We start from the raw sequence: 72089 nt of genomic DNA on the forward strand, positions 1-72089 counted from the left end.
GCCTGAAAATCTTCTTATTGAGCATTTCAATTCCCAGATCCATTTATAGAGACCATAGTAATGACACCAAAGTATAAAATATATAGAAGTACACTAAAGAAGTACATTAATTCATACTCAATGCCACCAATGGCAACAAAATAGAAAATGGTAAATATACTTGGTATAAAATCAAAATTCATTTAGGGAAAATGAGGAAGTGGTAAATGAACTAGGTAAACCAAGGAGTCAGAGAACCAAAAAAGAAATCAAGATTAAGTAAAGGAAGAAAAGCAGAAGATTGGGGGAAAATGAAGCTTTCACTTCTCTTTCTTCCACAGGAGAAACATATGCTGGGGTCCTGTCTGACTTGGTTTATTATTTTACAGTTCCCCACCTTCACTTCTCTACTTTTATCAGCTATTTTACATTTTTGAATTTCCAAGCCTTTTCTCACTTGAAAATAATATTTTGCTGTCCCTTATCCTGACTCACTGAGTCACCATAAGGCAGCTTCTAGTCCATCTTACCTGGAATTTTTCTTAACTCTTAGCTTTGTTTGTTTGTTTATATCAATAAACCTCATTCTCTAAAATTTTTATACATCGATTTAGTTCTTTCTGGTTAATCTTCCATGACTCTTTTTTATCTCCCTTGTACCCCTCTCTTTTTCCTTAAAACTTCATTTTTTTTATAGTCAAGTCTTTGTTTTGTTCCACAGAGTAGAAATATATTAATTTCCCCTTCCTGTGTTTCCTCCAGACTCTCCTATGTCCCTCTGCGTTTCAAGTTGATAGCCTCTTTTTCTTTATTGCCATAGCATGTATGTCCTTTCAGTGTACTGAATGCAGTGCTGACTATTCACTGTTGATAGCATATTTAGGTATGCATGTTTGTGTTTAATAGACTATATTGATCTTCTTTTCTTAGTCTTTTTATCTTTCAATGTAGGCATTCTTTGTGATTGTGTTCTATTTTCATTTCTGTTACTGTGATAAAATATCCTGACAAAGTGCAACGTAAGAGATAAAGAAATTTTCCTTTGAAATTTTAGTTATAATTAATTTTTACATATGTCCTATACTGCTGTGAATACACCTTCACAAGTTGATATCTTCTTGTACTTCCTAAAAAACATTAAAATAAGTTATTTATAACCATGTTTCTGTGGTAAAGTCTAGGGAAACACAAGAACTTTATAGCCTGAGAACAAAGAGAGTCTACAGATGACAGCCCTAGACAGAACCTAGTACCATGAAAAAGCACAGTGTGCTCTCTCCTTCCCCCTCTCAGGAAGTGATTTACATTAGATCAAAAGTCAGGTCCTTAGTAAACAAAGAAAATTCCCTGGCAAGGATGACCACAGATACATATTTAGCTATACAGGCTACAATGTGCTCATGATGGATCCCTGGAAGTCAGCCAGATCTCTGACAATCTCCAGTGGGCCCATTGGAGGGATGGGAACACCAAACAAACTTCAAATTTTTGACCCAAAATTGTTCCTGTCTAAAAGAAATGCAGGGGCAAAAATGGAGCAGAGATGGAACAAATGGATGACCAAACAAATGATGAGCCCAACTTGGGATCCATCCCATGGGTGGGCACCAAACATTGACACTATTACTGATGTTATGTTGTGCTTGCAGATAGGAGCCTAGAATGAATGTCCTCTGAATGATTCTATCACCAGCTGATTGAGACATGCAGATGCTCACACCCAAGCATTAAACTGAAACTGTAGACCCCTGTAGAAGAGTTTGGGGAAGGATTGAAAGAAATGAAGATAATAGCAACAGTGCCAACTAACCTGGACCCCTAGGAACTCACAGATACTGAGTCATGAACCAAAGAGCATACATAGGCGGGTCTGAGACCCCTGGTACATATATAGGAGAGGTCTGCCTTATCTGTCCTCAAGGACAGAGAATGCACATAATCCTGAAGAGACTTGATGCCTCAGGGAGGGGAAATACCAGGTCAACCTCTCAGAGGTGAAGGGGAAGAGAATGTGTGGAAGAACTCTGTGAGGGAGGATAGGGGACAATATTTGAAATGTAAATCAAAAATAATTAATAATAAATTAAAATGAAAAGATTTCTAATCAGTGGTTATAAAACTCTAGCAGGTAAAATCCACACTATCTAGATAAGGGTAAGATAATACCATGCAAAGAACAGCAGGCCCAATCAACAAACTACGGGCTTTAGATTTTCTGCAACCACACTGAATAAAATAGCATTAGTTGTCAAGCCTTGTTCTGCCCCAATGAGCACACACACAAAAAGCCACATTTGCTTATATGGTTGCAAAACAAACCAAAAATAAATGTTAATGTATAGAATATATTTCACATATGAATAAATTATTTTCATATGTTGCTGGCCCATACACATTCAGTTCTGTGTTTGGAATAACTTTGGGAAACCAGGAGTACTATAGAGAAAAAAATTGTTGCATAATAGAGAGAAAAATATCTTAGTAATGTGGCTTCCTTACATCATGTAAACAGCAGGAATGAGAGTAATGGAAACACCAAGGAATACGTTTTTATATTTATAAGATCTATTTTATTTTTATTTATGTGCAAGTGTGAGGGGGCATTGTGCCTGACAGTTTAGGTATTTAGAAAGGTGAGAAAGGGTGTTATGTTCCTCGAAACTGGATTAACAGGAAGTTATGATCTGCCTAAATGGGTCTTGAGAACTAAATTTTGTTCTGGAGAGCACCATGAATTCTTCCACCTTTGAACAATCTCTCCAGACTCTCCACAAAGTGTTGAGATGTATCTATCCCTGTATGATCTGAAGATAAAGACCAAATTTCTAGCTCTGTAGCTTCACCATCTGTAATCATGGGAACTTCATCGAATCCAATGATATATGCTACAGTTTTCCTTCTAAGAGTCTTTCCAGAGCTCTCTTCACATCTTTATTTCTTAGACTATAAATGAAGGGGTTCAACATGGGGGTGACCACAGTATACATGACCAAAGCACTTGCAGAGGAGTGTGAGCTTCGGGTCACAGCAGAACTGACGTACACCCCGAGGCCTGTACTATAAAATAAGGAGACAATGGAAAGGTGAGAGGCACATGTAGAAAATGCCTTGTACTTCCCTTGAACTGAGGACATAGAACGTATGGAAGACACTATCTTGAAATAAGAGTAAAGGATACCACTGAGGGAAATAGCTGCTAATATAACAGGTACAAGATGCATTGTGAGGTGACTTGGAAAGTTGTCTGAACATGTGAGTTGGGACAGCTGATTGAGCTCACAGAAGAAGTGAGGGATTTTCACATCTCCACAGAAGGTCAACTGTAGTACAATTAAGCTCTGTAAGAAGGCATGTAAGATGCTGACAACCCAGGACAGCAGAAGCAGCAGGATACAGAGTCGGTGGTTCACAATGACTGTGTAATACAGTGGGTGACAGATAGCCACATATCGATCATAGGCCATCACAGCCAGGAGAAAGTTGTCCAGTTCTCCAAAAACCAAGAGTACAAACATCTGGGAAATACAGTCTTCATAGGTGATAGTATTGCTCTGGGTGTGTATATTTACCAGCATCTTTGGGATGGTGGTGGAGGTGAAACAGATGTCTGCAAAGGATAGGTTAGCAAGGAAGAAGTACATGGGTGTATGCAAATGAGACTGTGTGATGATGGCCATGATGATGAGCAGGTTCCCAAGCACTGTTACCAGGTACATGGACAGGAACAGTGCAAAAATGAGGAATTGAAGGTGTGGGTTTTCTGAAAATCCAAGAAGAAAAAAACTTGAAAATCTTCTTGTGCTGTTCCCTGATTCCATCAGTCACATGTGAATCTGAGACAATATAAAAACAAGCTAATGTGACTCTTCTTCTCACAGTGGTATAGATGATATACATTTTATATTTTCAATACATCAACTTCTGAATTGTTTGCATGGAATTGTTTCTCTTAAGGAGTCCCTGATGCTAATCTTGATAGATATTCCTTTTACTCTCTGAACCTTTCCTTTAAAAGTCATGTATTCTACAATTTGAATGATAAATTATTATGAATACATAATATTAGTTTTGAATATGATTCAGGCACTGCTTAGAGACTTTCTAGAGGTTGATAACAAACAAAAAGTACTTCATGTATATGAATGAAAAGAATATTGGAAAGCAAAGGAATCATGTTTAGTGCCTTTTAGGGTGATGGTATGACATTTATTTGCCTATGTAGAGATTCAACAGAGTTCACCCTTTTAATAAATATGAACACACACACCGTGCATGTGTGTGTGTGTGTGTGTGTGTGTGTAAGAGAGAGAAAGAGAGAGAGAGAGAGAGAGAGAGAGAGAGAGAGAGAGAGAGAGGAGATAGAGAAATATAATAATGGCTAAAAATTTTAGAGCAACTATTTTAGGACAAGGAGTGCTAATGGGGTGAAGAATATTACAGTGGGTATAACTGAAAGGGAAGCTAGAAGCTATCTTTAGTGTCTGTTATGCATGTGTATGCATATATCTGTGATTTATGTATTTTGGAGAAATCATTCCCAGGACTTTCTACATAGTGACCAGGTAACATTCTGACCAGATCATTCTGTGTAGTAGGATATTCTATGTGTCGTAGGATGTGTACCTCTAATGAAATCTTCCTATATGGAAGACACGCAGTTCTAGACATGAAAGAGTGAAATTGCTTCACATTGGGAATTATGGTTTTACCTAAAAGCAAGATTATTACTTCAGCATGGGTACAATTATAAATCCATGAAAAAGAACACAAATTAACCTCACAATGGATCAACATGCTCGATTATAACGTCATCTACATGGTGTGACATAGCTAAACTGTACTATCAACATTCATTTTCTGATGTCTGTGACTCTTATTTAGTCTTAATCAGAAGATAGGCAGAGAAGTAGAAAAGCAAATTGGAGGAGATATATAAAGCATAATGACAGGCCTAGAATCCTACTGGAGCATTTCATAAACAATGTTTGAGCAAGGATGTACGCAGAATATGTAGAGAGATACTTTAAGAAATACTAAGAACCCCTGACACAGAAAAGGGACACATTACTTAATCGTTTTTCCTTGGTACATTGAGATTATAGAGTTTTTTTTTGTTTTATCTAGTATCATCACTTTTTATTTATTCAAAGTACTGTGGCTCATTGTGACATATCTGCACTTTTATATAGAGGATCTCAATCACATTTCCCTTCTCTACTACATTTTCTCATGTGTCCTCTCTCTCTTTCTTATTACCATGTCCACAATCCTACAAAGTTTTAGTGTGACATGTTTTCTTTAGTGTGGCTAAAGGTAGGGAAGCACAAAGGAGTGAAAGGAAGGGTAATCATAATACCATAAATTGAAACTATTATGTTGTCATCGAATTTGGTTCTTAATTTATCTAATTTATACCTAGTAACTTCTAATATGCATAGGATTCAAAGGGATAATTCCACATAAGTACACAGCATGCGATGGTCACATCAAAGGACTTAGTGCTGCCATTTCCTTCAACATTTATTACCTATGTATGTTGTAAGGATTCTCATTTGTCTCTTCTAAATTTCTGTTTAAACACATGTAATAAATCACAAGTGTACAGTTTTTGAAGTAAATCTTTAATTATGTCTATGAAATAATTATTAGATGTGGAAGTATATGTAATAAGTTTCAAACTGAGATCCCCTTGGCATACTGCAGATCATGAGGTCTTCAGCACTCATGAAGTATTACTTGGTATCAGTTTGAACCTCCTTTTCTCCTATCATCTTTTGTTTCCTAGACTTCGGTAACACCCTCTACTTTAACATTCACTTTTTATTTAGTGTGTTTCAATATGAACCAAATAGCTAAAAGAACTATTTTAAATGATATTACAAGGGGTAACTTAAAGGCAAACTCTTGAAGACCTGAAAGCAAACGAATATGATTTTTACAAACATCTCTAAATGCATGGAGGCAGCTTTATCAAAACTTATGTGTCTCCTAGAAATACATGTTCAAATATGCTCAACTCAATGGGTGTTCCTTAAATGATGAAAAGAATGAGTACCATGTAACTAATGAATAAAAGTGTTGATACCTTCCTCCTTTGGAGTTGTATCTCATTACAGGCATGCAAATAAAAATAAAGAATAATAAAAGTGAAGAAACACACTGGAAACGTGTAAAAACTGGCCTGATAGAAACACATACAAAATTAAAAGACACATTGATGAATTCTTTCTGAAGAGCAAGAAGCCAGTTAAACACTAGTATGGCTGATTATAATAGATTTGTGCACACAAAATAAACTTTTAAATATTACTATAAATATACATCTAGGAATAATAAAGGAATAGGTGGAAGGTAGGCCATTTGTGAAAAAGAAAGTAAAAGGACTCTAATACATACAGGGAAAGAGTACATTTGACACCAGGAATACATATATGTTCCCACAAGAGAATACAAGAAAGGACGTTCTAGGCATTTTCAGTAGAGAAAGAAAATGAACAATAACTCATAGAAACATTGAGTCTCTCAGAGATTGGAGCAGTCACCCCCCCCTCTCTCTCTCTGTGTGTGTTTAATAGTCATTTCTCATCGATGTATAAGAATGCTTTCTACTGATGTTTTTCATCCTCCTAAAAACAATAAATCTTGTTTAATACAAAAATGCCTTTATTTCTCTGCACCACAGTCATTCTTCCACTACTTTTAACTGTAAAGATTATTGGATAGTTCTTACAATGTATTGAAATTGAATGCCAAGGTAAGCTCAGAGGCATCCCACTACACGAACAGGGACTGGCTCTCCAGTGACCTCAGAAGGATGAACCCGAGACCACCTTTCTTTGACAATTTCTTGTGGTGTCTTTAGAGTTCTGAGACTCACCTGAGCACTCTCTTTGAAGTTCCCAGAATGTCAGCTCAAGCTTCTCAGTGAACAGACTGAAGGTCTGAGCCAGTCCACATAGCACAAAGAACTGGAAAGACTTAAGACTTAAAATGCAATGAGTTCTCCCTCTCCAGCTTCTGTCCAAGGCTGCATACTCTGAAGGTCATCAGATGACAAGCTTGAAGTGTCCTATATTTGCTCGTTGGCACATTTCCCTATTTTTACATCATTATCCTTTAAGCAGCTGATTACCCTCTGGGACACAGGTCTGGAAAGCCAAGAATTTAATTTTGCTATTTCCAGGGACCAATGACTTTTGGCTGTTTCTTTTCCATGAACTTAACTAGTCTCTAGAGGTCTTGTCTCCTAGCACCATTATTCCATTGACATTTTCCTAAAGCCCAAGACAAATGGATTTTCTTAAGTCAATTTTATGAATCTTTAAAATATTAGTGGCTCGTACAAAAATCCCTGAAACTTCAGAAAACTGTCACCACATCTGCTCTCAAAACTTTTATTGTTGTTGTTTTGTCTGCGCGCGTGCACGCGCGCGCACACACACACACACACACACACACACACACACACCATATGGGTGCCTGTGCCTTGAGGGACCAAAAATAGATCTTGAAGAAGTGGAGTTAGGGATGGTTGTGGACTCTGATGTGCATTTCAAGAACAAAATGTGAATTGTCTGCATAGTAGCAAATCCGCTAACTACTGCTCCATCTTGCCATCCTCACCTTTAACGTTTTTATTTAATTTAAATTTTTTTACTTATTCAATTAACATCATGTACACTATCCCCCTCAAGGTCACCCCCTTCCATAATCTTTCACTAATACTCCATCCCATTCTCCTCTGAGTATGTGGGGACTCCCTGGGTTTCTCTCCCCTTCTTGGCATTTCAAGTCTTTGGGAGACAGGACACTTACACGTGGAGGTTTCAGGAAACAGCCCAGCTAGTAGAACACATCCCAGGTACAGGCTTTGATGATAATCCCCAATGCAGTTGTTCAGAACCCACATGAAGGGCAAACTGCACATCTGCTATATTCGATTGTGGAGGCCTAGATCCAGCCTGTGTATGTTCTTTGTTGGTGGTTCAGACTCTGACAGCCCCCAAGTGTCCAGGTTAGTTGACTCTGTTGTTCTTTTGTTGAAGTTCCACTCCTTCGGGGCCACAATCCTCCCTCATATTTTCCATATCAGTAACCAAGCTCCATCCACTGTTTGGCTATGGACATCTTTATCTGTCTCAATCAGCTGCTGAGTGGACCCTCTCAGATGACAACATGGCAATGATGGCAAGCATAACACAGAATCATTAATAGTGTTAGTGATTCCCATTTGTCCATGGATGGGTCTCAATTTGGGCCAGTTATTGGTTGGCTATATCCTCCCTCTGCTTCAATCCCCACACTTATTTTTTGATAAAGAACCAGAAACCATACAATGGAAAAAGGAAGGCATCTTCAAAAAATGTAGATGGACTAACTGGATGTCTACATGTAGAAGAACAAAAATAGATCCTTCCTTAAATCTCTGCAAATAAATAAATTCAAGTGGATCAAGGACCTCAGCATAAAACCTGATACAATAAATCCCATAGAAAAGAAACTGGGGGCATTCAAACAGCAGATCCCCTGCGGTCCAGACACCAGCCTGGACCTGAAGGGACCCGGTCAACAGCTCCCTGCACCCAAATCCGGGGAGAGGGAGAGCTAAACCTTCAGAGGGGAAGACATACATGGGAAGCCAGAAGAGAGTACACTCTACCCACATTTCTGACTCCAAAGGAAAACACATAACACCATCTGGGACTCCGGTGCACAGGAGCCCTGGGAAAAGGCAGCTCAGGCCTTCCTGATTGCTACTCTCACAGAGAGCTCAAAAGCAGTCCCCCATGAGCAACTTCAGCCATGGGACGACAGGTAAAACCAACTTTTCTGCTCTAAGAGACCTCCTTGTGGATTCAGGACACATGCCCACAGGAAGAGCTGAAGACCAGTAGATAGGAAAGACTACACGCCTGAAAGCAGAACACTCTGTTCCCACAACTGGCTGAAAGAAAATGAGAAAACAGGTCCACAGCACTCCTGACACACAGTCCTATATGATGGTCTAGCCAGTGTCAGAAATAGCAGAACAAAGTAACACTAGAGACAACCTGATGGTGAGAGGCAAGCACAGCAACCCAAGCAACAGGAACCAAGACTACATGGCATCATTGGAGCCCAATTCTCCCACCAAAGCAAACACTGAATATCCAAACACACCAGAAAAGCAAGAGCTTCATTTTAAATCACATTTGACCAAGATGATGGAGGATTTCAAGAAAGACATGAAGAACTCCCTTAGAGAAATGCAGGAAAACATAAATAAACAAGTAGAAGCCTATAGAGAGGAATCACAAAAATCCCTGAAAGAATTCCAGAAAAACACAATCAAACAGATGAAGGAATTAAAAATGGAAATAGAAGCAACAAAGACAGCACAAAGGGAGACAACCCTTGATATAGAAAAACCAAAGGAAGAGACAAGGAGGCGTAGATACAAGCATCACCAACAGAATACAAGAGATAGAAGACACAATCTCAGGAGCAGAAGATTCCATAGAAATCATCGACAAAACTTTCAAAGATAATGTAAAACAGAAAAAGCTACTGGTCCAAAACATACAGGAAATCCAGGACTCAATGAGAAGATCAAACCTAAGGATAATAGGTATAGAAGAGAGTAAAGACTCACAGCTCAAAGAACCAGTAAATATCTTCAACAAAATCATCGAAGAACACTTCCCTAACCTAAAGAAAGAGGTGCCCATAAACATACCAGAAGCCTACAGACATCCAAATAGATTGGACCAGAAAAGAAACTCCTTCCATCACATAATAGTCAAAACACCAAATGCACAAAACAAAGGAAGAATATTAAAAGCAGTCAGGGAAAAAGGTCAAGTAACATATAAAGGCAGACCTATGAGAATCACACCGGACTTCTCACCAGAGACTATGAAAGCAAGAAGATCCTGGACAGATGTCGTACAGACCCTAAGAGAACACAGATGCCAGCCCAGGTTGCTGTATCCAGCAAAACTCTCAATTAACATAGATGGAGAAACCAAGATATTCCATGACAAAACCAAATTTACACAACATCTTTCTACAAATCCAGCCCTACAAAGGATAATAAATGGTAAAGCCCAAAATAAGGAGGCAAGCTGCACCCTAGAAAAAGCAAGAAACTAATCGTCTTGGCAACAAAACAAAGAGAAGAAAAGCACAGAAACGTAATCTCACATCAAATACGAATATAAAAGGAAGCAACAATCACTATTCCTTAATATCTCTCAACATCAATGGGCTCAACTCCCCAATAAAAAGACATAGACTAGCAAACTGGGTAAAATATGAGGACCCTGCATTCTGCTACCTACAGGAAACACACCTAAGAGACAAAGACAGACACTACCTCAGAGAGAAGGCTGGAAAAGAACTTTCCAAGCAAATGATCTGGAGAAGCAAGCTGGAGTAGCCATTCTAATATGGAATAAAATCGATTTTCAACTAAAAGTCATCAGAAAAGATAAGAAAGGACACTTCATATTCATCAAAGGAAAAATTCACCAAGATGAACTCTCAGTCCTAAATACCTATGCTCCAAATACAAGGACACCTACATACATAAAAGAAACCTTACTGAAGCTCAAAGTACACACTGCACCTCACACAATAATAGTAGGAGATTTCAATACCCCACTCTCATCAATGGACAGATCATGGAAACAGAAATTAAACAGAAACATAGATAGACTAAGAGAAGTCATGAACCAAAAGGACTTAGCAGAAATTTATAGAACATTCTATCCTAAACCAAAAGGATATACCTTCTTCTTACCACCTCATGGTAATTTCTCCAATATTGACCATATAATTGATCATAAAACAGGCCTCGATAGATACAGAAAGATAGAAACATTCCCATTCATCGTATCAAACCAACATGGGCTAAAGCTGGTCTTCAACAACAGTAAGGGAAGAACACCCACATATACATGGAAGTTGAACAATGCTCTACCCAATGATAACCTGATCAAGGAAGAAATAAAGGAAGAAAATAAAGACTTCTTATAATTTAATGAAAATGAAGGTACAACATCCCCAAACTTAGGGGACACAATGAAAGCTGTGCTAAGAGGAAAACACATAACTCTGAGTGTCTGCAGAAAGAAACAGGAGAGAGCATATAGCAGCAGTTTGACAGCACACCTAAAAGCTCTAGAACAAAAAGCAGCAAATACACACAGGAGGAGTAGAAGGCAGGAAATAATCAAACTCAGAGATAAAATCAACTAAGTAGAAACAAAAAGGACTATACAAAGAGTCAACAGAACCAAAAGCTGGTTCTTTGAGAAAATCAAAAAGGTAGATAAACCCTTAGCGAGACTAACCAGTGGACACAGAGAGTGTGTCCAAATTAACAAAATCAGAAATGAAAAGAGAGACATTATAACAGAAATTCAAAAATCATCAGATCCGGCTACAACAGCCTACATTCAACAAAAGTGGAAAATCTGGAGGAAATGGACAATTTCCTAGACAGATACCAGGTACCGAAGTCAAATCAGGAAAGATAAACCATTTAAAGAACCCCATAACCCCTAAAGAAATAGAAGCAGTCATTAAAGGTCTCCCAACCAAAAAGAGCCCAGGTCCAGATGGGCTCAGTGCAGAATTCTATCAGACCTTCATAGATGACCTCATACCAATACCATCCAAACTATTCAACAACTTTGAAACAGATGGAGCGCTACTGAATTCCTTCTATGAAGCCATAATTACTCTTATACCTAAACCACACAAAGACCCAACAAAGAAAGAGAACTTCAGACCAATTTCCCTTATGAATATCGACGCAAAGATATTCAATAAAATTCTTGCAAACCGAATCCAAGAGCACATCAAAACAGGGATGGTTTGATATATGGAAAACCATCAACGTAATCCATTATATAAACAAACTGAAAGAACAAAACCACATGATCATTTCATTAGATGCTAAGAAAGCATTTGACAAAATTCAACCTCTTCATGATAAAAGTCCTGGAAACAATAGGAATTCAAGGCCCATACCTAAGCATAGTAAAAGCCATATACAGCAAACCAGTAGCTAACATTAAACTAAATGGAGAGAAACTTGAAGCAATCCCACTAAAATCAGGGACTAGACAAGGTTGCCCACTCTCTCCCTACTTATTCAATATAGTTCTTGAAGTTCTAGCCAGAGCAATCAGTCAACAAAAGGAGATCAAAGGATACAGATCGGAAAAGAAGAAATCAAAATATCACTATTTGCAGATGATAGGATAGTATATTTAAGTGATCACAAAAATTCCCCCAGAGAACTACTAAAGCTGATAAACAACTTCAGCAAAGTGGCTGGGTATAAAATTAACTCTAATAAATCAGTAGCCATCCTCTACACAAAGAGAAACAAGCTGAGAAAGAAATTACGGAAACGACACCCTTCATAATAGTCCCAAATAATATAAAATACCTCAGTGTGACTTTTAGCAAGCAAGTAAAAGATATGAACAATAAGAACTTCAAGACTCTGAAGAAAGAAATTGAAGAAGACCTCAGAAGATGGAAAGATCTCCCATGCTCATGGATTGGCAGGATTAATATATTAAAATTGGCCGTTTTACCAAAAGCGATCTACAGATTCAATGCATTCCCGATCAAAATACCAATCCAATTCTTCAAATAGTTAGATAGAACAATTTGCAAATTCATCTGGAATAACAAAAAACCCAGGATAGCTAAAACTATCCTCAACAATAAAAGGACTTCAGGGGGAATCACTATCCCTGAACTCAAGCAGTATTACAGAGCAATAGTGATAAAAAAAACTGCATGGAATTGGTACAGAGACAGACAGATAGACCAATGGAATAGAACTGAAGACCCAGAAATGAACCTACACACCTATGGTCACTTGATTTTTGACAAAGGAGCCAAAACCATTCAATGGAAAAAAGATAGCATTTTCAGCAAATGGTTATGGTTCAACTGGAAGTCAGTATGTAGAAGAATGCAGATCGATCCATGCTTACCACCCTGTACAAAGCTTAAGTCTAAGTGGATCAAGGACATCCACATCAAACCAGATACACTCAAACTAATAGAAGAAAAACTAGGGCAGCATCTCAAACACATGGGCACTGGAGAAAACTCCTGAACAAAACACCAATGGCTTATACTCTAAGATCAAGAATTGACAAATGGGATCTCATAAAACTGCAAAGCTTCTGTAAGGCAAAGGACACTGTTGTTAGGACAACGTGGCAACCAACAGATTGGGAAAAGATCTTTACCAATCCTGCAATTGATAAAGGACTTATATCCAAAATATACAAAGAACTCAAGGGGTTAGACTGAAGGGAGACAAATATCCCTATTAAAAAATGGGGTTCAGAGCTAAACAAAGAATTCACAGCTGAGGAATGCTGAATGGCTTAGAAACACCTGAAGAAATGTTCAACATCTTTAGTCATAAGGGAAATGCAAATCAAAACAACCCTGAGATTTCACCTCACACCAGTAAGAATGGTTAAAATCAAAAACTCAGGTGACAGCAGATGCTGGCAAGGATGTGGAGAAAGAGGAAAACTCCTCCATTCTTGGTGGGATTGCAGACTGGTACAACCATTCTGGAAATCAGTCTGCAGGTTCCTCAGAAAATTGGACATTGAACTACCTGAGGACCCAGCTTTACCTCTCTTGGGTATATACCCAAAAGAAGCCCCAACATATAAAAAAGACACATGCTCCACTGTGTTCATAGCTGCCTTATTTATAATAGCCAGAAGCTGGAAAGAACCCAGATGCCCTTCAACAGAGTTATGGATACAGAAAATGTGGTACATCTACACAATGGAATATTACTCACCTATCAAAAACAATGACTTTATGAAATTCATAGGCAAGTGGAAGGAACTGGAAAATATCATCCTGAGTGAGGTAACCCAGTCACAGAAAAACACACATGTTGTGCCCTCATTAATAAGTGGATATTAGCCCAAATGCTCAAATTACCCTAGATGCATAGAACACATGAAACTCAAGAAGGATGACCAAAATGAGAAATGCTTCACTCCTTCTTTATAAGAGGAACAAGAATACCCTTGGGAGGGAATAAAGAGGCAAAGTTTAGAACAGAGGCAGAAGGAACCCCCATTCAGAGCCTGCCCCACATGTGCCCCATACATATACAGCCACCAAACTAGATAAGATGGATGAATCAAAGAAGTGCAGGCCTACAGGAACCTGATGTAGATCTCTCCTGAGAGACCCAGACAGAATACACAAAATACATAGGCGAATGCCAGCATTAAACCACTGAAGTGAGAATGGGACCCCCACTGAAGGAATTAGAGAAAGGACAGAAAGAGCTTGAAGGGACTTGAGACCTCATATGAACAACAATGCCAACCAACCAGAGTTTCCAGGGACTAAGCCACTACCCAAAAACTATACATGGACTGATCCTGGGCTCTAACCTCATAGGTAGCAATGAATAGCCTAGTAAGAGCACCAGTGAAAGGGAAAGCCCTTGGTCTTGCCAAGACTGAAACCCCAGTGAACATGATTGTTGGGGGGAGGGTGATAATGGGGGAAGGATGGGGAGAGGAACACCCATATAGAAGGGAGGGGGAGGGGCTAGGGTGATGCTGGCCTGAAAACCAGGAAAGGGAATAACATTTGAAATGTAAATAAGAAATGTCCCAGTTAATATAGATGAAAAAAGAATATGTAATTATAATATCTGAACATAAAATATTAAGTATCTTGTTTAGTAAAATGAAAAGTAATTTTTAGAAAAAAGGAAAAAAAAGAAAGAAATTGATGCCCATAAATATACAAGAAACCTACAGTACACCAAAGAGATTGAACCAGAAAAGAAATTCCTCCTGTCACATCAGACTCAAAACATGAAATACAAAAAAACAAAGAAAGAATATTAAAAGCAGTAAGGAAAAAAGTCACATAACATATAAAGGCAGACCTATTAGAATTACACCAGAATTTTCAGAGAGACTATGAAAGCCAGAAGATCCTGGGCAGATGTCATACAGACTCTATGAGAACACAAATGCCAGCCTAGGGTATTATATCCAGCAAAGCTCTCAATTAACCTAAATAGAGAAACCAAGATATTCCATGACAAAACAAAATTGACACAGCTTCTGTCTACAAATCCAGCACTACAAAGGGTTATAGATGGAAACTCCACCACAAGGAGGGAAAGTATACCCTAGCAGAAGCAAGAAAGTAATATTCTTTCAACAAACCCAAAAGAAGAGAAACACAAACATAATTCCACCTCTAATAAAAAATAACAGGAAACAACAATCACTATTACTTAATATCACCTAATATCCATTAACTCACTTTCCCAATTAAAAGACATAGACTAACAGACTGGATATGCCAAGAGGACCAAACATTTTGCTGCATAGAGGATACACATCTCCGTGACAAAGACAGGTACTACCTGAGAGTCAAAGGCTGGAAAACTATTTTCCAAACAATTGGTCCCAGGAAACAAGTTGGAGAAGCCATACTAATATTAAAAAAAATAGACTTTCAACAAAAAGTTATCAAAAAACATGAGGAAGGACACTTCATATTAATCAAGGAAAAATCCACCAAGATGAATTCTCTATCCTAAATGTCTATGCTCCAAATGCAAGGGCACCTACATTCATACAAGAAACTACACTAAAGCTCAAAACACACATTGAACCTCACACAATAATAGTGGGAGATTTCAACACATCACTCTCAGGCATCATGGGAACAGAAACTAAACACAGACATACAGAAGCTAACCAAAGTTGTGAACCAAATGGATTTAACAGATATTTATAGAACAGTTCCTCCTAAAACAGAGGAATATACCTTTTCTTAGCTCCTCCTGGTATCTACTCCAAAATTGGCCATATGATCTGTCACAAAACAAGTCTTAACACATACAAGTAGATTGAAAAAAATCCTATGCATCCTATAAGAACACCATGAACTAAGGCTTGTCTTCAATTAAAAAAAAAAAAGAAAGCCCACATACACAAGGACACCGAACAATGCTTGACTCAATGATATCTCAGTCAAGGATGATATAAAGAAAGGAATTGAAGACTTTTTAGAATTTAATGAAAATGAAGGCACAGCATACCCAAAATTATGGGGCACAATGAAAGCATCGTGAAAAACTCATAGCTCTCACTGCCTCCAAAAAAAAATTGGAGAGAGGATATAGTATAACCTTGACAGCACACCTAGGAGCTGTAGAACAAAAAGAAGCAAGTACACCAAAGCGGGGTAGAAGGCAGGAAATATTCAAACGCAGGGCATATATCAACCAAGTAGAAACAAAAAGGACTATACAAAGAATCAAAACTACTAGAAGCTGGTTCTCTGAGAAAATCAACAAGGTGGATAAACCTTTAACCAGACTATCTAGAGGGCACAGAGAGTATCCAAATTAACAAAAGCAGAAATGAAAAGGGGGGACAAGACCCGCGGATCCCGGCCCGCAGCAGCTCTCTGCTCCCAAACCCCGTGGGAGAGAGACCTCACCGCCTGATCAGGTGGGCACTCCTGAGGCTGCAGAGCGGAGGAGACCACCAACACTGCCCACCCCTGCCCACATCCCTGGCCCAAGAGGCAACTGTATAAGGCCTCTGGGTTCCCGTAGGGGAGGGCCCAGGAGCGGTGGGATCGCTGCGCCTGAGACACCGCCGGAACCTGAAGGAAACAGACCGGATAAACAGTTCTCTGCACCCAAATCCCGTGGGAGGGAGAGCTAAAGCTTCAGAGAGGCAGACACGCCTGGGAAACCAGAAGAGACTGCACTCTGCGCACATCCAGACGCCAGAGGAAAACACCAAACGTCATCTGGAAACCTGGTGCACGGAGGCTCCCGGAAAGAGCGGCGCAGATCTTCCCGGTTGCTGCCGCCACGGAGAGGACTTAGGCAGTACCCCATGAGCAAACTTGAGCCTTGGAACCACAGGTAGGAACAACTTTTCCCCTGCAAGAAACCTGCCTGGTGAACTCAAGACACAGGCCCACAGGAACAGCTGAAGACCTGTAGACAGGAAAAACTACACGCCCGAAAGCAGAACACTCTGTCCCCATAACTGGCTGAAAGAAAACAGGAAAACAGGTCTACAGCACTCCTGACACACAGGCTTATAGGACAGTCTAGCCACGGTCAGAAATAGCAGAACAAAGTAACACTAGAGATAATCTGATGGCGAGAGGCAAGCGCAGGAACCCAAGCAACAGAAACCAAGACTACATGGCATCATCGGAGCCCAATTCTCCCACCAAAGCAAACACGGAATATCCAAACACACCAGAAAAGCAAGATCTAGTTTCAAAATCATATTTGATCATGATGCTGGAGGACTTCAAGAAAGACATGAAGAACTCCCTTAGAGAACAAGTAGAAGCCTACAGAGAAGAATCGCAAAAATGCCTGAAAGAATTCCAGGAAAACACAATCAAACAGTTGAAGGAATTAAAAATGGAAACAGAAGCAATCAAGAAAGAACACATGGAAACAACCCTGGACATAGAAAATCAAAAGAAAAGACAAGGAGCTGTAGATACAAGCTTCACCAACAGAATACAAGAGATGGAAGAGAGAATCTCGGGAGCAGAAGATTCCATAGAAATCATTGACTCAACTGTCAAAGATAATGTAAAGAAGAAAAAGCTACTGGTCCAAAACATACAGGAAATCCAGGACTCAATGAGAAGATCAAACCTAAGGATAATAGGTATAGAAGAGAGTGAAGACTCCCAGCTCAAAGGACCAGTAAATATCTTCAACAAAATCATAGAAGAAAACTTCCCTAACCTAAAAAAAGAGATACCCATAGGCATACAAGAAGCCTACAGAACTCCAAATAGATTGGACCAGAAAAGAAACACCTCCCGTCACATAATTGTCAAAACACCAAACGCACAAAATAAAGAAAGAATATTAAAAGCAGTAAGGGAAAAAGGTCAAGTAACATATAAAGGCAGACGTATCAGAATCACACCAGACTTTTCGCCAGAAACTATGAAGGCCAGAAGATCCTGGACAGATGTCATACAGACCCTAAGAGAACAAAATGCCAGCCCAGGTTACTGTATCCTGCAAAACTCTCAATTAACATAGATGGAGAAACCAAGATATTCCATGACAAAACCAAATTTACACAATATCTTTCTACAAATCCAGCACTACAAAGGATAATAAAGGGTAAAGCCCAACATAAGGAGGCAAGCTATACCCTAGAAGAAGCAAGAAACTAATCGTCTTGGTAACAAAACAAAGAGAATGAAAGCACACAAACATAACCTCACATCCAAATATGAATATAACGGGAAGCAATAATCACTATTCCTTAATATCTCTCAACATCAATGGACTCAACTCCCCAATAAAAAGACATAGATTAACAAACTGGATATGCAACGAGGACCCTGCATTCTGCTGCCTACAGGAAACACACCTCAGAGACAAAGACAGACACTACCTCAGAGTGAAAGGCTGGAAAACAACTTTCCAAGCAAATGGTCAGAAGAAGCAAGCTGGAGTAGCCATTCTAATATCAAATAAAGTCAATTTCCAACTAAAAGTCATCAAAAAAGATAAGGAAGGACACTTCATATTCATCAAAGGAAAAATCCACCAAGATGAACTCTCAATCCTAAATATCTATGCCCCAAATACAAGGGCACCTACATACATAAAAGAAACCTTACTAAAGCTCAAAACACACATTGCACCTCACACAATAATAGTGGGAGATTTCAACACACCACTCTCATCAGTGGACAGATCATGGAAACAGAAATTAAACAGTGATGTCGACAGACTAAGAGAAGTCATGAGCCAAATGGACTTAACGGATATTTATAGAACATTCTATCCTAAAACAAAAGGATATACCTTCTTCTCAGCTCCTCATGGTACTTTCTCCAAAATTGACCATATAATTGGTCAAAAAACGGGCCTCAACAGGTACAGAAAGATAGAAATAATCCCATGCGTGCTATCGGACCACCACGGCCTAAAACTGGTCTTCAATAACAATAAGGGAAGAATGCCCACATATACGTGGAAATTGAACAATGCTCTACTCAATGATAACCTGGTCAAGGAAGAAATAAAGAAAGAAATTAAAAACTTTTTAGAATTTAATGAAAATGAAGATACAACATACCCAAACTTATGGGACATAATGAAAGCTGTGCTAAGAGGAAAACTCATAGCGCTGAGTGCCTGCAGAAAGAAACAGGAAAGAGCATATGACAGCAGCTTGACAGCACACCTAAAAGCTCTAGAACAAAAAGAAGCAAATACACCCAGGAGGAGTAGAAGGCAGGAAATAATCAAACTCAGAGCTGAAATCAACCAAGTAGAAACAAAAAGGACCATAGAAAGAATCAACAGAACCAAAAGTTGGTTCTTTGAGAAAATCAACAAGATAGATATATCCTTAGCCAGACTAACGAGAGGACACAGAGAGTGCGTCCAAATTAACAAAATCAGAAATGAAAAGGGAGACATAACTACAGATTCAGAGGAAATTCAAAAAGTCATCAGATCTTACTATAAAAACCTATATTCAACAAAATTTGAAAATCTTCAGGAAATGGACAATTTCCTAGACAGATACCAGGTATCGAAGTTAAATCAGGAACAGATAAACCAGTTAAACAACCCCATAACTCCTAAGGAAATAGAAGCAGTCATTAAAGGTCTCCCAACCAAAAAGAGCCCAGGTCCAGACGGGTTTAGTGCAGAATTCTATCAAACCTTCATAGAAGACCTCATACCAATATTATCCAAACTATTCCACAAAATTGAAACAGATGGAGCACTACCGAATTCCTTCTACGAAGCCACAATTACTCTTATACCTAAACCACACAAAGACACAGCAAAGAAAGAGAACTTCAGACCAATTTCCCTTATGAATATCGACGCAAAAATACTCAATAAAATTCTGGCAAACCGAATTCAAGAGCACATCAAAACAATCATCCACCATGATCAAGTAGGCTTCATCCCAGGCATGCAGGGATGGTTTAATATACGGAAAACCATCAACGTGATCCATTATATAAACAAACTGAAACAACAAAACCACATGATCATTTCATTAGATGCTGAGAAAGCATTTGACAAAAATCAACACCCCTTCAAGATAAAAGTCCTGGAAAGAATAGGAATTCAAGGCCCATACCTAAACATAGTAAAAGCCATATACAGCAAACCAGTTGCTAACATTAAACTAAATGGAGAGAAACTTGAAGCAATCCCACTAAAATCAGGGACTAGACAAGGCTGCCCACTCTCTCCCTACTTATTCAATATAGTTCTTGAAGTTCTAGCCAGAACAATCAGACAACAAAAGGAGATCAAGGGGATACAGATCGGAAAAGAAGAGGTCAAAATATCACTATTTGCAGATGACATGATAGTATATTTAAGTGATCCCAAAAGTTCCACCAGAGAACTACTAAAGCTGATAAACAACTTCAGCAAAGTGGCTGGGTATAAAATTAACTCAAATAAATCAGTTGCCTTCCTCTATACAAAAGAGAAACAAGCCAAGAAAGAAATTAGGGAAATGACACCCTTCATAATAGACCCAAATAATATAAAGTACCTCGGTGTGACTTTAACCAAGCAAGTAAAAGATCTGTACAATAAGAACTTCAAGACACTGAGGAAAGAAATTGAAGAAGTCCTCAGAAGATGTAAAGATCTCCCATGCTCATGGATTGGCAGGATTAATATAGTAAAAATGGCCATTTTACCAAAAGCAATCTACAGATTCAATGCAATCCCCATCAAAATACCAATCCAATTCTTCAAAGAGTTAGACAGAACAATTTGCAAATTCATCTGGAATAACAAAAAACCCAGGATAGCTAAAGCTATCCTCAACAATAAAAGGACTTCAGGGGGAATCACTATCCCTGAACTCAAGCAGTATTACAGAGCAATAGTGATAAAAAGTGCATGGTATTGGTACAGAGACAGACAGATAGACCAATGGAATTGAATTGAAGACCCAGAAATGAACCCACACACCTATGGTCACTTGATATTTGACAAAGGAGCCAAAACCATCCAATGAAAAAAAGATAGCATTTTCAGCAAATGGTGCTGGTTCAACTGGAGGGCAACATGTAGAAGAATGCATATCGATCCATGCTTATCACCCTGTACAAAGCTTAAGTCCAAGTGGATCAAGGACCTCCACATCAAACCAGACACACTCAAACTAATAGAAGAAAAACTAGGGAAGCATCTGGAACACATAGGCACTGGAAAAAAATTTCCTGAACAAAACACCAATGGCTTATGCTCTAAAATCAAGAATCGACAAATGGGATCTCATAAAACTGCAAAGCTTCTGTAAGGCAAAGGACACTGTGGTTAGGACAAAACGGCAACCAACAGATTGGGAAAAGATCTTTACCAATCCTACAACAGATAGAGGCCTTATATCCAAAATATACAAAGAACTCAAGAAGTTAGACCGCAGGGAAACAAATAACCCTATTAAAAAATGGGGTTCAGAGCTAAACAAAGAATTCACAGCTGAGGAATGCCGAATGGCTGAGAAACACCTAAAGAAATGTTCAACATCTTTAGTCATAAGGGAAATGCAAATCAAAACAACCCTGAGATTTCACCTCACACCAGTGAGAATGGCTAAGATCAAAAACTCAGGTGACAGCAGATGCTGGCGAGGATGTGGAGAAAGAGGAACACTCCTCCATTGTTGGTGGGATTGCAGACTGGTAAAACCATTCTGGAAATCAGTCTGGAGGTTCCTCAGAAAATTGGACATTGAACTGCCTGAGGATCCAGCTATACCTCTCTTGGGCATATACCCAAAAGATGCCTCAACATATAAAAGAGACACGTGCTCCACTATGTTCATCGCAGCCTTATTTATAATAGCCAGAAGCTGGAAAGAACCCAGATGCCCTTCAACAGAGGAATGGATACAGAAAATATGGTACATCTACACAATGGAATATTACTCAGCTCTCAAAAACAACGAGTTTATGAAATTCATAGGCAAATGGTTGGAACTGGAAAATATCATCCTGAGTGAGCTAACCCAATCACAGAAAGACATACATGGTATGCACTCACTGATAAGTGGCTATTAGCCCAAATGCTTGAATTACCCTAGATCCCTAGAACAAACGAAACTCAAGATGGATGATCAAAATGTGAATGCTTCACTCCTTCTTTAAATGAGGAAAAAGAATACCCTTGGCAGGGAAGGGAGAGGCAAAGATTAAAACAGAGACTGAAGGAACACCCATTCAGAGCCTGCCCCACATGTGGCCCATACATATACAGCCACCCAATTAGACAAGATGGATGAAGCAAAGAAGTGCAGACCGACGGGAGCCGGATGTAGATCGCTCCTGAGAGACACAGCCAGAATACAGCAAATACAGAGGCGAATGCCAGCAGCAAACCACTGAACTGAGAATAGGTCCCCTGTTGAAGGAATCAGAGAAAGAACTGGAAGAGCTTGAAGGGGCTCGAGACCCCAAAAGTACAACAATGCCAAGCAACCAGAGCTTCCAGGGACTAAGCCACTACCTAAAGACTATACATGGACTGACCCTGGACTCTGACCCCATAGGTAGCAATGAATATCCTAGTAAGAGCACCAGTGGAAGGGGAAGCCCTGGGTCCTGCTAAGACTGAACCCCCAGTGAACTAGTCTATGGGGGGAGGGCGGCAATGGTGGGAGGGTTGGGAGGGGAACACCCATAAGGAAGGGGAGGGGGGAGGGGGATGTTTGCCCGGAAACCGGGAAAGGGAATAACACTCGAAATGTATATAAGAAATACTCAAGTTAATAAAAAAAAAAAAAAAAAAGAATTAGCACCTAAAAAAAATAAAATAAAATAAAATAAAATAAATAAAAAAAAAGAAAATACAAATTAAAAAAACAAACAAACAAAAAAAACAAACAAACTGGATACGCAATGAGGACCCTGCATTCTGTTGCCTACAGGAAACACACCTCAGAGACAAAGACAGACACTACCTCAGAGTGAAAGGCTGGAAAACAACTTTCCAAGCAAATGGTCAGAAGAAGCAAGCTGGAGTAGCCATTCTAATATCAAATAAAATCAATTTTCATTTAAAAGTCATCAAAAAAGATAAGGAAGGACACTTCATATTCATCAAAGGAAAAATCCACCAAGATGAACTCTCAATTCTCATCTTCGATTGGTTTATAAGTGTGCAATTTCTAGGCTTGAATGTAAAATGATGCTATCTGGTGCTGGATAGAGGAGCCTTATTTTTTATTATGGCAGCTTGCTATTTTTGTAACATGGTGATTTGGTTGAACACAATAAAGTACAGTAGTAACTGATCTCCCCCTCTTCCTGGATGAGTGAGGAGATGATTAAATGTTGATGTCAGCATCCATGAGCATATTCAGATGACCTTCTGCTTCTGTTGAAAAGGATGCTGTGTATGATTGTGGTCCGAAGCTTTGAAGCACTACTTGGCATCTCCTTCCTTGGGGGTCTCACTGTTTAAACATAACAGATTTGATAGCTTGTTGGTAAGGTGAGGTCCAGCTTGTCTCCACTAGGTCATCTTCATGTGAATCCGGTGGTTATACGGTTTTGTTCTAGGGATATTTCATTTTTTTAATAACGGTTTTAGCTGACATTCATGGAGAGAATGAATCCTTAGAACTGTGCCACTAGTGAAAGGAAATCCTGTCTAGAGTATGTTTCTTTACAAAGCTGTGTCACACCATCCTTTGGGCCCTCTGCTGGAAAAGTAGAATCAAGTCTCAAATAATGCCTTTTAAATTGTATCCTCTAGTATTATAGATGTAGGACAGTACTGTATCATACCTCTGTGGATGTAAAATAGCTTGTACCTGCTTTATGATACGTAGTAGTGACCGTGTTTTATCAGAGCTGTTTTTAATGATGTTGCTCAGAATGTTTTCTTTCCAGATGATGATTGAGAAGCTAATTTAAAAAAAATGGTGCCAGGTACCACAAGAGTAACAGAACTGTGCTGTTTTCTCGGGTTTTGTTTTTTTACTTTTTTTTTTTAATGGAGTGTGCTGGATGTCTCTACAGTTTTGTTCAGATGACTGCAGAACCTGGAAAAGCTGTTGCTGCTGTTGATGCATAACACACTGCTATTATTGGTCTTTTTATATAAATATAAATATATATATGCAGATATATAATTTGAATTTTTTGAAACTTTACCTGTGCTGTCAACTTTCGAAAGAAGTATCCCCGTTTACTGTGTTGAGTTGGCACTGTACAGAAATTAACAGCCATATTGGTCTAGAAATGTTGAACTTAAGTTTTTTCCATTTGTACAGGGGTAACACACTGTATTAAATATGTAAGGTCTTATATACGTGGGTTTGATTACAAAAACTAATAAAGTATTCTCTAAATTAAAAAAAAAGAAAAGAAAAGGGGGGACAAAATAACAGAATCTGAGAAAATTTAGAAAATCATTAGATCCTACTACAAAGTCTATATTCAAAAACACCTGGAAAATCTAGATGAAATGGGTAATACCAGGTAATAAAGTTAAATCAGGATCAAATAAACCATATAAACAGAGCCATAACTCCTAAAGAATTAGCAGCAGTTATGAAAGTCTCCCAACCAGAAAAAGCATAGAACCAGATGTGTTTAGTGCAGAATTCTATCAGACCTTCTTAGAAGACCTCATACCAATACTGTCCAAACTATTCCACAAAATAGAAACAGAGGGAGGACTACCAAATTCCTTCTATGATGCCACAATTATGGGTATACCTACACCACAAGAAGACCCAACAAAGAAAGACAAATTCAGACCAATTTCCCTTATGAATATCAAGGCAAAAATATTCAATAAAATTCTTGTAAACTGAATCCAAGAACCCAACAAAACGATCATTCATCATGATCACCTAGGCTTCAACCCAGGAATACAGGGATGGTTCAATATATGGAAAACCATCAACGTAATCCACTATGTAAACAAACTCAAAGAAAAAAAACCACATGATTATCTCATTAGACTCCAAGAAAGCATTTGAAAAATTCAACACCCCTTCCCATTAAAAGTCTTGGAATGATCAGAAATCCAAAGTACATACCTAAACATAGTAAAAAGGAATATACAGTAAACCAGTAGCCAATATTTAACTAAATGGAGAGAATTTTGAAGCAATATGCTAAAATCAGGTCTAGACAGGGCTGGCCCCCTCTCTCCCTACTTATTCAATATATTACAGAAAGTCCTAGCCAGAGCAATCAGACAACAAAATGAGGGCAAAAGAACACTAACTGAAAAGGAAGAAGGCAAAATATCACTATTTGCAGATGATATGATAGTATACCTAAGTGACCCCAAAAGTTCCATTAGAGAACTACTAAGCCTGGTTAAAAAAACTTCAGCAAAGTGGCCTGGTATAAAATTAACTCAAACAAATCATTAGCCTTCCTCTATTCAAAGGATAAACAGGCAGAGAAAGAAATTTGGGAAACGATACCCTTCACAATAGTCCCAAATAACATAAAACACCTTGGTGTGACTCTAACCAAGCCAGTGAAAGCTCTGTATGACAAGATCTTCAAGTCTATGAAAAAATAAATTGAAGAAGGTCTCAGCAGATGTAAAGACCTTCCATACTCATGGAGTCATAGGAGTAATAGTGAAAATGGCCATTTTGCCAAAAGCAATATATAGATTCAATGAAATCCCCATCAAATCAATTCTTCATAGAGTTAGAAAGAGAAATTTGCAAATTCATTTGGAATAACAATAAATCCAGGATAGGAAAAACTATCACCAACAATAAAAGAACTTCTGGGGGAAACATGTCACTGACCTCAAGCTTTATTACAGAAAAATAATGATAAAAATTGCATGGTATTAGTACAGCGACAGGCAGGTAGATCAGTGGAATAGAATTGAAGACCCCTAAATGAAGCCACACACCTATGTTCACTTGATCTGTGACAAAGGCTAAACCCTTTTAGTGGAATAAAGACAGCATTTTCAATAAATTGTGCTGGTTCAACTGGCACTCACAATGTAGAGGAATCAAAATCAATCCATACTTATTGTCTTGTACAAAGCTCAAACCCAAGTGGACCAAGGACCTCCACATAAAACCAGATACAATGAAACTGATAAAAAGTGGAGAAGTGTCACAAACACATAGGCACTGGGTAAAATTTCCTGAATAGGGCAGCAATGGTTTATGCTCTAAGATCAAGAATCGACAAATGGGACCTCATAAAACTACAAAGCTTTTGAAAGGCAAAGGATGCTGTCATTAGGATAAAATGGCAAACAACAAATTGGGAAAAGATCTTTACCAATCCTACATCTGATTGAGGGCTACTATCCAATGTTTACAAAGACCTCAGGAAGTTAGACTCCACAGAATCAAATAACCCTAATAAAAATGGGGTACAGAGCTAATCAAAAAATTCTCAGGTCTGGAGAGATGGCTCAGTGGTTAAGAGCACTGACTGCTCTTCCAGTGGTCCTGAGTTCAAATCCCAGCAACCACATGGTGGCTCACAACCATCTGTAATGAGATCTAATGCCCTCTTCTGGTGTGTCTGAAGACAGCTACAGTGTACTTGTATATAATAAATAAATAAATAAATAAATAAATAAATAAATAAATAAATAAATAAACCTTTTAAAAAATTCTCGACTGAGAAATGGGGAATGGCCATGAAGCACCTGAAAAATGTTGAACACCCTTATTTATCAGGGAAATGCAAATCAGGTCAACCCTGAGATCCCATCTCACATCAGTCAGAATGGTTTAGATCAGAAACTCTGGTGACAGCAGATGCTAGCTAGGATGTGGAGAAAGGTGAGCACTCCTCCATTGTTGGCAGGATTTCAGGAAGGTATAACCACTTTCAAAATCAGTCTGGAGGTTCCTCAGAAAATGGGATATAGTACTACCTGAGGACCCAGGTATACAACTCATGGGCATATACCCAAAAGATGGTTGATAATATAACAAGGACACATGCTCCACTATGTTCATCGCAGCCTTATTTATAATAGTCAGAAGGTGGAAAGAAGACAGATGCCCTTCAACAGAGGAATGGATACAGAAAATGTGGTACATCTACACAATGGAATATTACTCAGCTATTAAAAACAATGACTTCATAAAATTCTTGGCAAATGGTTGGAACTAGAAAATATCATCCTTAGTGAGGCAACCCAAGCACAAAGGAATTAACATATGTACTCACTGGTAAGTTGATATTTTAGCCCCAATGCTCGAAATACAAAGATATAATTTACAGACTACAAGAAGATCAAGAAGAAGAAAGACAAAATTGTGAATGCCTCAGTACTTCTCAGAAGAGGGTACAAAATACTCATGGGAGGAAATATGGAGAGAAAATATGAAGTAGAGACTGAAGGAAAGGCCATTCAGGGACTGCCAAACATGGTGATCCATCCTAAATGCAGCCACCAAACCCAGTCATTTTGGGGGATGTCAAGAGGTGCATGCTGACAGAAACCTGATATAGATTTTTTTTCCCTGCGAGGTTCTGCCAGAGCCTGACAAATACAGAGGTGTACGCTCACTGGACTGAGAATGGGGTCCCAAATGAAGGAGTTAGAGAAAGGACAGAGGTAAATGAGAGGGTTTTCAAGCACATAGGAAGAATATCAATCAACCAGACATCCCAGAACTCTCAGGTACTAAACCACCAACCAACGTGTACACATGGAACAACCCATGGCTCCAGCTGCATGTGTAGCAGAGGATGGGCCTTGTCAGGCATCAGCAAGAGGGGAGTCCCTTTGGTCTTTGTCGCATGTAAAGAAATTATTTTTAAGTGTTGTTGACCTATATAATTTTAGTCCTGTGTTTGGAATAACTCTGGGAATCCAGGACAACTAGAAACGAGAAAATTGTTGCACAACAGAGAGAACAAATATCTTAGTAATGTGGCTTGCAGGATTCATGTCAACAGCAAGAATGAGAGGAATGGAAACTCTAGGGAATACTTATGTATAATTACAAGATCAATTTTATTTTTCTTATCAATATATATATGTGTGTGTGTGTGTGTGTGTGTGTGTGTGTGTGTGTGTGTGTGTGTGTGTGTGTGTGTGTGGTATTGTGCCGGTTGGGTTAGGTATCTAGAAAGCTGAGAAGAGAGCATTTCATCCCTTGGAGCTTGATTTATAGGAACTAAATTTTGGTCTTCTGAAGAGCAACAAGTACTCTTCTACCTTTGTACAATCTCTCCAGACTCTCCATAAAATATACAGAGGTATCTATCCCTGTGTGATCTGAAGAAAGAGCCCCAGTTTCTGGCTCTGTAGCTGCACCCTCTGCAATCATGGAAACTTCATCCAGTCCATTGATACACTTTACAGTTTTCCTTCTAAGAGTCTTTCCAGAGCTCTCTTCACATCTTTATTCCTTAGACTATAAATGAAGGGGTTCAGCATGGGAGTGACCACAGTATACATGACCGAAGCTCTTGCAGCAGAATGTGAGCTTTGGACCACAGCAGAACTGACGTACACCCCGAGGCCTGTACTATAAAATAAGGAGACAATGGAAAGGTGAGAAGCACAAGTAGAAAATGCCTTGTACTTCCCCTGAACTGAGGAGATAGAACATATGGAGGACACTATCTTGAAATAAGAGTAAAGGATGCCACTGAAGGAAATGGCTGCCAACATAACAGGTACAAGATGCATTATGAGGTGACTTGGAAAGTTGTCTGAGCAGGTGAGTTGGGACAGTTGATTGAGCTCACAGAAGAAGTTGGGGATTTTCACATCTCCACAGAAGGTCAACTGTAGCACCATTAAGCTCTGTAATAAGGCATGGAAGATGCTGACAACCCAGGACAGCAGAAGCAGCAGGATACAGAGCCGGTGGTTCACAATGACTGTGTAACACAGTGGGTGACAGATAGCCACATATCGGTCATAGGCCATCACAGCCAGGAGAAAGTTGTCCAGTTCTCCAAAAACCAAGAAGACACACATCTGGCTAATACAGTGTACATAGGTGATGGTCTTGCTCTGGGTGTGTATATTTACCAGCATCTTTGGGATGGTGGTGGAGGTGAAACAGATGTCCACAAAAGATAGGTTAGCAAGGAAAAAGTACATGGGTGTATGCAAATGAGACTGTGTGATGATAGCCATGATGATAAGCAGATTCCCAAGCACTGTTACCAGGTACATGGACAGGAACAGTGCAAAAATGAGGAATTGAAGTTGTGGGTTTTCTGAAAATCCAAGAAGAAAAAAACTTGAAAATCTTCTTGTGCTGTTCCCTGATTCCATCAGTCACATGTGTCTAAAGGAAAGGTAACAAGGCTCTTCTTCTCACATTCCTGATATATGTGATATGTTACATCTTATGTTTCCAACAAATTAACTTCTGAATTGTTTTCATGGAATTGTTCAACTTAAGGAGTCCCTCCTGGTAATTGTGATAGACAGACATTCTTTCACTCTCTGAACCATTCCATTAAAAGGTTCCAAAGAATTCTACAATTTGAAGATTATTATGAAAAAATATTGTGAGGGATTAATATAGTTCAGGCTATGTTTAGAGATTTATAGAAGTTGGTAACAACAAAAAGTATTTCACGTCTATGGCTCAATGAATAGAATGTAGGCAAACAAAAAATACAATCTTCTCTCTTTGGGGTGATTGCATGCATATTGACCATGTATAGATTCAGCAGATTTCACCCTTTTAATAATGTGAACACAGACACACAGACACACAGACACATAGACACACAGACACACACACACACACACAAACACTCTCTCTCAAAGACAAGAGACAGAGAGAGCACAGAGAGAGGGGTGAGAAGAAGGGATGGAGAGAGGGAGGGAGAGAGAAGACAGAGAGAGAGAGAGAGAGAGAGAGAGAGAGAGAGAGAGAGAGAACTAAAGATTTAAAAGCAGTTATCTTTTAACAGGACAAGGAGTGATAACTCAGCGAAGAATATTAAAGCATATATAATTGAAAAGGAAGATAGAAGCTGTCTTTATTTGTCTGTAATGTGCCTGCATATATCTGTGATTTATGTATTTTTGGGGTTTCACACCCAGGACTTTCTGCATAGGAGCCAGATAACATTCTGACCAGATCAACCGGTGTAGTGGGATGTTCTGTGCCTCATTAGATGCTTAGAAACATCCCAGCCTCTAATGAAGCTTCCATGTATGACAGATGATAGTTCTAGACACTGAAGAGTGAAATTGCTTCACACCAAGAATTACAATTTGACCTAAAAGTAAAATTGTTATATCAGTATGGATATAATTATAAATCTATGAAAAAGAACACAAAATATCATCCCAGTGGATCCACAGGCTCAAGTATACAGTAGTCTACAAGGTGTCAAACAGCTAATCTGTAGTATGAACATTCATTTGCAGATGTCCCTGGCTCTTACTTATTGGGAAGATAGGGAGAGAAAAGCAATTGGAGGAGATATATAAGGCATAATGACAGGCCTAGAATGCTGCTGGAGCATTTCATACACATGTTTGAGCAAGGAGCACACATACTATGTAGAAAGAGAGTTTAAGATATAATAAGAACCCCTGAGACAGAAAAGGGCAGCATCACCTAATCTTTATTCCTTGGTACCTTGAGATTATGGAGATTTTTTTTCATTTTATTTAGTATCATCACTACTTTTATTTATTCAAAGTGCTGTGGCTCATTGTGACATATCTGCACTTTTATAGAGAGGATCTCAATCACATTTCCCTACTCTACTACAATTTCTATGTGTCCCCTCTCTCATTCTTTCTTATTACCATGTCCACAATCATACAATGTTTTAGTATGACATGATTTCTTTAGTGTGGCTAAAGGTAGGGAAGCACAAAGGAGTGAAAGGAAGGGTAATCATGATACCGTGCAGTGTTACTATTATGTTGTCATTGATTGTGGCTTTTAATTTATCCCCAGTAACTTCTAATATGCATAGGATTCAGAGGGATAACTCCACACAAGTACACAGCATGCGATGGTCACATCAAGGGATTTAGTGCTGCTCTTTCCTTCAACATTTATTACTTACATATGTTATAAGGATTTACATTCCTCTGTTCTAAATTTGTTTAAAAAGCATGTAATAAATGACGTGTACATTTTTAAAGTAACTTTTTAATTATTCTATGAAATAATTATTAGATGTGAATGTATACATAATAAGTTTCAAACTGGGATCCCCTTGGCATACTGCAGATCCTGAGGTCTTCAGCACTCATGAAGTATTATTTGGTAGCAGTTTGAATCTCCTTTTCTCCTATGATCTATTTTCCTAGACCAGTGACATCCTCTACTTTATATAACATTTTTATTTTTGTTTAGTGTGCTTCAATATGAACCAAATATCTAAAAGAACAATTTTTGATGACATTACAAGGGGTAAGTAACCTTTAATTGTATGTATTAGAGTTCTTTTATTTTTTTTCACAAATTGCCTGCTTGCCACTTATCCCTCTAATGTTCCTACGTATGTTTATGGTAATATTTAGAAGTTTGTTTTGTTTACCTGTATGTATTTCAATCAGCCACCATAAACTCTTGAAGACTTGAAAGTAAGCAAATATGATTTAAAACCACCTATAAATACATGGAGGCTGCTTTATCAAAACGTAATGTGTATCAAGGAGCTACATGTACAAGTATGCTCAAGTACATGGATGTTTCCTAGGTGATTTGTACCATGTAAATAATGAATAAATTGATGCTAGCCTCCCCTTTTGAGGTTATATCTCATTGCAGACATGCGAATAGCAAAAGAAGAATAAACAAAGATGAAGAAACACGCTGGAAGCATGTAAAAATGACCTAATGGTGGCTGATTATAACAGGTACAGGTATACAAAACAAACTTTTAATTATTACCAAAAACACATATAGGAACATTAAAGGGATAAGTGGCAAGCAGGCAATTTGTGAAAAAATGAAAGAACTCTAATATATACGCTGAAAAAGTGCACTCGATACCAGAAATATAAATGTTCCCACAACACAAAAAAAGACCTCATAGGCATTTTCAGTAGAGAAAGGAAGTGACCAATAACCTTATAGAAACATTGAGACTCAAAGACTGAAACAATACTTTTCTCTCTCTCTCTCTCTCTCTCTCTCTCTCTCTCTCTCTCTCTCTCTCTCTCTCTCTCTCTCTCTCTCTCTCTCTCTCTCTCTCTCTCTCTCTCTCTCTCCCCCCCTCCCGTGTGTGTGTGTGTGTGTGTGTGTGTGTGTGTGCAAGAGGTGATGTTTAGTAGCCATTTCTCAACAATATGTGAGAATGTTTTCTACTGACGTTTCTCATCATCATAAACACAATAAATCTTATTTAATACAAAATGGCTTTATTTCACTGCACCACAGCCCTTCATCGTTCCATTACTTTTAACCGTAAAGATTACTGGGTAGTTCCTACACTGTAATGAACTTGAATGGCAATGTAAGCTTAGAGAAATCCCACTACACTAACAGGGACTGGCTCTCCAGTGTCCTCAGATGGACAAACAGGATCAGTTATCTTTGACACTCTCCTGCAGTGTCTACAGTGTTCTGAAACTCACCTGAGCACTCTCTTTGAAGAGGTTCTCTGAATGATAGCTCAAGATTCTCCCTGAATGTTGAAACTGAAGCTTTTAACCAGTTCACACAGCACAAAGAACTGGAAACACTTAGGACTTAGAATGCAATGAGTTCTCCCTCTCCAGCTTCTGTCCAAGACTGCATACTCTGAAGGCCATCAGAAGATGAGCTTGAAGTGTCCTATATTTGCACATTTCCCTATTTTTACATCATTATCCTTTAAGCAGCTGATTACCCTCTGGGGCACAGGTCTGGAAAGCCAAGATTTTAATTTTGCTGATTCCCAGGGACCAATGACCTTTGGTTGTCTCTTCTCCATAAACTACTTCTCTCTAGAGGTCTTGTGTCCTAGCAACTTTACCCCATTGACATTTTCCTATAGCTCAACACAAATGGCCTCTCTCAAGTTAATCTCAAGAACCTTTAAAATATTAGTCAGTGCCTTGTACAAAAATCCCCAATGCTTTAGAAAATTGTCATCACCTTGTGTCTGAAAATATGTGTGTATGTTTGTTTGCCTGTATACATGAAGTGCACATTCAGGGGCCAGAATAGGGGATTAGATACTGTAGAACTGGAGTTAGAGATGGTTTTGGGCTACCATGTGTGTTCCAGGCACGAAACCTGGACCGATGGCATGGTAGTAAATGTGCTAGCTTCTGCTCCACCTCACCAACCTTTCTCTTTGCCCTTATTGTACTTTGTCTTTGACAATTTCATACAAGTCTTATATACATTTTGATTGTTACAAATCAATCCCAACTCACCCCTCTTCCTACAGCTTCTTATTCCTGGTCCGCCTTTCACCTTCAGCTTTCCCCCTTCTTATTATATTTTTATTTTTTTTCAGACTCACTGAAATTAAGTAGTATCATGATTCTGGTCATAAGTGTAGATCTATACACTGAAGTCTGTTTGGGTCCTCAGTGGCCAAAAAACTAAAACGAATGACTATAAGAATTTGTCAGTAGTCAGTAGTTCATCAGGGAGGAGCAGAACACCATCTCCCTACTTCAGTCACAGTGATGTCATGGCGGTTTTGCTTTTGTCATGCTCAGAACTAAGCATCTTGCATGTATGTGTGTCTGTGTGTCTCTATATAAGATCGTTCCTATATGCAGTCAATCATGAATTGGGGTGAGTATAAGGGTCCTGTTTAGAACTGTGCTTTCAGGTGTTACTTTCAGTACTGTGAACAGCCGTGCATCTACAGTCACCACTGTCCATTACAACGATCTATTTCTCTCATTAGAGCTGGGAGTGTTAGAGGCCAGTTGGTTGAGTATTAACTGTATAAACTATCGACTTGACCAATATATGGAATGATTAAGTGGAAGTTATTTTTATTACTAATTTAATATGGGAGAGGACACAGAGGTGGCCTCTTCAGGTTCCACATCCCACTGCTATGCATTCCAGCTACATTCCCACTCCTTGACTCCTGGGAGCCTCCACTACCCCAGGTCTCTGACACTTCCTAGAGATTCCTACCACCCTGACCATTGGCAGCTGCAGATTTCCATTCATTTTCTTGGCTCTTTGGTTCTCTCTCCTGTCTTGACTTGAACCTGACAACACCCTTCCTTCCATTCCCTCTCCCACCCAGTCTCTCTGTGTATCCTATGAGTATTTTATTTCCCATTCAAAGAGTGATTCAAGCATCCTTGCTTGGGCCTACATTCTTTTTTATTGAATATTTTTTATTTACATTTCAAATGTTATCTCCTTTCCTGGTTTCCCATCCATAAACTTCCTATACCCTCCCCCTCCCCCTTCTTGTATGGAGGTGTTCTTCTACCCAACCACCTAACTCTTCCTTCCTCCCCACCCCAACATTCCCCTACACTGGGGAATACAGCCTTGGCAGGACCAAGGGTTTCTCCCATTGCTGCCCAACAAGGCCATCTTATGTTACATATGCAGCTGGAACCATGAGTCTGTCCATGTGTACTCTTTGGATGGTGGTTTAGTCCCTGGGAGCTCTGGTTGGTTGGTATTGTTGTTTTTTATGGGGTTGCAAACCCCTTCAGCTCCTTTACTCTTTTTCTCTAACTCCTCCAATGGGAACCCCATTGGCAGTTCGCTGGGTGACTGCCAGAATTCATCTCTGTATTTGTCGATGCTCTGGCAAAGCCTCTCAGGAGACAGTTATATCAGGTTCCTGTCAGCATGCACTATTTTATTCTCCATTCGAAGGGAGATTTAAGCATCTTCATTTGGGCCTACCTCCTTGTTTAGTTTCTTTGGGTCTGTGGAGTATAGCATGGGTATCTTTTACTTTATGTCTAATATACACTTATAAGTGAGTATATATACCATGCAGGTCCTTTTGGGTCTGGGTTACTTCATTCAAGGTATATCCATTTGCCTGCAACCTTCATGACGTTCTTGTTTTTAATAGCTAGATAGTATATTGGGTAACTCAGCCCCATTTCCTATATTGATTCTTTGGTTGAGGGACATCTGGGTAGTTTCCAGTTTCTGGCTAAGAACAAAGCTATTATGAACATATGAGACCCAGCAGTGTGGTGGAGTATGTTTTTGGAATATACCTAGGAGTGGTATAGCTGGATACTCAGATAGAACTATCTTCAATTATCTGAGATACCACCAGACTGATTTCCAGAGTGGTTGCACAAATTTTCAATCCCATTAGCAGTGGAATAATGTTGCCCTTTCTCTGCACCTTTACCAACATGTGCTGTCACTTGAGTTTTTGATTGCGTCTGTTCTGATGGGTGTAAAATAGAATTTTGGAGTCAATTTGATTTGCATTTCCATGATGACTTAAGATGCTGAACATTTTTAAGTTAATTTTTTAAATTTTATTGGATATTTAATATATTTACATTTCAAGTGTTATTCCATGTCCTGGTTCCCCCCTATCTCATACTCTCTTCCCCTGCTTCTATAAGAATGCTTCCCCTCCCACCCACCCGCTCCCATATCTCTGCCCAGGCATTCCCCTACACTGGGGTATTGAGCCTTCAAAGGACCAAGGGCTTCTCTTCCTTTTGATGCCAGAAAATGCCATCCTTTGATACATGTGCACCTGGAGCCATGGGTCTCTCCATGTGTAAGCTTTGGTTAGTGATTTAATCCCTGAGAGCTCTGGTGTGCTCTGGTTGGTTGATATTGTTGTTCTTCCTATGGGGCTACAAACTCCTTCAGCTCCTTCAGTCATTTCCCTAACTCCTCCATTAGGGTCCCCACGCTCAGTATGATGGTTAACTGAAAGCATCCTTGTCTGTATCAGTAAGGCTCTGGCAGATCCTCTCAGGAAATATCTATATCAGCCTCTTATCAGCAAGCACTTCTTGGCATCACCAATAGTGACTGGGTTTGGTGACTGCATATGAGATGGATCCCCAAATGGGGCAGTCTCTATATGGCCTTTCCTTCAGTCTCCGCTTGTCCTGCGCTACGTCTCGCCAGCAGGAACAACGCGGCACACACAGGATCCTACTGCAGAAAAGCTTTAATTCGTCTTGAGAGGGAGAGCATAAGCTTACAATGTGGAGACGCCGAGTGAGGAATAACCGTCCCTTATATAGGAAACTATCCTCGCCTAGGACGTGTCACTCTCTGACTGGTCGCTGCCAATTATGCCAGATGACGTACCTAAGCGTAAGTGTCCCTTTGAGTAGGGAAGTTACCAGGCGCCTGCCTGCATATTGCCCTTTTTACTAGGTGCATTCTGCCGAATGCCGGTGCCATCTTGTAATGGAGTATGTGAGGACAGCTCCTCACATATGTGAGGACAGCTCCTCACATCTCCCCCTTTTCTGTTTTTTTAAGCAGACAGGACACCCAGATATAGGAGGGCAAAGACAGAGGTAATATCCTCGTACAAAGTTGGCGAACCTGTACAAGAGTGATACCCTTAGGCTATTGTTGGGACCCAGGGCACTCCCGACCCGTCGCACTGCCATTTTTCGAGGGAGGGAAAACTGGGGCAGAAACCCTCATGTAATATGACATGCCTTCCAGGGAGTGTACTTGGTAGAACTTCCCTGTGCGATGCTAAGCTCGTCACCCCTCATGGGCTGCTCAAGCCGGACACTCTAATCCTGTGCAATGAACCGAGGTTCTAGGAGTGCAAGAGCTGTCCAGCCGGCGACCTGTTGCTTGAGCATGGTCAACCAGATATCGGCTGACGCTCCTTGTTCAAGGGCTACAAGCACCTGGGCGATCACTACTTTGTCCTTTCTTGTTTGAGATCTCAATTTGCAAAGCAACCAGAGGAGTAACAATAATCCACAGCAGAGGATCACTCCAAAAAGTCCCACTCCCACCCATTCCTTGAAATAAGAGACTGCTGAGGTGATTCAGGACGACAATCCCTCCGTCAAAGACAGGTCCAGTCGGGTAGAATTTACTTGAATGATGGTCGCTCTCAGCTCTCGAAGTGTCTGTTCAACCTCCGAGGTCCAATTCTGTAACAGATGCTGTGAAAGACTCTTAGACAGATTAGCAGCTCGGGTAAATTTGTCATATTATATGGAGGTGACACAAAGGCCTGGGAGTTTTTGCTCACAGCCAAGCTGGGCCAGTTGCCATAGAATGTCTAATTGCTCTCGGACCAGATCTATACGTTGGTTGACAAGCATAAGGCCTCCCTATATCTGAGTACTGGCTGAGGCCTGTCTGTCCCGAGCCACAGAGATAGTGGCCGATAAATCATTGATAGTTTGGGTTGTCTGTACTGAATTTGACAAGGCCAATGCCGAGGCAGTAACCGAGGCAGCGACTGCTGTCGTAGCAATAATGCCAGCAATAATTGCAGAAGTACCAAAATCTCTTTTTCCTCTAAATAAGGTCATGGTCCCCGGGGTATCAACAGGGATCTGGATAAAGCGAGGCATGCGGGTAACTACTGCGATATTTTATATGAGTAGCTGTCCAGACAGAGGCAGCAGGTTAGATGTTCCCTGTCCAGGAAAATGACAACCGTCCCTTTTTGCCCTTTCCTCCAAGTAGCATCGCCATGGGTGTAAGATCAGTGCAGCTACCATTAACGCAATGTAAGGCCACCACCATAGAGAACTGTGGCGTTAGCCACAATGTCCTCCTACCAGTTCCCCATGTGGTCTCCCTTAACCAAGCAGAAGATTGATTACATAACATAATGCAAGGGAGATCAAAAGATGTTTTGTTGAATATGCCAAAACAAAGGCTGCCCTTTAGGGGAATAGTCCTATTTTCTTTTAGTCGTTCAACCTGTGGATCCTCAGGTGAATTCAACCTGTGGAATCTCAGGTAAATAGGCCAACCCTAAATCCCTGTTAGTGGTACATCACCGGCATCGGGAGTGGAAAGGTTGACATTATTCCCCATCGTAGCTCGCCCTGCACTGTTGCTGGCATCCATGGAAGAAGAGTGAGGAGGTGCAGGAGTCCCAGTCCCTTCTTGATAACTTGCTGTGATGCTCCGAGTAAGTCGTCCTGGGATCCATATGGGATTTTCATTGTCCTGTGGAAAAACACAGACAGCTCCCCTGGATCTTATTAAAACAGGATCCGGGCCTTTCCATTCATTTGTCAATACATCCTTCCATTTGACTAATTCTTTTGTCCTCTTGGGCTCTGAGCAATGTCGCTCAGCTGCTGTTTGTCCAGCTTCATCAAGATTTAAAAAATTTAAGGTAAAAAGGGCCAGAGCAGTGACCACTCGGGGTGTTGGGGGGAGTTCTATCATAATTCCCCCTCTTTGTTTTATTAAATATGATTTGAGCGTCCGATGAGCACGCTCTGTGATTCCCTGTCCTTGAGGGTTGTAGGGCAGGCCCGTCAGGTGGGTAACCTGCATCTGAGCACAAAACTGACGGAATTTTTGAGATGTGTAGGCGGGGCCATTGTCAGTTTTTACACATTTTGGCTTTCCCCAAGCACTCCATGCTTCAAGGCAGTGCTGAATGACATGTGTTGTTTTTTCTCCTGTAATTGGGGTGGCATGTAGAATGCCAGAACATGTGTCTATAGATACATGCACATACTGTAATTTTCCAAAAGTAGAATTATGAGTAACATCCATTTGCCAGATTTGCAATGGCTGTATTCCTCTCGGGTTGACCCCGATGTGAGGAAGTGGGAGGAACTGGCAGCACTGTTGGCATTGGGTGACTATATCACGTGCCTCTTTTCTAGTTATAGAGAAGCGGTGGCGTAAAGTTTCTGCGGTGACATGGAAATTGCCATGAAAGGCTTTAGCGGCCTCTAAAGGAGAGGCCAGGGCCACAGCTATCATTTTTGTGGCTTTGTCAGCCAAATCATTCTCTGAACTCATTGGGCCAGGGAGTCCAGAATGGGCCCGTATATGAGTAATGTATACAGGGAATCTTCTATTTAATAGGATAATTTGGATTTTTCAGAAAATATCTGCCACCTTACTAGTGGTTTTAATTATACCAGCGGTTTCAAGAATACTAACAGCATTAACCACATAGGAGGAATCTGAAACAATATTTAGAGGAACCTGGAATTTTTCAATGACTTCCATGACCACTAGGCATTCTACCACTTGGGGTGAGGTTTCAAAATATTGTCGTGAGAATACTTGGGAGTTTACCACATATGCTCCCACCCCTGTTTTTGACCCATCCGTATACTCTGTTATCCCCTCCTTTAATGGTCTGTGGGATGTGACTCGAGGGAAAACAACAGGTTGTAATCTTGCAAAACACAATACGGGGTGTTTAGGATAATGATTATCTATCTTCCCTGTAAAGGATGTGAGCAGCACTGCCCAATCATCAGAGGTACCGGCTAGAGTTTGGACCTGGTAGGGTGTATATGGGATAATCAAAGATTAGGGTGGAGTCCCAAAATGACAGATGGCAGCTCTTAGGCCCTTAATAGCCAGATGTGCTACTGCGGCTGGATACCAATCAATAATCTTCACAGGGGAAACATGTGGATGGATCCATAACAGTGGACCTTGTTGCCATAAAACTGCAGTGGGTAAATCCTTGGTATCTAGTACACAGAGTGAAAAAGGTAGAGACCAATCAATGCGTTGCAATTGGGCCTGTTTTATGGCATCTTCTACTTTTAGTAAGGCCTTGGTTGCAGCGGGAGTTAGCACACGAGGGGAGGTGATGTGGCCGTCCCCTTCCAATATTTTGAGCAAAGGTTTTAATTCCGCGGAAGGGATTTTCAAAAATGGTCTCAACCAGTTGATATCTCCCAAGAGCTTCTGAAAGTCATTAAGAGTATGGAGGTGGTCTCTACGGATTTCCAGTTTCTGGGGTATAATCTTATCAGGGAAAATAATGGATCCTAGAAAATGACCTGTGTCAGCAATTTGGACGTTTTCTGTAGCAATATGTAAGTCCCATTGTTTAAGGGTTTTTTGTAATAAGGAATAGGCTTGTTTGAGTAATTCTAAGTCTTTATGACACATCAATATATCATCCATGTAATGGATTAACAGTAAATTTGGATAGGTCTCCCTGACTGGTTTGAGGGCTTCCTGAACATATAACTGACACATCGTAGGGCTGTTGGCCATGCCCTGAGGTAGGACCTTCCACTGGTATCTTTTATCAGGTTCAGTATGATTAGTTGATGGGACAGTAAAAGCAAACCTGGGCCTATCAGGGGGGTAAAGCAGAATAGAGAAAAAACAATCCTTGATATCTATTATTACCAAATTCCAATCTTTTTGTAGGGCCGAGAGTATAGGAAGGCCCCACTGAATGGGTCCGAGGGATTCCATCTGATCGTTAATGGCCCTCAAGTCATGGAGTAGTCGCCATTTTCCTGATTTTTTCCTTATTACAAAAATTGGGGTGTTCCAAGGAGAGGTGGAGGGCTCCAAATGTCCCAATCTTAATTGTTCATCCACCAGTCCTGTAGCTGCCTGTAATTTCTCAGAGGTTAATGGCCATTGGGGAACCCACACCGTGTCTTCCGTCCTCCATGGTATGGTTCATGCTGCCCCAATGGCGCCTAGGAAAAACCCAGGCCTTGTTTATGGGGGTTGGCGATCGTTTCAATGGGCGTGAGACGACCCTGTTCTAATCGCCCTAGGCCTTTCCCTTCCTTATAGCCCATCCTTGACATCATGTGGGCCACTTGTGGGGGGTATTCATTAGATAAGGTCAGTCCCATGGTCTGCATAACATCCCTCCCCCAAAGATTAACAGGCAGGGGAAGTACATAAGGAATAAATTGTCCCTGTCAGCCATCGGCAGTTGTCCAAGTTAGAGTGGCAGAGCTGATCATAGGGCATGACTGGTAGCCTAATCCTTGTATCGAGTGAGAAGATTTTGTGGTAGGCCATGATTGAGGCCACCATTTTAAGGAAATTATACTTTTATCAGCCCCAGTATCCAGTATGCCTTCGAATTTCTTTCCATTAATTTCTAAGCTCAATTTTGGGCGGTTGTTAAGGTGAACCACCAAATATGCTGAATCATGACCAGTGGACCCCATGGGTCCCTTGGTATCTTGTATCGTGGCCTGGGAGCACGGAAGGACTAATAACTGTGCTATTCTATCTCCTATACTTATGGAAAAAACCCCATCGGGACTTGAACAAAGAATCTGAACATCATGAGAGCGCTGAGCTTCAACAAGGCCTGGATGGACTATCAGTCCTTGTACGGCAAGAGATCCTCTAACAAGGACAAGGCCTATGGTTCCTGGGAGTAGAGGCCCCACAGTCTGAGCAGGAATTGGCTGAATGCCCATCTGGGGCATTAGAAAGAAGTCTGAGGCGACACGCAGGTCCAATTTTGTGTCGCCTATTGGGGGACCTCCTCTGCCGGGGTCATGGCCCTGTGAAAGCGGTTCCCATATCTTTGAGGGCCCTGGGACCGGGGGCCCACCAGCCCGTTTTTTGACATCTCATTAGGCCGAGTCTCCAAAGGAGGGAGTAGTTTGCCTTTAATGTCTCTCACTGATCGGCACTGGTCAGCCCGATGGTAGCCTTTGCCACATCGGACACAGAGGGTTGCAGACCCCCCTGTCTCCTTTTGTCATCCTGCAGTCTCTTTTTAGATGGCCTGTTTTCCCACATTGAAAGCATGATCTTTTATCCGTCCCTTTAACGGGGCGTCGCTGGGATTGGAGAATGGCGGCCGCCAGGCCTGAGTTAGTAAGGGGCCCTCCAAGTTCCCTGCAGACTCTAAGCCAATCCAGTAGCCCTTTATTTCTTTGGGGGGGCTATGGCTGCTCGGCACTCCTGGGTGGCTTGCTCGAAAACGAGCTGTTCTATAAGCGGTGCTGCTTGTTCAGGATCGCCAAAGATTCGTCCTGCAGCCTCTGTCATTCTAGCTACAAAATCTGAGAAATTTTCCTGGGGTCCCTGAATGATTTTTGTAAGTTGATTATCAATCCCTCCTCTCCTGGACAGTGCCTTCCAGGCTCTAATAGCCGTGCTGGAGACCTGAGCATAGGCGCCCCAGTGGTAAGCAGACTGATCAGCTGCAAAGTGGCCCTGTCCTGTTAAGAGTTCGAAAGTCCATTCCTGTTGCTCAGGTATTAAGGCCGTAGCATTCGCTCTGGCCTGTGTTTGGGCTGCCTCATACCTGAGCGCTTTCCATTCCATGTATTGGCCCATGCTGGTAAGGGCTGCCTTAGCAATCATCTGCCAATCAGCTGGTGTCAATGCCTCATGGCCAACCTGTCGAGTTGTGTTAGAGTAAAGTTGGCCGTGACTCCATTCTTTCTAACTGATTCCGCTAATTCCTTAATCTGATTATATTCAACAGGGGCATGGACCCGTCCTCCCTCCAGAGTCTCAAAGACAGGAAATGTCATACTCAGCTTTCTTCTCACCCTCTCGGGGACTAGTGAGAAGGCGCGTGAGCGTGTCTCATATGGAGGGGGCGCCGTTGGTGGCGGCCGCGCTAGAACCCTTCTATTACTTCCCCTACATTCATCAGGGTAATATCTTTCCTCCTCATATTGAGCTGCTTCCTCATCTAGCTCAGCCTCCTCCTCTGAGTCGAAGGTTTTATTTTCAGAGCTTTCAGAACTGTCGAGGTTCAGCGCTTCCTGCTCTTTCACAGGGTATAGGCTGGCTCCCCCTCCTGGTTTATGTGTAGAGGAGGAAGTGCTGGAATCTGAAAATTTCAACGCTCCCTTGTCTGTGGACTTACCGGGAGGGCCGTTTTTCTTTCTTAGGACGTCCTTTTTCTTGCGTGCGCCCAACCTTTCACTTCGTTCGGTTTCTGACATACTGTCCAGGACTACCTCGAGAGTGGCCTGTCCTTCTACTACTGTTGCCTTACACGTTTCATCCTTTAAACAATTCTTACCAGCTTCCATATAGCTTTGGTCCCTAGGCGCAGATCCTCTTCCGCCAATTTTCTGTCAAGGTCCTTTCCAAGTTTGTTCCATGAGGCAATTATAAATGAGCCTGAACAGGCAAACCAAGGAGCCACCCTCTCCACCTCCTTCACAAAGTTTTTAAGTGTTCTTCCTCCAATTTTGATGTCCCTCTGCTTTAACACTGTTTCCAAGGCCGTGACCACAGACTGTGAGGATCTCATGATGGGCCAGGAACGCCGGCAGCTTATCTACGTCCGTCTGACAAGGCGTGAGGTGAAAGGGTAGAGACGGACACGCTGCTCTCTTATGTACGGGAGTCTTACATGCGCCTCCCCGGATGGTGCCATTTATCTACGTCGGCCTTATCGCGTCCTTGCTCCTCAACAGTCAAAATCGAAGGTAAAAGGGAGCTGCGCGAAGCTCACTTACATACGAGAGACTGAGACGTGCCTTCAGCTCCTGTGATCGTCCTTTTAACAGCAAAAACGGTGAAAACAGAACATAATAATAAGAAAGAGTAGGGTGGCTCCCAGGACAAATACTATAGCCTCAACAAATCCTTCCCAAGGCGGTGACAACCCTAGACCAAAGTCCAAGAGAGGCCTGCCTCTCCAAACGTACCTACCTGAAGATCTGAATCCTCCTTGTCGCCAAGGGATCTCCAAAGGTGCTGACGATGGTGAGGTCTTTCCCGGGTTTTCCGCACCAGATGTCCCGCGCTACGTCTCGCCAGCAGGAACGACGCAGCACACACAGGATCCTACTGCAGAAAAGCTTTAATGCGTCTTGAGAGGGAGAGCATAAGCTTTCAATGCGGAGACGCCGAGTGAGGAATAACCGGCCCTTATATAGGAAACTATCCTCGCCTAGGATGTGTCACTCTCTGACTGGTCGCTGCCAATTATGCCAGATGACGTACCAAAGCGTACGTGTCCCTTTGAGTAGGGAAGTTACCAGGCGCCTGCGTATTGCCCTTTTTACTAGGTGCGTTCTGCCGGATGCCGGTGCCATCTTGTAATGGAGTATGTGAGGACAGCTCCTCACATATGTGAGGACAGCTCCTCACATCCGCTCCACTCTTTGCCCCTTTATTTCCTTTAGGGAGGAGCAATTCTGGATTAAAATATTGGGAAGGGTGGGAGCCTTTATTAACCTCTGTTCTCTACAGGTTCTCCCTCCCCTTTATTGGGCATTTCAGCTAATCTCATCCATCTTGGGTCTTGGGCGCCTCTTGCTTTCCTGACACATGGGACTTGCTGTTGGCTAACCCCAGTTACCCATCCACAGTTGCTACACACCTATGTTCACATTACTGGCACTGTGTATATTATCCCTGTCTCCTCTCACACCTGATTGTGTCATCTTTTCCACTTCCACTGATCTATTCATCCCATGTCCATCCCACATTCTACCTCATATATTTTGTGCCCCCTTAAAGAAGGACAGAAGCACCAATAATGTGATTGTTCTTCTTAAGCTTCATGTGGTCTGTCAATTGTATCTTGGGTATTACCAGTTGGGGCTAATATCTACTTATATTGGATACCATGTGTGTTCTTTTGTGATTGCATTATCTCACTCAGGATGATATTTTGAAGTTAAATTAATTTGTCAAAGAATTTCATGATGTCACTGTTTTTATTAACTGAATAGTATACTCAGGTGGGGAAGGCTCTAAATGACCATTCCTTCAGTCTCTGTTCCAAACTTTGTCTTAATAACACCTCCTATGAATATTTTTGTTCCCCTTTTTAAGAAGGACTGAGGCATCCACATTTTAGTCATCCTTCTTCTTGAGCTTCATGTGGTCTGTGGATTTTATCTGTGGTAATTCAAGCTTTGGGGCTAATATTCACTTATCACTGAGTGCATACCATGTGTGTCTTTGTGATTGGGTTACATCATTCAGGATGATATTTTGTACTTCCATCCATTTGCCTATGAGTTTCATGAAGTCATTGTCTTTAATGGCTGAATAATACTGCATTGTGTAAATGGAGTAACACATTTTCTGTATCCATTCTCTGTTGAAGGAAATCTGGGTTCTTTACAGCTTCTGGCTATTAAATGAGGCTACTATGAACATAGGGAGTATGCATCCTTGTTATGTGTTGGAGCATCATTTGGGTTTATGCCCAGAAGTGGTACAGCTGGGTCTGCAGGTAGTGTTGTGTCCAATTTTCTGAGGAACCGTCAGACTGATTTCCAGAGTGATTGTAACACCTTGCAATGCCACCAACAATAGCGGAATGTTCCTCTTTCTCCACATCCTCACCAGCCTGTTTTCACCTGAGTTTGATCTTAGCCATTCTGCGTGATGTCAAGTGGAATCTCAAGGTTGTTTTGATTTGCATTTCCCTAATGACTAAAGATGTTGAACATTTTTCAGGTGCTTCCAAGACATTCGATATTCCTCAGTTGAGAATCCTTTGTTTATCACTGTACCCCATTTTTAATAGGGTTATTTGATTCTCTGAAGTCTAACCTCTTGAGTTCTTTGTATATTGGATATTAGCACTCTACCGGATGTAGGATTGGTAAAGATCTTTTCCCAGTCTGTTGCCTGCTGTTTTGTCGTATTGACAATGTCTTTTTCCTTACAGAAGATTCTCAGTTTTATGAGATTCCATTTGTCAATTCTTGATCTTAGAGGATAAGAAATTGGTGTTCTGTTCAAGAAATTTTCAACTGTGCCCATGTGTTTAAGGCTAGTCTCTGCTTTCTCTTCTTTTAGTTTCAGTGTATGTGGTTTGATGTGGAGGTTCTTGATGCACTTGGACTTCAGCTTTGTACAGGGTGATAAGAATGGATCAATATACTTTCTTCTACATGCTGACCTCCAGTTGAACCAGCACCATTTCTTGAAAATGCTCTTTTTTCCACTGGATGGTATTAGTACCTTTGTCAAAGATCAAGTGATCATACGTGTGTGGCTTCATTACTGGGTCTTCAATTATATTCCATTCATCTACCTGCCTGTTTCTGTACCAATACCATACAGGTTTTTGTCACTATTGCTCTGTAATACACCTTGACGACAGCAATGGTCATTACAACAGAACATCTGCTCTCTGAAGTTTCTATTTGGAGGCACTCAGAGCTATGAGTTTTCCTCTTACTACTCTTTTCATTGTGTCCTATAAGTTTGGGTATGTTGTACCTTCATTTTCTTTAAATGCCAAAAAGTCTTTCATTTCTTTCTTTATTTCATTTTTGACTGAATTATGATAGAATAGAACATTATTCAGCTTCCATATCTGTATGGTTGTCTTGGTGTTTTTGTTGTTATTGAAGACCAGCCTTAGTCCATGGTGATGTGATAGGATGCATGGGATAATTTCAATCTTCTTGTATCTGTTGAGTCCTGTTTCATGACTGATTGTATGCTCAATTTTGGAAAAGGTACTGTGATGTACTGAGAACAAAATATATTCTTTTGTTTTAGGATGAAATATCCTATAGATATCTGTCAAGTTCATTTGGTTCATTACTTCTATTAGCCTTATTGTATCTCTTTCAGCTTCTGTTTCCATGATCTGTAAATTGAAAAGAGTTGGTTGTTGAATTCTCCCACTACTATTGTCTGTGATGAAGTGTGTGCTTTGAACGTTAGTAAAGTTTCTTTTATGAATGTTGGTTCTCTTGCATTTGGAGCATAGAAATTCAGAATTCAGAGTTCATCTTGGTGGATTTTTCCTTTGATGTGTATGAAGTGCCCTTCCTTATCATTTTTGATAACTTTTGATTAAAATTCAATTTCATTCAATATTAGAATGGCTACTCCAGCTTATTTCTTGGAACAATTTGCTTGAAAATATTTTCCAGCCTTTAGGTCTCAAGTAGTGGCTGTCTTTGTCATTGAGGTGTGTTTCTCATAAGAAGCAAACTGCTGGATCCTGTATATGTATCCTGTCTGTTAATTTGTGCCTTTTTTTATTGGGGAATCTTATTGGGGAATCAATGTTAAGAGATATTATGGAGTAGTGGTTGCTGTTTCCTGTTATTTTTGTTGTTAGCTGTTGAAATATGTCTGCATGTATCTCTTCTTTCAGGTTTGTTGCAACAGGAATATTTTCTTGCTTTTTCTTTGGTATCGTTTCCCTCCTTGTGTTGGAGTTTTCCATCTAATATCTTTTATTGGGCTGGATTTGTGGAAAATTATTGTGTAAATTTGTTTTTGTTGTGGAATACTTGGGATTCTCCCTCAATGTTAATTGAGAGTTTTGCTGGATATAGTAGCCTGGGCTGGCATTTGTGTTCTCTTAGGCCTGAATGACATCTATCCTGGATGTTCTAGCCTTCATGGTCTCTGTTGAAAAGTTTTGTGCAATTCTGATACATCTGCTTCACCTATTTCCCTTACAGTTTTCAATATTCTTCCTTTGTTTTGTGCATTTAGTGTTTTGACTATTATGTGATGGGAGTAGTTTCTTTTTAGGTCCAGTCTATTTGTAGTTCTGTAGGCTTCTTATAAGATCATGGGCATCTCTTTATTTAGGTTAGGGAAGTTTTCTTCTATAATTTTATTGAAGATATTTACTGACCATTTAAGTTAGGAATCTTCACTCTCTTCTTTACCTATTACTTTTAGGTTTGGTCTGCTCATTGTGTCCTAGATTGCCTAGATATTTTGGGTTAGGAGCTTTTTGCATTTTGCATTTTCTTTGACTGTTGTGTCAATGTCTTCTATGGTATCTTCAGAACCTGAGATACTCTCTTCCATCTCTTTTGTTCTGTTGATGATGCTTGAATCCATGATTCCCGATCTCTTTCCTAGGTTTTCTATCTCCAGGGTTGTCTCCTTTTGTGATTTCTTTATTGTTTATATTTCAATTTTTAGATCTTCAGCGGTTTTGTCCCATTTCCTTATATAATTTATTGTGTTCTCCTGTGTTTAAGGGAGTAATTCATATCTTTTATAAAATCCTCTATCATCATGATGGGATATGATTTTGCTCCGAATCTTGCTTTTCATGTGTAATGGGGTATCCTGGACTTGCTGTAGTTTGAGAATTGGGTTCTGATGATTCCCAGTAGCCTTGGTTTATGTTGTTTATGTTCTCGTACTTGCCTCTTGCCATCTGGTTATCTCTAGTGCCTGGCCTAACTGTCTCTGGATCCTGTCCTTCTTGTGATCCTGGTTCTGTCAGAACTCCTCAGAGTCCAGCTGTCTTTGTGATTCTGGGATTCTGGGATTCTGGTACCTCAGTGGTTCAGACTGGGAGTTTCTGGGAGTGAAGCTGCCTCTGAGATACCGACGTCCTGGTGTGACCAAGCTCCTGAGTTCCTGTTGTGTCAGAGCTCCTGGGAGTCAAGCTTTCTCTGGGTGTGGCAGGAGTGTGTTGGGGGAGTCCAGAGCTCTGAGTTTGTTCTGCCTTCAGATGCAAGACGGAAGGAACCCATGCCTCTGGGTGGTCAGTGGTTTGTGTTTCCCTGCTTCCTATGTGAAGCTCAGTTATGCTGGGTTTGGGGGAAGATGTTATGGCCTCAACTGTGACCTTGAGTATGTCAGATCTCCAGTGCTCCTGGGTTTGTCTGATTTTCTAGGATTCAAGTTTCCTCTCTGATCATGTGCTCCTATGATCTTGGGTCTGTTAGCACACCTGCAATCCTGTGATCCTGTATTCCTATAATCCTGGGCATGTCAGAGTACCTGGGTGACAGGCTTCCTATGGGTCTTTTGGAAATGGGTGTGGTACCAGTACCCAAGGACTGCTCAGGGCACGTGTTCAAACTGGAAGGAATCCACACTGCTGGCTGGGCAGGGGATTCTGTGTCGCTCGATCTTGGGGGAACCCAGTAACTCAGAGTGTTGGGGCAGATGTTGTGCCCTCCTCACCTGTGTTCCTGGGCATGCATATTGGAGTCTAACTTTTTGTGTTTTTATATATTTTGAATATTAGCTATCTGTCAGATCAGGAGTTAGTGAAGTCCTTTTCCCACTTGGTAGGCTGCTGTTTTGTCCTATTCACAGTGTCCTTTGCCTCACAGAAGGTTTTTAGTTTCATGAGGTCCCATTTATCAATTGTCAATCAATGACCCTGAGTCATTGCTATTTTGTTCATGAAATTTTCTGCTTTTCCAATGTGTTTAAGGCTATTTTCCACTTTTCCTTTATTAGATTTAGTACATCGAGTTTTACGTTGAGGTCTTTGATGTATTTGGACTTGAGTATTGTGCAGGGTAGTAGATAAGGATCTCTTTGCAGAATCAGAGAAAGGACTAGAAGAGCTTGAAGGGGCTCGAGACCCCATATGAACAACAATGCCAACCAAACAGAGCTTCCAGGGACTAAGCCACTACCCAAAGACTATACATGGACTGACCCTGGGCTCCAACCTCATAGGTAGCAATGAATAGCCTAGTAAGAGCACCAGTGGAAGGGGAAGCCCTTGGTCCTGCCAAGACTGAACCCCAGTGAACATGATTGTTGAGGGGAGGGTGATAATGGGGGGAGGATGGGGAGGGGAAGCCCATCTAGAACGGGAGGGGGAGGGGCTAGGGGGATGTTGGCCCGGAAACTGGGAAGGGGAATAACAATCGAAATGTAAATAAGAAATACTCAAGTTAATAAAGATAAAAAAATAAAAAATAATTTAAAAAAGGATCTCTTTGCATTCTTCTACATGCAGACATCCAGTTAGACAACCACCATTTTTTGAAGATGCTTTCTTTTTGGCATTGTACAATTTTGTCTTCTTTGTCAAAATTCAAGTTTCCATTGGTGTGTGTGTTTATTTCTGGGTCTTCAATTCAATTCCCTTAATCAAACTGTCTGTTTCTATAGTTTTTATCATTATTGCTCTGAAGTACAACTTGAGAGCAGGAATGATGATTGGATATCTTCTTCAATTTCTCTCTTCAGTGACTTGAAGTTTTTGTCATATAGGCTTTTCCTTGCTTGGTTAGAGTTCCACAGAGTTTTTTCAATTCTTGTGGATATTGAAAAGGATGTTTTTCCTAATTTTTCTCATCCTATTTATGATTTGTATGAAGAAGAGCTACTCATTTCTTTGAGTCAATTTTGTGGCCTGCTACTTTGCTGAAGATTTTCATCTGCTGTAGGATTTATCTGGTGGAAATTTGAGGGTCATTGACATATAATATATCTATAAGTAGTGATACATTGACTTCTGTCTTTCCAATTTGTATCCCTTTGATCTTCATTAGTTGTCTTATTGCTCTAGCTAGAATTTCAAGTAGTATGTTGAATATAGAGGAAGACAGTGGGGGAGGGCTTTCTTTTGTCCTAAATGTGTTGGATTGCTTTAAGTTTCCACTTTTTAAATTTGATATTGGGTATTGTATATTGCTTTTATTGTGTTTAGGTATATGCCATGTGTCCTTGATTTCTCTAAGCCTTTTTACTCAGAGACAAGTTAGATTTTGTCCAAGTCTTTTTCAGCATCTAATAAGGTGATTTTGTGATTTTTTTTCCTTAGATCTGTTTATATGGTGGATTACATTGATGGGTTTTTATATATTGAACCGTCCCTGCATTCCTGGAATACATCCCACTTGATCATGATAAATAATGTATTTGACATATTCTTGGATTTGACTTATGAGTATTTTATTGAGTATTTTTGCATTGATGTTCACAAAAAGTTGGTTTAAAATTCTTTCTTTGTTGAGTCTGTGTGGTTTACGTATCAGCAAGATTGTGGCTTCAAAAGTTTGACAGTGTTCCTTCTGTTTATATTTTAAGTAGTTGAAGGATATTGGTTTTAGTTCTTTGAAAGTCAGTAGAATTCTTTGCTGAGATCATCAGGCTGTGGGCTTCATTTAGTTTTTCTCACATCTCTGGTATCTAAGTATTTCCTTCATTTTTATTTATAAATTTTTCTAATTTTACTTTTAAGTCCTGTCTCCACTTTTTATTATATTCCTTTTCTCAGTTAGATTATTTACCTTATCTCTCTCTTCCTTCTTTCTCTAAGCCATTTACACAGACAATCCATAGAGTCCAGAAGCTTGATGTTCTTCCCTTTTTTCTTTTCTTTTTATTAGCTATTTTTATATTTACATTTTCAAATGATATCCCCTTTTCCAGGTTTCCCTGTTCTATCCCCTGTCCCCTTCTTCTATGAAGGTGTCCCCCCCAACTACCCACCTATTTCCACTTTCCCATCCTGAAATTCTCCTGCACTGTGGGGGTCCAGCTTTGGTAGGGATAAGGACTTTTCTTCCCATTGGTGCCTAACATGGCCATCCTCTGCTACATATGCAGCTGGAGCCATGGGTCTGTCCATGTGTACCCTTTGGATGGTGGTTTAGCCTTGGGTTGGTATTGTTCTTATGGGGTTGCAAGACCCTTTAGCTCCTTCAATCCTTCTCTAACTCTTATGATGGGGACCCTATACTCAGTTCAAGGGTTGTCTGCTAGCATTTGCCTCTGTATTTGTCATGCTCTGGCAGAACCTCTCAGGAGACAGCTCTATCAGGCTCCTGTCAGCATGCACGTCTTTGCATCAGCAACAGTGCCTGGGTTTGGTGGCTGTATGTGTATGAGCTGGATCCCAAATTGGGGCAGACTTTGAATAGCCATTCCTTCCGTCTCTGCTCCAAACTTTGTCTCCATATATTCTCTTATAAATATTTTTGTTCTCCCTTTTAAGAGGGACTGAAGCATCCACATTTTGGTTATTCTTCTTCTTCTTGAGCTTACTGCAATCTGTGGAATGAACCTTGGGAAATTAAAACTTTTGGGCTAATATCCACTTATCACTAAGTGCATACCATGTGTGTTATTTTGTTATTGAATTATATAACTCAGGATGATATTTTCAAGTTTAAACCATTTGTCTAAGAATTTAATGAAGTCACTGTTTTTAATAGCTGAGTAGTACTTTATTATGTATGTACCACATTTTCTGTATCCATTCTTCTGTTGAATGACATCTGGGTTCTTTCTGGCCTCTGGCTATTATAAATAAGGTTGCTATGAATATCGTGGAGCATGTGTCCTTGTTATATGTTGGAGCATCTTTTGGGGATAAGCCCAGGAGTGGTATAGCTGGGTCCTCAGCATATACTATGTCCAATTTTTGGAGGAATCTCCAGACTGATTTCCAGAGTGGTTTACCACGTTGCAATCTCAATGGAGGAATGTTCCTCTTTCTCCACATCCTCACCAGCATCTCTTGTCACCTGAGTTTTTGAACTTAGCCATTCTGCCTGGTGTGAGGTGGAATGCCAGGGTTGTTTGATTTGCATTTCTCTGATGACTAAGGATGTTGAACATTTCTTTAGGTGCTTTATGGCCAATCGATATTCCTCAGCTGAGAATATTTTGTTTAGCTCTGTACCCCATTTTTATAGGGTTATTTGGCTCTCTGGAGTCTAACTTCTTGAGTTCTTTGTATATATTGGATATTAGCCCTCTATCAGATGTAATATTGATAAAGATCTTTTCCCAATCTGTTGGCTACCATTTTGTCCTAATGACAGTGTCCTTTGCTTTACAGAAGCTTTGCAGTATTATCAGGTCCTGTTTGTCGATCCTTGATCATAATGCACAAGCCATTGGTGGTTTGTTCAGGAAATTTTCCCAGTCCCCATGTGACTAGACTCTTCCCCATTTTTCCTCCATTAGTTTGAGTGTATCTAGTTTGATATGGAGGTTCTTGATTCACTTGGACTTAAGCTTTGTACAGGGTGATACGAATGGCTCAATTTGCATTCTTCTACATGCTGACCTCAAATTGAACCAGCACCATAGGTTGAAAGTGCTATATTTTTTCTATTAGATGGTTTCAGTTACCTTGACAATGATTAAGTGACCATAAGTGTGTGGATTCATTTCTGGATCTTTAATCCAATTACTGATCTACTTGTCTGTCTCTGTATCAATACTACACAGTTTTTATCACTATTGCTCTGTAATAGTGCTTGAGGTCAGGGATGGTGATTCCCTCAGAATCAAGTACTTTTGTTGTTGGGTATAGTTTTCACTATCCTGGATATTTTGTTATTCCAAATGAATTTGCAAATTGCTTTCTAACTCTATGAAGAATTGATTTGGAATATTGATGAGGATTATGTTGAATCTGTAAATCATTTTTGGGAAAATGGCCATTTTTACTATATTAATCCTGCCAATCTGTGAGCATGGGAGATCTTTCCATCTGAGATCTTGTTCAATATCTTTTTTTTCAGAGACTTGAAGTTCTTGTCATACAGATCTTTCACTTGCTTTGTTAAAGTCACACCAAGTTATTTTATATTATTTGGGACTATTGTGAAGGGTGTCATTTCCCTAATTTCTTTCTCGGCCTGTTTATCCTTTGAGTAGAGGAAGGCTACTAATTTGTTTGAGTTAATTTTATACCCAGAGGCTCTGCTGAAGTTGTTTATCAGGCTTAGTAGTTCTCTGGTAGAACTTTTGGGGTCACTTAATTATACTATCATATCATCTGCAAATAATGATATTTTGACTTCTTCCTTTACAATTTGTATCCTTTGACCTCCTTTGTTGTCTGATCATTCTGGTTAGGACTTCAAGCACTATATTGAACAGGTAGGGAGAGAGTAGGGAGCCTTGTCTAGTCCCTGATTGTAGTGTAATTTCTCCAAGTTTCTCTCCATTTATTTTAATTTTAGCTACTGGTTTGCTGTATATTGCTTTTACTATGTTTAGGTATGGACCTTGAATTCCTGATCTTTCCAGGACTTTGATCATGAAGGGGTGTTGAATTTTGTGTAAAGCCTTCTCAGCATCTAATGAAATGATCATGTGTGGGTTTTTTGTGAATTTGTTTACATAGTGAATTATGTTGATGGATTTCCTTATATTGAAGCATCCCTGCATCCCTGCATCCCTAGGATGAAGCCTACTTGATCATGATGGATGATCGTTTTGATGTGTTCTTGGTTTGTGAGAATTTTATTGAGTATTTTTGAGTCAATATTCATAGGGGAAATTGATCTGTTGAGGACTGTTATGGTTAATTTTGGAGGAGGTAGTATGAGGTGCTGAGAAGAAAGTGTATCCTTTTGTTTCAGGATGAAATGTTCTATAAACATCTGTTAAGTCAATTTGGTTCATAAATTATGTTAGTTACTCTATGTCTCTCTTTAATTTCAGTTTTCATTGATGAGAGTGGGTTGTTGAAATTTCCTACTATTATTGCATGAAGTGCAATGTGTGCTTTGGGCTATAGTAGTTTTTCTATGTAATTCAGAGGACTAGTTTCAAACTCTTACTGGAACACTTTATTCATGATATTGTTGAGGAAATGAGGGAAAATATGATGACCTGAAATAAGGTTTACCAAGGTCTCAAGCGACTGTGGGAAGTTCTGCATCTCTGGGAACTGCTATGGAAGCCAAGGTAAGAATTGAGAGAATATGAAGAGGTATGAAAGGTTTGCAGGACAAGAATATATATGTTACCACAGAACTAATTTGCAGTGTCTGAACATCCATATCCTAGGGCCTGAATTCCTGAGAGTGCAACTACCAAGGCAATATGTGATGGGGAAGTGGAGTAAAATGAGAGAAGTATCAGGACAACTCTAGCAAATCATAGATAGTAATCCCCATTGAAGTCAGTTTTTTGAAGTCCAACAATGATTATAAATCCCATACCTCCTGAGAGACACAGCCAGAATACAGCAAATACATAGGCGAATGCCATCATTAAACCACCAAACTGAGAACAGGACACCCATTGAAGGAATCTTAAAAAAGACTAAAAGAGCTTGAAGGGACTCAAGACCCCATATGAACAACAATGCTAACCAACCAGAGCTTCCAGGGACTAAGCCACTACCCAAAGACTATACATGGACTGACCCTGGACTCCAACCTCATAGGTAGCAATGAATAGCCTAGTAAGGGCACCAGTGGAAGGGGAAGCCCTTGGTCCGCCAAGACTAAATCCCCAGTGAACGTGATTGTTGGGGGGAGGGCAGTAATGTGGGGAGGATGGAGAGGGGAACACCCACAGAAGGGGAGGGGGAGGGGTTAGCGGGATATTGGCCTGGAAACCGGGAAAGGGAATAACAATCGAAATGTAAATAAGAGGGGGTTGGGGATTTAGCTCAGTGGTAGAGCGCTTGCCTAGGAAGCGCAAGGCCCTGGGTTCGGTCCCCAGCTCCGAAAAAAAAAAAAAAGAACCAAAAAAAAAAAAAGAAATGTAAATAAGAAATACCCAAGTTAATAAAGATGAAAATAAATAAATAAATAAATAAATAAATAAATAAATAAATCCCATACCTCATGCACCACAGTAGCTTTCAGAGTAGCTGAGTCCTAGAAACACAGATTAGAAATTCAGACCTCCAAATTCAACATTTCCACCTTTCAATTCCTAAAGTTGTCAGTCCCCTCTATGGCAGGATTTAGCCCTAAGCAGGAGAACATTGCAAAATAAAAAGTTTTGAACTTACTTCACTGAATCAATATTTCTTTTTATTTTATTTAAAATATTTTTCATGCAATATTTCTCAGTCATAGCATATGAGTTTTCAGAACTTTCTAGCTCCTCCAAAATCCCTTCATATCTATATCCAATACATTTTTGTCATGTGGGAGAAAGCAAAGAAACTTCTAAGAGATAATAATGAAACAAAACATTAAATACATTGGTCCCTTGACTGTAGGATGATGTCATCATGCAGGAGAAGGCAGGTGGAAGATAGAATGAGGCCTGTCATTGGACGTGAAGGAAGGATGGGTGGGAGAAAAGTGGAACCAGGGAGAAGAGCAGGCACGATACACAGAGGTGGGTATTAAGATTCCTCTCTGCATATCTGCACATTGTTATGAATATCATTAAAGGATAGATGTGTAACGGGGCTTTGTATGTCTAGGTGGGCAATTATATATTATCAATTGGATCAGAGGTAATTGTGCTGTGTGTTCTTTCTCGTGGTGATTTACATTCAAGAGAGTATGTGGAAGCTGGAGACGCTAGGCCACCACAGAACTGAGATGTACATTTCTGGAATAGTGGTACTAGATGGATAGAGAGATTGTTACCAGGCTCAGAGAGAAGCCAACAGGAGTGTGATATAGGATGGAACAAAGCAGGTGAGATATCTACCAGATATCTTGGGGCACTATGGTGCAGGAACTAGTACATAGTAAAAAGACAGTATTTTTTATAATTTTACGGCAACAGGTGGCAAACCAACATGGTGGGAAAGAATCCACTAGTAAACCTAACAGTTGAGAGGGATTTTTGTTTTCTATGTAAGAATGGGCAAGTGCTGTGTTGAGTCACATGATATCCAAGCATGGGAACCTTAAACAAAGACACACAAGCAAGCTGTAGGGCCCCTGCTGTGATAAGTAATGGCAGCTCAGAGAGTTAGAGATTAAAAGATACATTTTTAGAGAGTTGTTTAGAAAGTCTTTGAGGATACTCATATTCCTTCCAAAGTGGGATCCACGGGAAATTTGGGTTAAAATACTAGTTAGACAGGCTGCTTCCTAATGACATGTATTATTAGAAGGGGATTAGGTTTGTTTTTAAGAAGAAAGGAGTACAGAGATTGTCTGAGTCATGTTGGATTTTTACCCATGGTTCAGAACTTGGAGAAAATTAGTCACTAACTCCAAGTAGAGAATTGTGATATTTATAAGTTATTAAGGTTAAATAAAAATCTGAGCATCTGGGTAGAGAGCTTGACAGACTGATATATTTTGGGCTAAAGTCCTGGTTTGATAAGTTACATATTGGGATTAGAATTGATAGGTGTTAATTTGATTTATGAATTACTCTGCTAAAGGCCATATGGCTCAATGATGCTGGCTAGTGAGGGTTTGTGGTTATTTTTGATATTTACCACAACAGGAAGCTCAGATTCTCTAGCATGGGCTCTACAGGAATTTTGGGTTAATTTCTCAATATGACAGATTAGAAAAGCCTAACAGGTTCATACACTATTGTTCACATTACTTCCTTCATAAAAATTATTTAATCTTCATAATGGGTATGACTTTGAGTTTTATGGTTATATTATTACTCTGGGAAAGAGTGCAAGATACATGCTTTTCTGGTTACAGACTAAGGAAAACAGTATTTGGGGAGAAAGCTTTTGTCTTTGTGTTCTTAAAAAATGTAATGAGGCTCTGGAAACCTCACAAAGTCATATGGATCAGATTTGATAGAGAGAGACTGCCTGAAGAACTAAATTGAAGAGAATCAAACAAAAAGATATCTCAATTCTAAACTTTTTTCTTGAATATTATATTTTGCAGAATGTACCTACGTGAATTCCTGATCTCAAGGACTTCCAGCTGAGTCCAGTCAAGACAAGCACATCAGGCTACAACATTTGCTCCATTTTCCCTATCCCCTACCCACCAAGGGTATCTCAACACCCACGTACAGCTTTAAAAAGTTATGGAAGTGTCATTGCCCCAATTCTCTCGAATTTGGGGGCTGAAAGTGGTTATTCTAAGGTTGTTTTTATGAGGAATTTAGAAATGGTTGTAATTGAACAAGGAGGAATTAACTAGATTGAGCTTTACAGCTATAATCTCATTTGGTAACTAAGCTAAAATCATATCTTTACTTTGGTATAGAATTTATTTGTTAAAAAAATTTAAAAGTACAAGGTTTAGAACCAGTCCTTCTATTGATCCAATCACAAATTTTTGAGTTGAGTACACATGTGAGTTAAGGGCCAAATAGGCAAATTCATGGCTCTGAGTTTGTTAGAGTACTTTCAAGATTGCATATATATATATATATATATATATATATATATATATATATATATATATATATATAAATATATGAACAACAGTCCAGATTACCTTATATAGAAAGATGTTTTTCAAAAATATCAGAAATCCACAAAATATTAGATTTACAGTTATGTATCTTCTGTTGAGACATATCTGCTCCTAACAGTTCCCCTTTGGCAGATTTAACAAATAAATTTAGTATTTCTACCTCCAGGTGAGGCAATACTTTGTGGCTAGGCAGTCACTGGGCAGAAGCTGCCTACTTCATCTACAGACTGACACTGTTCACAAAGGGACACCTTATGCAGAATAGTTGACTGGTAATTTCGCCAAGTCAGAATTATCAGCCTTTCAAGATTTGTGCATTTCAAGAGTCTGTCAGTTGATTTTGGGCCAGAAGGCTGAAGATTTGTGCTTACATGTTGCCAACAGAGGACTGTGTTAGTGGAGATTTGTCTCTATGACCTCTCAGTTCTGGAAGCTGTGTTAGGCCTCCTATGTTTATAGATAATTGGTCATTCTCAGATTTCTAACGGGGTTGAAGACTGATTATAGTCTCATAGCCTCTCAGGTAGTTTAACTTTGAAAATAGATATTTTATTAGATAGTATACAAGCTGGCCAGGATATAACATAGATTTTAAGCCTTTCTTAACTGAAATGGATAACTAAATGTTCTGGTTAACTGATAAAATGTTGGACTGCGTGTTAGGTATATTTTATACTTTTAATTACAAAATGATAATAGTTGTGCTCAGCTTATATTTCAGAGAAAATTTCTTTTAATTAGACAAAAGTGTAAAATGTAGGATGATGTGATCACGCAGGTGAAGACAAGTAAAGATAGTATGAGGACTGTCATTAGATGAGAAGGAAGGATGGGTGGGAGAAAAATTTTAGAGAAAAGGGAGGAGACTGGAACCAGGGAGAGGAGCAGCCAAAAAAACATGGAGGCAGATGTTAAGATTTCTCTCTGCACATTTACACATTGTTATGAATATTCTTAAGGGATCGATGTGTATAGGACTTTGTGTGTCTACGTGGACAATTGTATATTGTCAATTGGACCAGAGGTTATTGTGTTGTGTGTTCTTTCTTGTGGCGATGTAAGTGCAAGAGAGTATGTGGTAGTTGGAGACACTAGGTTGCCACAGAATTGGGATACACATTTCTGGCGTGATGGCAACCTGCCTTAGGAAATAGATGGATAGAGAGATTGTTGCCACGCTTAGAGAGAAGCCAACGGCAGTGTGATATGGGATGGAACAAAGTGGGTGAGATGCTTTGCAGACTGAGATGAAGATATCTACCAGATTTCTTGGCGAACTATGGTGCCGGACCTAGTGCGGGGTAAAAGACAGTATTGTTTATAGTTTTACAGCAACACATGAGTTCTACAGCCTTCCTTCCCTTGGAGGCCTGCTGGACCCCAGGAACCTCCAGATTAGATCACCCCTTAAGCCCCTTCCTTCCAAATCCATTAGGGGAACAACCAGAAGAGGTAAGCTGTGCTATCCCCAAAGCTCCACTATCATGCCTATAGTTCTGCCTGCCACCAGGGGAGTCCTGCAGGAGGCCAAGAGCATTCAGGTTCATCTAGGACTTAGCCAGCAGAGGTGAGCAGCTTCTGGTTCCCTGAACTCCATTTCCAGGCTCTGATTGCTTCTCTGAGGTGTTCTGTCACAGAAAGGAACATCTAGTTTATACCAGGGACAACCAGATGGCTAAAGGACAGTATAAGGATATAATCAACAAGAGGTAGGACAATATTGCATCACCAGAACCCAGCTATCTTACTATATCAAGCCTTAGCTATCCCAACACAGGCTAAGTAGAGAAAAATGACTTTAAATGCTATCTTGTAAAAATTATAGAGGCCTTTGAAGAGGAAATGAATAAATCCCTTAAAGAAATACAGGAAAAGACTATCAAAGAGGTAAGAAAAAATAAGTAGAACTTTTTAAGAACTGAAAGTGGAAATAGAAGCAATAATGGGAAACACAAACTGAAGGAATCCTAGAGATGGAAAACCTAGGAAAGAGAACAGGAATTACAGATGTAAGCATCACTTACAGAATATAAAAGATAGAGGAGAAAATCTTAGGTGTAGAAGATATGATTGAAGAAATCGATACATCAATAAAAGAAAATGCTATGTTGATAAAGGTTCTGACACAAAACATACAAGAATTCTGGGACACTATGTAAAGGCCAAGGAATAAGAGGAATAAAAGAAGACTACAAACTCCAAGGCCCAAGAAATATTTTCAACAAAATCACAGAAGAGGATTTCCCAAATCTAAAGAAAGATGTCCCCATATGTCTATAAGAAGCTCACAGAACAGCACATGCAGTGTGTCAGAAAAAAAAATCCTCCTACCACATAAGAATCAAAACACTAGATATACAGAACAAAGGAAGAATATTAAAAACTGCAAAGAAAAAAGGCCAAGTAGCACATAAAGGTAGATCTATCATGATTACACCTAACATTTTATTCGTTAAGCCAGAATAGTCTGGATATATGTCTTACAGAAATAAGAGGCCACAGTTATCATCTTGTCATAAGAGACCACAGATTTCATTCCAGACTACTATACCCAGTAAAAGTTTCACTCACCATGGGTGGATAAAACAAAATAATCCATGACAAAAACGAATTTAACCGACATATAGTCACAAATCCAGCTCTAAGATATTAGAAGGAAAACTCCAACCCAAGGAGGCTAACTGCACCCAAGAAAACACAAAAATAATTAACCCACACATTCCTTGGGTTTGCATTAACATCATAATTACAGGAATCAACAATCAATGGTCATTAATATCTCTCAATATCAAGGAACTCAATCCCCCCCCCAAATAAAGAAACAGGCTAAGAGAATGGATGAGAAAATTGGATAAAGAAAATGTGTAACATCTATACAAAAGAATATTACTTAGCTATTAAAGACAAAGGCATCATGAAATTTACAGGCACATGGATGGGATTAGGAAACATCATCCTACAGATCCAAAAGAAGATGCATGTAGTTTATTCACTTATAGTGAATATTAACTACAAGGTATATGATACCCACACTGCACTCCACAGACCCAAAGAAGTTAAACAAATAGGAAAGTCAAAATGAGAATGCTTGAATCTCATTTAGAACGTGGTATAAAATAGTTGTAGAAGGCAGATGGAGAGAGGAAACTAGGAGGCAGAGGGGGTTGGGAGGAGAATGGGCAAGTTTCAGGATCATGTGTGGGGAGAAACAAGGAAGATGACCAGATGGCCATGAGAATGAATGGAATCTGCAGCTGTCAGGGGTAAGGGAGTGGGCGACATTTCTAAGATGTCCCAGAGATTTGGGACACAGGGTGCTCACAACAATCAATGGGGGTGAACTTAGCCGAGACTCACAGCAGTGAGGATATAGAACCTGAAGAGGCAACCTCCTGTAGCTAGACTGGAACCCAGTGGAATGATATAGACACTAACCCACCAACAAAAATTTTTGACCCAAAATTGATACTGCCTACAACAAATGCAAGGATGGGGGATAGGCAGAAACTGAGGGAGTGGCCAATGAGTAACTGGCCTGACATTATTAATGACACTCTGTTATGCTTTCAGACTGGAACGTAGTACGGGTGTCTTCTGAGAGGCTATACCCAACAGCTGACTCAGACAGATGCAGAGATCCACAGCCAAATGTGGATCTTTGGGACTCTTATAGAAAGGTTGGTGAAAGGATTGAAGACCATAAATGTACAAGAACTATACCAGAAAAAAAAAATAGATTGGACCAGAAAAGAATATCTTCTCTTCACATAATAATCAAAACACTAAATGTACAGAACAAAGAAAAAATGTTAAAATCTGTAAGACAAAAGGGTCAAATAACGTATAATACCAGACTAATCAGAATTATACAAGACTACTCAATAGAGATGCTAAAAGCCAGAAGATCCTAGAAAGATATCATGCAGACCCTAAGAGGCACAGATGCTAGCCCAGATTATTATACCAGAAAACTCTCAATCACCACAGAGAAACAAGACATTCCATGACAAAACTAAATCTAAACAATATCTTTTCTTTATGTGGCCTAGAGAGGATACAAGAATGAAAACTCCAAGACAAGGAGGGTAATTACAAGCACGAAAACACAAGAAATTAATCATCTTACAACAAACCCAAAAAAAAGGAGAATCACACACACACACACACACACACACCACCACCACCACCACCACCACCACCACCACCACCACCATCACCACCACCACCACCACCACTGCCACCATCTCCAAAAATGAACAATGGGAACTAACAATCATTTGTCTTTACTATCTCTCAATATCAATGGACATGGTACCCAATAAAAAGACATAGGCTAACAAACTGGATACTTAAACAGTATCCAGTATTTTGCTGCATACAAGAAACTCATATCATCAACAAAGATAGACAGTACCTTAGAGTAAAGGGCTGAAAATTTTTTCCAAGTAAATGGTCCAAAGAAACAAGTTGGAGTAGACATTTTAATATCCAATAAAGCAGGCGGGTCCGCTGCGTCTGAGACACCGCCGGAACCTGAAGGGACCGACGAGATAAACAGTTCTCTGCACCCAAATCCCGTGGGAGGGAGAGCTAAACCTTCAGAGAGGCAGACACGCCTGGGAAACCAGAAGAGACTGCACTCTGCACACATTACTGATTCCACTAAACGCCATCTGGAGCCCTGGTGCACGGAAGCTCCCAGAAAGGGCGGCACAAATCTTCCTGGTGGCTGCCGCCACGGAGAGTTCATAAGCAACACCCCACGAGCAAACTTGAGCATCAGGACCACAGGTAAGACCAACTTTTCTGCTACAAGCGACCTGCCGGGTGAACTCAAGACACAAGCCCACAGGAACAGCTTAAGACCTGTAGATAGGAAAAACTACACGCCTGAAAGCAGAACACTCTGTCCCCATAACTGGCTGAAAGAAAACAGGAAAACAGGTCTACAGCACTCCTGAAACACAGGCTTATAGGACAGTCTAGCCACTGTCAGAAATAGCAGAACAAAGTAACACTAGAGATAATGTGATGGCGAGAGGCAAGCGCAGGAACCCAAGCAACAGAAACTAAGACTACATGGCATCATCGGAGCCCAATTCTCCCACCAAAGCAAACATGAAATATCCAAACACACCAGAAAAGCAAGATCTAATTTCAAAATCATATTTGATCATGATGCTGGAGGACTGCAAGAAAGGCGTGAAGAACTCCCTTAGAGAACAAGTAGAAGCCTACAGAGAAGAATCGCAAAAAGTCCTAAAAGAATTCCAGGAAAACATAAATAAACAAGTAGAAGCCCATAGAGAGGAGTCACAAAAATCCCTGAAAGAATTCCAGGAAAACACAATCAAACAGTTGAAGGAATTAAAAATGGAAACAGAAGCAATCAAGAAAGAACACATGGAAACAACCCTGGATATAGAAAACCAAAAGAAGAGACAAGGAGCTGTAGATACGAGCTTCACCAACAGAATACAAGAGATGGAAGAGAGAATCTCAGGAGCAGAAGATTCCATAGAAATCATCGACTCAACTGTCAAAGATAATGTAAAGCAGAAAAAGCTACTGATCCAAAACATACAGGAAATCCAGGACTCAACGAGAAGATCAAACCTAAGGATAATAGGTATAGAAGAGAGTGAAGACTCCCAGCTCAAAGGACCAGTAAATATCTTCAACAAAATCATAGAAGAAAACTTCCCTAACCTAAAGAAAAAGATACCCATAGGCATACAAGAAGCCTACAGAACTCCAAATAGATTGGGCCAGAAAAGAAACTCCTCCCGAAACATAATAGTCAAAACACCAAACGCACAAAATAAAGAAAGAATATTAAAAGCAGTAAGGGAAAAAGGTCAAGTAACATATAAAGGCAGACCTATCAGAATCACACCAGACTTTTTGCCAGAAAATATGAAAGCCAGAAGATCCTGGACAGATGTCATACAGACCCTAAGAGAACACAAATGCCAGCCCAGGTTACTGTATCCTGCAAAACTCTCAATTAACATAGATGGAGAAACCAAGATATTCCATGACAAAACCAAATTTACACAATATCTTTCTACAAATCCAGCACTACAAAGGATAATAAATGGTAAAGCCCAACATAAGGAGGCAAGCTACACCCTAGAAGAAGCAAGAAACTAATCATCTTGGCAACAAAACAAAGAGAAGAAAACACACAAACATAACCTCATATCCAAATATGAATATAACAGGAAGCAATAATCACTATTCCTTAATATCTCTCAATATCAATGGCCTCAAATCCCCAATAAAAAGACATAGATTAATAAACTGGATACACAACGAGGACCCTATATTCTGCTGCCTACAGGAAACACACCTCAGAGACAAAGACAGACACTACCTAAGAGTGAAAGGATGGAAAACAACTTTCCAAGCAAATGGTCAGAAGAAGCAAGCTGGAGTAGCCATTCTAATATCAAATAAAATCAATTTTCAACTAAAAGTCATCAAAAAAGATAAGGAAGGACACTTCATATTCATCAAAGGAAAAATCCACCAAGGTGAACTCTCAATCCTAAATATCTATGCCCCAAATACAAGGGCACCTACATACATAAAAGAAACCTTACTAAAGTTCAAAACACACATTGCACCTCACACAATGATAGTAGGAGATTTCAACACCCCACTCTCATCAATGGACAGATCATGGAAACAGAAATTAAACAGAGAAGTAGACAGACTAAGAGAAGTCATGAGCCAAATGGACTTAACAGATATTTATAGAACATTCTATCCTAAAGCAAAAGAATATACCTTCTTCTCAGCTCCTCATGATACTTTCTCCAAAACTGACCATATAATTGGTCAAAAAACGGGCCTCAACAGGTACAGAAAGATAGAAATAATCCCATGCATGCTATCGGACCACCACGGCCTAAAGCTGGTCTTCAATAAGAATAAGGGGAGAATGCCCACATATATGTGGAAATTGAACAATGCTCTACTCAATGATAACCTGGTCAAGGAAGAAATAAAGAAAGAAATTAAAAACTTTTTAGAATTTAATGAAAAGGAAGGAACAACATACCCAAACTTATGGGACACAATGAAAGCTGTGCTAAGAGGAAAACTCATAGCGCTGAGTGCCTATAGAAAGAAACAGGAGAGAGCATATGTCACCTGCTTGACAACACACCTAAAAGCTCTAGAACAAAAAGAAGCAAATACACCCAGGAGGAGTAGAAGGCAGGAAATAATCAAACTCACAGCTGAAATCAACCAAGTAGAAACAAAAAGGACCATAGAAAGAATCAACAGAACCAAAAGTTGGTTCTTTGAGAAAATCAACAAGATAGATAAACCCTTAGCCAGACTAACGAGAGGACACAGAGAGTGTGACCAAATTAACAAAATCAGAAATGAAAAGGGAGATATAACTACAGATTCAGAGGAAATTCAAAAAATCATCAGATCTTACTATAAAAGCCTACATTCAACAAAACTTGAAAATCTGCAGGAAATGGACAATTTCCTACACAGATATCAGGTACCGAAGTTAAATCAGGAACAGATAAACCACTTAAACAACCCCATAACTCCTACGGAAATAGAAACAGTCATTAAAGGTCTCCCAACCAAAAAGAGCCCAGGTCCAGACGGGTTTAGTGCAGAATTCTATCAGACCTTCATAGAAGACCTCATACCAATATTATCCAAACTATTCCACAAAATTGAAACAGATGGCACACTACCGAATTCCTTCTATGAAGCCACAATTACTCTTATACCTAAACCACACAAAGACCCAACAAAGAAAGAGAACTTCAGACCAATTTCCCTTATGAATATCGACGCAAAAATACTTAATAAAATTCTGGAAAACCGAATTCAAGAGCACATCAAAACAATCATCCACATGATCAAGTAGGCTTCATCCCAAGCATGCAGGGATGCTTTAATATTCGGAAAACCATCAACGTGATCCATTATATAAACAAACTGAAAGAACAAAACCACATGATCATTTCATTAGATGCTGAGAAAGCATTTGACAAAATTCAACACCCCTTCATGATAAAAGTCCTGGAAACAATAGGAATTTAAGGCCCATACCTAAACATAGTAAAAGCCATATACAGCAAACCAGTTGCTAACATTAAACTAAATGGAGAGAAACTTGAAGCAATCCCACTAAAATCAGGGACTAGACAAGGCTGCCCACTCTCTCCCTACTTATTCAATATATTCTTGACATTCTAGCCAGAGCAATCAGACAACAAAAGGAGGTCAAGGAGATACAGATCAGAAAAGAAGAAGTCAAAATATCACTATTTGCAGATGATATGATAGTATATTTAAGTGATCCCAAAAGTTCCACCAGAGAACTACTAAAGCTGATAAACAACATCAGCAAAGTGGCTGGGTATAAAATTAACTCAAATAAATCAGTAGCCTTCCTCTACACAAAAGAGAAACAAGCCGAGAAAGAAATTAGGGAAACGACACCCTTCATTATAGATCCAAATAATACAAAGTACCTCGGTGTGACTTTAACCAAGCGAGTAAAAGATCTGTACAATAAGAACTTCAAGACTCTGAAGCAAGAAATTGAAGAAGACCTCAGAAGATGGAAAGATCTCCCATTCTCATGGATCGGCAGGATTAATATAGTAAAAATGGCCATTTTATCAAAAGCGATCTACATATTCAATGCAATCCCCATCAAAATCCCAATCCAATTCTTCAAAGAGTTAGACAGAACAATTTGCATATTCATCTGGAATAACATAAAGCCCAGGATAGCTAAAACTATCCTCAACAATAAAAGGAGTTCAGGGGGGATCACTATCCCTGAACTCAAGCAGTATTACAGAGCAATAGTGATAAAAACTGCATGGTATTGGTACAGAGACAGACAGATAAACCAATGGAATAGAATTGAAGACCCAGAAATGAACCCACACACCTATGGTCACTTGATTTTTGACAAAGGAGCCAAAACCATCAAATGGAAAAAAGATAGCATTTTCAGCAAATGGTGCTGGTTCAACTGGAGGTCAGCATGTAGAAGAATGCAGATCGATCTATTCTTATCACCCTGTACAAAGCTTAATCTAAGTGGATAAAGGACCTCCACATCAAACCACATACACTCAAACTAATAGAAGAAAAACTAAGGAAGGATCTGGAACACATGGGCACTGGAAAAAATTTCCTGAACAAAACACCAATGGCTTATGCTCTAAGATCAAGAATCGACAAATGGGATCTCATAAAACTACAAAGCTTCTGTAAGGCAAAGGACACTGTGGTTAGGACAAAATGGCAACCAACAGATTGGGAAAAGATCTTTACCAATCCTACAACAGATAGAGGCCTTATATCCAAAATATACAAAGAACTCAAGAAGTTAGACCACACGGAGACAAATAACCCTATTAAAAATGTGGTTCAGAGCTAAACAAAGAATGCACAGCTGAGGAATGCCGAATGGCTGAGAAACACCTAAAGAAATGTTCAACATCTTTAGTCATAAGGGAAATGCAAATCAAAACAACCCTGAGATTTCACCTCACACCAGTGAGAATGGCTAAGATCAAAAACTCAGGTGACAGCAGATGCTGGCGAGGATGCGGAGAAAGAGGAACACTCCTCCATTGTTGGTGGGATTGCAGACTGGTAAAACCATTCTGGAAATCAGTCTGGAGGTTCCTCAGAAAATTGGACATTGAACTGCCTAAGGATCCAGCTATACCTCTCTTGGGCATATACCCAAAAAATGCCCCAACATATAAAAAAGACACGTGCTCCACTATGTTCATAGCAGCCTTATTTATAATAGCCAGAAGATGGAAAGAACCCAGATGCCCTTCAGCAGAGGAATGGATACAGAAAATGTGGTACATCTACACAATGGAATATTACTCAGCTATCAAAAACAATGACTTTATGAAATTCGTAGGCAAATGGTTGGAACTGGAAAATATCATCCTGAGTGAGGTAACCCAATCACAGAGAAACACACATGGTATGCACTCATTGATAAGTGGCTATTAGCCCAAATGCTTGAATTACCCTAGATGCGTAGAACAAATGAAACTCAAGATGGATGATCAAAATGTGAATGCTTCACTCCTTCTTTAAAAGGGGAACAAGAATACCCTCGGCAGGGAATAGAGAGGCAAAGATTAAAACAGACACAAAAGGAACACCCATTCAGAGCCTGCCCCACATGTGGCCCATACATATACAGCCATCCAATTAGACAAGATGGATGAAGCAAAGAAGTGCAGGCTGACAGTAGCCAGATGTTGATCGCTCCTGAGAGACACAGCCAGAATAAGCAAATACAGAGGCAAATGCCAGCAGCAAACCACTGAACTGAGAATAGGACCCCCGTTGAAGGAATCAGAGAAAGGACTGAAAGAGCTTGAAGGGGCTCGAGACCCCATATGAACAACAATGCCAAGCAACCAGAGCTTCCAGGGACTAAGCCACTACCTAAAGACTATACATGGACTGACCCTGGACTCTGACCTCATAGGTAGCATTGAATATTCTAGTAAGGTCACCAGTGGAAGGGGAAGCCCTTGGTCCTGCTAAGACTGAACCCCCAGTTAACGTGATCGTTGGGGGGAGGGCAGCAATGGGGGGAGGATGGGGAGGGGAACACCCATGAAGAAAGGGAGGTGGAGGGATTAGGGGTATGTTTGCCCTGAAACCGGGAAAGGGAATAACACTCGAAATGTAAATAACACTCGAAATGTAAATAAGAAACACTCAAGTTAATAAAAAAATCCAATAAAGCAGACTTTCAACCAAAAGTAATCAAAAAGACATGAGGAAGCACTCTTCTTACTCACCAAAGGAAAACACCCACCAAGATAAACTCTCAATTCTATACATCTATACCGCCAAAGCAAGAGCACCCACATTTGTACAGAAACTCTACTGAAGCTCAAAACACACATTAATAGTGGGAAACTTCAACCCTCACTGTCACCAATGGACAGGTCATTGAAATAAAAACTAAGCAGAAACACAGTGAAACTAACAGAAGTTATGAACCAAATGGTTCTAACATATATCTATAGAACATTTCACCTGTGAACAAAACAATATTCTAGTCAGAGAATTTAGAAAACTGTTTTATCTCAGCGAGTATGAAAACATAACAATACAATAAGAATAGAAAGAACTCATATGGGTAGGCAGACCAGGAATAACAATAGGAGGGAGTTAGGATTGACTTGCAATAATCAGAATTAATTCAATATTTGTATGAAACTGTCAAAGAGTAAAGTCAATAAGAGTTAAAGGAGAGAGGATAAATTTTAGGTTGAAAGTTTTGTGGGTGGATTAGCGTGTCTAATGCTTCACTAGGGTTCCTGTCTGGCTATAAGAGGTGGCCTCTTCAAGTTCTATATCCCCAATGTAGTAAGTTACAGCTAAGGTAACCTTCATTGATTCTTGGGTGTTTGCATTTCCCAGGTCTCTGTCTCATCCTGGAGATGCTCTCTATCTTCTCACTGCTGTCAGTTACAGATTTCTATTCATTTTCACGGCCATGTAGCCATCTCTCCTGTCCTCTATTTCCCTCCCCAAACTGTGTCACTCCCAGTTACTTCCCTCCATCTCCCTCTTCTGACTATTTTATTCCTCCATCTGAACAAGACTCAAGTTCCTTTACTAGAGCCTTCTTTCCTATTTATCTTCTTTTGGTCTGTGAAGTGTAACATAGTACCTGAATTTTATGACTATTACCCACTTATAAGTGAGTCCATACAATACATGTCCTTTGGGGACTGGCTTACCTCACACAGGATGATAATCTCAAGTTTCATTTATATTCCTGTAAAATTCATGATGTCTTGTTTTAATAGTTGATTATTATTCCATTGTGTAAATGTTCCAAATTTTCTTTATCCATTCTTCACTTGAAGAAGGTCTTAGGTTGTTTCCAGCTTCTGGTTATTACAGATAAAGGTCATATGAACATAGTTGAGCAAGTGATTTTTCTGGAATGGGAGAGCATCTTTTGGGTATATTCTGAGATGTAGTAGCTGGGTCTTGAGGTAGAACTATTCCCAGTTTTCTGAGAAGACACCAAATCGATTTCCAAAGTGCTTATACAAGTTTGCACTCCTATCAGCAGTGGAGGAGTGTTGCCCTTGCTCCACATTCTTGAAGGCATGCGCTAACTCCTGAGATTTTTCATCTTAGCCATTCTGATGGGATTCAACCTCACATTTGTTTTGTTTTCCATTTCTCTGATGACTAGGGACTCTGAACATCTTTTTAAGTTCTTCTCAGCCATTTGAAATTCTTCTGTAAAGAATTCTCTGTTTAGGTCCATACCTCATTTTTAAAATTGGGTTATGTGGGTTATTGGTGTCTAACTTCTTCATACGTTTTGGAGATTAGCCCTCTGTCAGATTAGGGTTGGTGAATATCCTTCCTCAATCTGTGGGCTGTTGATTTGTCCTATTGACAATGTCCTTTGCCCTACAAAAGTTTTGCCCTTTTATCAGGTCCCATTTATCAATTGTTGATTTTAGAACCTGAGCTCTTTGTGTTCTGTTCAGGGAATCCTCTCTTGAACCAAATGCATTCAAGGGTATTTCCCAGTTTCATTCCTATGAGATTTATTGTGTCAGGTTTTATGCTGAGGTCCTTGATTCACTTGAACTTTAATTTTTTGCAGAGTGTTAAGAAAGGATCTATTTTCATTTTTCTACATGTAGACATCCAGTTAGTCCAGCAACATTTGTTGAAGATGCTTTCCTTTTTCCATTGTATGGTTCTGGGTTCTTTATCAAAAAAACAAGTGTGAGGGAGGAAGAAGAGGGAAGGAATAGCCATCCAATAACTGGCCCAAATTCAGACCCATCCCATTAGCAAGTGCCAATCACTAACACTATTAATGATTCTGTGCTACGCTTGCCATCAGGACCATGTTGTCCTCTGAGAGACTCTACCCAGCAGCTGACTCAGACAGATAAAGGTTTCCATAGCCAAACAGTGGATGGAGCTTGGGTACTGATATGGAAAAATAGAAGGAAGGATTGTGGCCCAGAAGGAGCAGGAACTCCACCAGAAAACCAACAGCATCAACCAACGTGGACGCTTGGGGCTCTCAGATTCTGAACCACCAACAAAAATGTAGCCAAGCTGGATCTAGGCCTTGGTAACCTTCATATATAGCAGATGTGCAGCTTGCCCTTCATGTGGGTCCTGAACAACTGGATCAGGGACTATCCTAAAAGATGTTGCCTGTACCTGGGATATGTTCTACTAGCTGAGCATTTTCTCAAGCCTCTGAGTGAAAGTGTCCTGTCTCCCAGAGACTTGAAATGCCAGGATGGGGAGAGAAACCCGGGGAGTCCCCACATACTCAGAGGAGAAAGGGATGGGGTATTAGGGAAAGATTGTGGAAGGGAGTGACCTTGAGGGGGATAGTGTACATGATGTTAATTGAATAAGTAAAAAAAGCTTTAAATTAAATAAAAATGTTAAAGGAGAGGATAGCAAGATGGAGCAGTAGTTAGCAGATTTGCTACTAGGCAGACAATGCAAGTTTTGTTCTTGAAATGTACATCATAGCCCACAGCCATCTCTAACTTCAGTTCTACAAGATCTATTTCTGGTCCCTGAAGGCACAGGCACCTATATGGTGTGTGTGAGTGTGTGTGTGTGTGTGTGTGTGTGTGTGTGTGCATGTGTGTGTGTGCAGGCAAAACAACTCTCAATTTTTGAGAGCAGATGTGGTGACAGTTTTCTGAAGTTTCAGGGATATTTGTACAATCCACTGACTAATATTTTAAAGGTTCATGAGACTGACTTAAGAGAGGCCATTTGTGTTGGACTTTAGGAAAATGTCAATGGAATAACGGTGTTAGAAAACAAGGCCTCTAGAGACTAGTTAGGTTCATGGGAAAGAGACAGCCAAAAGTCATTGGTCTCTAGGAATAGCAAAATTAAATTCTTGGCTTTCCAGACCTGTGCCCCAGAGGGTAATCAGCTGCTTAAACAATAATGATGTAAAAATAGGGAAATGTGCCCAATGAGCAAATATAGGACACTTCAAGCTTGTCATCTAATGTCCTTCAGAGTATTCAGCCTTGGACAGAAGCTGGAGAGGGAGAACTCATTGCATTTTAAGTCTTAAGTGTTTCCAGTTCTTTGTGCTGTGTGGACTGGTTTGGAGCTTCGGTCTCCACCATTCTCTGAGAAGCTTGAGCTGACATTCTGGGAACTTCAAAGAGAGTGCTCGGGTGAGTCTCAGAACTCTAAAGACACCGCAAGAAATTGTCAAAGAAAGGTGGTCTCGGGTTCATCCTTCTGAGGTCACTGGAGAGCCAGTCCCTGTTAGTGTAGTGGGATTTCTCTGAGCTTACCTAGGCATTCAATTTCATTACAGTGTAAGAACTACCGAGTAATCTTCACAGTAAAAAGTAGTGAAAGA

The 72089-nt window shown here is 40.0% G+C and overlaps 2 protein-coding genes and 1 pseudogene across 2 annotated transcripts; all 3 read right to left on the reverse strand.

Moving 5' to 3' along the window:
* Positions 1-2864: 2864 nt before the first annotated feature.
* Positions 2865-3797, reverse strand: Or7a38d (olfactory receptor family 7 subfamily A member 38D). The gene is given in 1 exon segment (NM_001000711.1): positions 2865-3797. A coding segment is annotated over 1 exon segment (933 nt).
* Positions 3798-28384: 24587 nt separating this feature from the next.
* Or7a38b (olfactory receptor family 7 subfamily A member 38B) lies at positions 28385-29317 on the reverse strand. Its single transcript, XM_087559914.1, has one exon. The coding sequence runs from the start codon at positions 29315-29317 to the stop codon at positions 28385-28387; it is 933 nt and encodes a 310-aa protein (XP_087416040.1).
* A 7632-nt stretch (positions 29318-36949) lies between these two features.
* LOC134479621 (igE-binding protein-like) lies at positions 36950-42895 on the reverse strand (annotated as a pseudogene).
* Between the last annotated feature and the right edge of the window lie 29194 nt (positions 42896-72089).

The sequence above is a fragment of the Rattus norvegicus genome, chromosome 7 (genome assembly GCF_021556685.1).
Source record: "Rattus norvegicus strain SHRSP/BbbUtx chromosome 7, alternate assembly SHRSP_T2T, whole genome shotgun sequence".
Classification (NCBI taxonomy): Eukaryota; Metazoa; Chordata; class Mammalia; order Rodentia; family Muridae; genus Rattus; species Rattus norvegicus.

Bases quoted from the DNA above. Each gene is read 5' to 3' on its own strand.
- Or7a38b (XM_087559914.1), bottom strand. From the start codon at position 29,317: ATGGAATCAGGGAACAGCACAAGAAGATTTTCAAGTTTTTTTCTTCTT.